The 71,807-nt window shown below is 36.0% G+C and overlaps 5 protein-coding genes, 1 long non-coding RNA gene and 1 pseudogene across 9 annotated transcripts; 4 read left to right on the forward strand and 3 right to left on the reverse strand.

Moving 5' to 3' along the window:
• Nucleotides 1-2,634: 2,634 nt before the first annotated feature.
• LOC148699273 (uncharacterized) lies at nt 2,635-6,930 on the reverse strand. Of its 3 annotated transcripts, none has more exons than XR_015965772.1 (4): nt 6,179-6,379; nt 5,919-6,069; nt 5,361-5,775; nt 2,635-4,547 (listed from the first exon to the last, which is right to left on the reverse strand). It is a non-coding gene; the product is annotated as an uncharacterized LOC148699273 (long non-coding RNA). The 3 variants fall into 3 exon arrangements; XR_015965770.1 differs by having other exon boundaries at nt 5,361-5,462; nt 5,550-6,069; XR_015965767.1 differs by having other exon boundaries at nt 5,361-6,069; nt 6,179-6,930.
• A 215-nt stretch (nt 6,931-7,145) lies between these two features.
• On the forward strand, nt 7,146-8,218 carry LOC148699274 (uncharacterized). Its single transcript, XM_088683881.1, has 2 exons — nt 7,146-7,592; nt 7,805-8,218. Exons 1-2 carry the CDS (start codon nt 7,273-7,275, stop codon nt 8,040-8,042), a joined length of 558 nt encoding a protein of 185 aa, XP_088540007.1. The 5' UTR covers nt 7,146-7,272; the 3' UTR covers nt 8,043-8,218.
• Nucleotides 8,219-14,337: 6,119 nt separating this feature from the next.
• LOC137719895 (uncharacterized) lies at nt 14,338-15,441 on the forward strand. Its single transcript, XM_068458887.2, has one exon. It carries the CDS (start codon nt 14,338-14,340, stop codon nt 15,439-15,441), a length of 1,104 nt encoding a protein of 367 aa, XP_068314988.2.
• Nucleotides 15,442-26,484: 11,043 nt separating this feature from the next.
• On the forward strand, nt 26,485-31,458 carry LOC137720150 (putative ATP synthase 24 kDa subunit, mitochondrial). Its single transcript, XM_068459161.2, has 7 exons — nt 26,485-26,672; nt 26,982-27,075; nt 27,331-27,475; nt 28,547-28,657; nt 30,101-30,247; nt 30,753-30,875; nt 31,185-31,458. The coding sequence occupies exons 1-7, from the start codon at nt 26,634-26,636 to the stop codon at nt 31,246-31,248; spliced, it is 723 nt and encodes a 240-aa protein (XP_068315262.2). The 5' UTR covers nt 26,485-26,633; the 3' UTR covers nt 31,249-31,458.
• A 17,704-nt stretch (nt 31,459-49,162) lies between these two features.
• On the forward strand, nt 49,163-53,670 carry LOC148699275 (uncharacterized). Of its 2 annotated transcripts, none has more exons than XM_088683917.1 (7): nt 49,163-49,500; nt 50,885-50,957; nt 51,662-51,942; nt 52,181-52,419; nt 52,542-52,760; nt 52,905-52,984; nt 53,078-53,670. In XM_088683917.1, the coding sequence occupies exons 4-6, from the start codon at nt 52,210-52,212 to the stop codon at nt 52,923-52,925; spliced, it is 450 nt and encodes a 149-aa protein (XP_088540043.1). In that variant the 5' UTR covers nt 49,163-49,500; nt 50,885-50,957; nt 51,662-51,942; nt 52,181-52,209; the 3' UTR covers nt 52,926-52,984; nt 53,078-53,670. The 2 variants fall into 2 exon arrangements, with proteins under 2 accessions (XP_088540043.1, XP_088540071.1); XM_088683945.1 differs by having other exon boundaries at nt 51,727-51,942.
• Nucleotides 53,671-55,363: 1,693 nt separating this feature from the next.
• On the reverse strand, nt 55,364-56,908 carry LOC137719897 (glucan endo-1,3-beta-glucosidase 8 pseudogene; annotated as a pseudogene).
• A 355-nt stretch (nt 56,909-57,263) lies between these two features.
• Nucleotides 57,264-59,204, reverse strand: LOC137721284 (glucan endo-1,3-beta-glucosidase 8-like). Its single transcript, XM_068460389.2, has 2 exons — nt 58,690-59,204; nt 57,264-58,577 (listed from the first exon to the last, which is right to left on the reverse strand). The coding sequence occupies exons 1-2, from the start codon at nt 59,016-59,018 to the stop codon at nt 57,473-57,475; spliced, it is 1,434 nt and encodes a 477-aa protein (XP_068316490.2). The 5' UTR covers nt 59,019-59,204; the 3' UTR covers nt 57,264-57,472.
• Between the last annotated feature and the right edge of the window lie 12,603 nt (nt 59,205-71,807).

Raw genomic sequence — 71,807 nt, forward strand, 5'->3', positions numbered from 1 at the left:
CTCTGAAGCTGTGTATTGATTATCGACAGTTGAACCGGGTAACGATTAAAAATCGTTATCCATTGCCTCGTATTGATGATCTTTTTTACCAGCTTCGAGGTGCTTGTGTGTTTTCAAAGATTGATCTGAGATCTGGGTATTATCAGTTGAAGATCAAGCATGGGGATGTTCTAAAGACAACGTTTCAGACTCGTTATGGTCATCGATGGTATTTTGGTATATTCCAAATCCAAGACGAAGCATACTGAACATCTCACTTTGGTTCTGAAGAAGTTGAGGGAACATCAATTGTATGCTAAATTTAGTAAATGTCAATTTTGGCTAGATTAAGTGTTGTTCTTGGGACACATGATATTAATCCAGGGTATTCGTGTAGACCCTTAGAAGGTAGCTGTAGTAGAGAACTGGGAATAGCCTCATACTGTCATGGAAGTACGGAGTTTTCTTTGTCTAGCCAGCTATTATTGACGTTTTGTGAAGGGTTTCTTAGCTATAGCCTTGCCATTGACGAGGTTAACCAAGAAAGGAGTTAATTTCGAGGAGAGTGACAATTGTGAGCACAGTTTTCAGCAGCTGAAGTATTGCCTCACTCATGCACCTGTGTTGGCACTTCCGGATGACAGTGGGAATTTCGAGATTTATAGTGATGCTTCTTTGAATGGTTTGGGTTATGTGTTAATGCAACATGGCAGGGTGATTGCGTATGCACTGCAACAATTAAAGCCTCACGAGATGAATTATCCTACTCATGATCTTGAGTCGGCAACCATTATTTTTGCTTTGAAGATTTGGAAGCATTATCTTTATGGGGAAAAGTGCCTCAATCGTTTCTTAACCAAATTCGACCCATAATATATCAAAATGAAGATAGGAAAGTTTAAAATAAGATTATACCATTTGGAAGCCCAATGGTTGCCAAAAATAGCTGGAAAATAGCCTGAAAGGTGACTGGTCCGTGGGAAAATTGGAAAACTCGCTGGAAACTGGGTAAACTTTAAACATTCATAACTTCTTCAATACTCAACCAAATCGAGTGATTCAAAAACAAAAATAATACTTCTTGATGAGACAAAGAGAATGGTACCTTTTTCGAAGGCTAACTCACCGTGGTTTGGTCGGACAACGGCTCGAAAGTGGCTAACCATTTTCGAGTTAGCCACTTTTGAGCAGTTTTCCGGCCAAACCACGGTGAGTTAGCAGTAAATAAAGATACCATTCTCTTAGTCTCATCGAGAAGTATGATTTTCGTTTTTGAATCACTCGATTTCGTTGAGTATTGAAGAAGTTATGAACATTTAAAGTTTACCCAATTTCCGGCGAGTTTTCCAGTTTTCCCGCGGACCAGTCACCTTTCAGGCTATTTTCTGGCCATATCTGACAATAATTGGGCTTCCAAATATTATAATCTTGTTCCACACTTTCTTATCTTCATTTTGATATATTATGGGTCGAATTTGATTAAGATTCGATTGAGTTACGAAGTTTTGAAAATTTCCCAAAGAGTTTTTAACGGAAAGACCAAAATCATGGATGGTGGACAATCTCAGAGAGTATTCTATTGATTTTCAATCTCAGGGACCATTTCTATTGATCATGCAAATCTCAGGAACCATTTTGTATAATAACCCTTAATTATAAATATCGTGGACAATATGCAACGTACCTTGATTCATTGATAGATAAATGCATTTCACTTATATATCACTTATTATAAGTTGAAACAAACACAATAAGAGCTCAAAGGTTTCTAGAGATTAAAGTTGCAAAATTTAGTTTCTAGAGTTTATTGTCTTTGAAAATAAATGTAGGACGTAGAGAATGAATTGTAGGAGGACGTAGAGAATGAATTGTAGTAGTTATTTCTTCTAGAAATAATCTCTATATAAATGATTAGGTGTCCTTTCTAAATCGGTATTGAAGCCATACGAAACTATGTATCATTTGGTTTACACCCTTTCTGAATTGGTACTGAAGCCATTCAAAACTATGTATCACTTGGTTTACAATCTTTGTTAAGAGGCCCCACTTCCCACTTCATATGAAACATCTTTTTTCAATTTGAATTGATATTCAAGCCTTTAGAACATGTTTCTAAAGTCTTTTATGGGTGTGCTGGTTGGGATAGGTTTTAACCAATTAAAATGGACTTGAGTTCATTTCTTTGTTTGTTGTGTCAAAATGTGAAATGCACAGAACTAAACATGTTGAGTTATGAATCTAGAATAGAGTGAGTTATCTAACTTATCCTTATACATAAGTTATAAGTCTTATCTTATATGTCCCTGCCAATCCAATCTTTTCCCTAAAACCCAATCTCATCCCGCCCACCAAATGGCCCTATGAGTTAGCTGTGGAACATTAACGTTTAAAACCAAACGGAGACCTCTATACCTTCAAAAAAGGTACCGCAAAATTAAATTTCGTAACATACTGACGGTTTGTTCGACTCCACTGAGCGATCATTAGCTTTCAACGGTCGGATCGGTCGTTGGTCTATCACTTTTCAAATCTGATTGTTTTGTTTTGAAAATATTTTTTTTAATACCAAAGTCGGTAAATGTTCAAGAATCCAAATTCAAACTCGGGTGAATAGTGGGGAGCATAGACGTTCTAACTAATTTAACAACACACACGTTTGCAGTTCCAAGTTTCATTTGATACTTTAGTACTACTATTATTATTTCAAGCATCACATTTGGACACAATTCAAAGTTTAGGCTCCGAAAGGGAGGAGAAAAAAAAAAACCTCAAATACATTACAATGAGACTTCACAATGGGACTTACATCTGAATAACATGGTAGAGATCCAGAAGATTAGTTATAACTAGAAATCGAACCCGCGCGATGTTGCGGGTTTTAAAACTAAGTTAAATGTGTAATCCACGTCAAAATTTTTACATCCCAATGTTCAATAAAGAACCAAAACAGTCCACAATCATGCTATTTGGCCCCTCAATATGGAGACGCCATCCCCATCTTCATTCTGCAAATGAATTTATTTATTTTTTTTATACCGAAATGAAAGCTTTTTTAAAAAGTATTAATTTCATGAAAACCATTCTTACCTGATGATTATAGAGATATATGCACCATAACACAACATTCAGACCTCCAGTAGTTAAAAGTGCAATGATTTGTTGCAATTGGTAAGTAATACTTAGTCACTCAACAATTACCAAACGACCAAATAATAAAGAAAAAACAATATTGGTTAATTCATTTTACTAAGAAGAGAGGCTATGAAGTTCCGAAATGAAAATGCAGCAATCTTTTGGAATGTCAAGACTTACTAATAATATTTAACCATGATATGCAGATTCTCTGTGTTTTCATCTTCTGGATTACATAGAGTAGTGTTACAAAACATGTTAACATCAAAACTCGTGCTTTGGCCTGAAACCACTAAAATTCTTTGCTTATATTGGAAAGGGTTTAACAAATTAGGCCTGATCGAGGACACTAATTCAAAGGATGGTTAAAACTCTCCGACAACTATAAGTTTCATACAAAAACACTAAAAGAGCTCAAGTGGATTACACAGTATGTCAACACAGATCACACGAATGGAAAACATCATTCAGACTTGCAATGCCTAACACTACACAATCCTACAATACTGTGTGAAAACCCGACCAAATTGTTCAACATTTTCAAGTTGAGCACAGTTCTGACTGATTTTTACATAACTTAATGATCCAGAACACCGCAACCATTGAATAGTTTGCATTCAAATTTCAATAACTAAATAAATAAATACCCTTTCCCCTCCCATATGCAGTATATTCACTTTCTTGAGAAAAAAAGTACCAATGAATTGAAAAATTAAGAAAAACCCAAATTAAAAAGCGGAATTTTCATGAGGAGGTCCGAGCTGTGGGAGTTCCACCCAGAGGCTTAAGCATCTTAATCGGATTCCCTACAATTTGGTGGAGGTTCATTCCAAGTTATTGGCATGGATTTTTCCTCTCATTAACCCTTGGTAAATATAAACAATCATTGGAGACCAAGCAACACACACTCATCAATAAAAGATTAGCAACCTTTGGCTCAGGATAAACATAATGCATACAGAAAAATAAAACCATAACAAAAAACTTGCACACAAACTTTTGCACTGAAGATGATGAGAATTAAAAATATCACACCATTAAATGCTAGGGTTGAAACAGTGAAGGAGACACAGAAACTTCTGTACATCCACAAAATAGAAACAGTGAAGGAGACATAGAAACTTCTGTACATCCACAAAATAGAAACAGTGAAGGAGACACAGAAAGCAAACCAAAAGTACTACTGTTTTGCAATGGAGACTATATAAGTGATAATTTCAGCGACTTGTTGCTGAACCTGCATTTATCGAGATGTAACAAAGTAAAGCAAACAAAAAAGGTATTGTTAAATCTTCCTAACTACAAATTCAAAACCATAAAGTACCAAAACATTTTCTCACTCTAACCAAGGACAGCAAAAAGTAAACGAACTAATATCTCAACTGATTGGTTAATGTCCCGTAAACCTTCCACTTGTTGTTTATATGAGGATATCGCTGCAACAAAATGAAATATAGTTATAATAAATTCAAACAATATGGCATGAAAACCATGGGAATTAATCATCTGAATAGAGTCAATTGACTAAAAAACACAACACAAAACACATCAAACCACTAACAAAACAGATCGATGTCCAAAGTTTGCAGTGAAAACCACAGAGACTCGAAAATTAACAGGAAAAAATAGTGGCAACCATTGTTAAAAATACACTCAAAGAGTTAGTAAGATTAGATACAAAACATTTAAGCATTCATAAAACAACATGAATAAATAGAGGAAAAATTAACAACTCATCCCATAGAAATGAATCAAACATTGTAAGCCTGCAATGAACAAAAAAAAAAGTGAAAATTAATAAAAAATAAATAAATCAAACATGCAAAAATTCAAAACAAATCAAACATGCAAGAATAAAAATTAAATTAAATTAAATTAAACACCACATCAATTTATTTCTTTTTCTTTTCTTCCAAATCAGACCCCCCCCCAAAAAAAAAATCCAAAATGGATCGAGCCCAAGGGAGCTGCAATTTCTCACCGGTTCTAGAAGCCGCATGGCCTGTGGTGCTGTAAAGGAATCGTCATATATTATTCAATGAATATGCATACTATAGACTACAAAATTTCCAGAAAATAAACTTTGTAAATTATGCATAAAAACATTTACAAATGGCAAAGATTCATATTTGCAATGGGAAAAAAAAAAAAAATTCATTCAATCAAAGAAAGCAATAATTGCAAAAGAAAAGAAAAATTGTAGACCAATGATTTATGGTAATAATTATTATGAAGGAAATTGTTCTTACTTTTCTAGTGGCTATCAATGCTGTTACAACCATTAATAAGATTTTTTAAGAGCTTTCATAGTTGTTAAATTAATTGACTTTTGCTGTTGAGAAGGGTGCCTTCTATAGAAAAAAACAAAATATAAAGTTAATTATAAACTTAATGCACAATATAATGAAAGTGTGAAATTACATTAACTGTCAACTTACCATTGATACCATTAAAAAGGCATACGGACTATAGTTTATAAAATTGTAGGCTGCTTTCTTTCTTCCTGTGTTTTAACAATTGACCAGGAAGATTATTTGACTATAAACTTATATTAACAAATTCAGTGATGAATGATGTGAAGGTGAGGCTATAAAAGATGAAATTACCATCAGGAGAAGCTTCATTTTAAAAGTCTTGAATGGAAGTAGAAAGAAATAATTCAAACTGCACATCATGCCAAAACTCATACAAATTCTCATGAACACACATCAATTTCATTTTTAAAAATTACACATGAATTTCAAGAGAATCTAATAATCCACCAATAAACTAATCTCAAGCAAAAAGAGTTCAGCCATAAGTTTTACCTCCATAGTAATAGGCAGTAAGTGGATAAGCGTTCGGGATATAGCATATAGCAGATGTACGAAATCATGTTCGGGATATAGCAGAGTGCTCTGATGGCATCTGTCCATTTGCATTATTGATTTACTGTGTGATTCCAAGGTCTTTCTAGTCCTGCATGGAGAAGATCAAATAAAACTCCTGATTACCTGCTGTTGGAAACAAATAATAAATATACAGGGAATTTTATAGAAAATTAGGATTAGACTTTAACGGTTCTTACCCAAATTTGGCCAAATTCAAGCCTACCCTCAACGATTCAAGTTCGTATAGCCTCAACTCAGCATCAAACAAAAGAATGTTAAACATGCAACACGGAAACGAACCAATTCCCTAAACTTTTGAAATTGGGGATGATCTGAATATGGAATAAAACCTAGAATAACTTACCATGAGTACAAAAGGTTTTAGAAAATGATTGAAGTCCATAGTGGTTGCGGTAGTTCCTCAGCAAGAGAGAGTAATTGAAATATGCAGAACAAAAAACCATAGAAACAACAGAAAGAAAAACTCAAAATTTTTAGTAAAATTAAGAACAAAAATCATTAATCACACAACCAAAATTAATAGAAATAAAAAATCAGTATGCACGAAAGACCAAAATAATCTTTGAGGGGGAGGAAATTGATGAAACATCTAACCTTGAGAACTTGATTTTCTGGGCAGCGAGTGGAAAAGCAGAAACGAGCTTGAAGGGAGTGAGTTCGGTTGGATTCTAGGGCTTGATAGTTGTGCATGCAGTCGAAATCGGTGATGGGGGAGAAAATTGAATTCGTGCAAGAGATTTTTTGTTCGAATCAAATCGAGCAGGAAGGAAGAGAAAACTGAGTTTCTCACTTCAGGTTGCTAATCAAGGTTTTTAGCAAGAAAGGGAGAGAGAGAGAGACACAGAGAGAGAGAGAGAACTAGAGATCGGAGAGCCATCAGAGCACGAAGAGCTTTTGTGAGGCAGATATCGAAATTGAAATTAAAAGAGGAAGGCTCGAGAACTTCTTGAACCATGCAACGCATCGACATCTCATAGAAGCAGAGGACACGTGGATATCAGGGGCATACATGAAATAACAGAAAATCAAGAAGGGCAAAAACGGAAGAACACTGTGCTTATGAACAGTGTTTTAGGCTATTTTCTCTTTTAGTGTATATATAATATACTTTGTAGCTGACATTCTTTCACAAAGTCAATTTAAATTGCAAGCCATAAATTACTGTCGTATTATTACACGTCAACCATGATTGACAAGTTCAAATGTGGAATCCTACATGCAAGAAACTAACCCCACGTTAGCGTAAATGTATCAGCTACAAGCCTAGAAAATGTTCAGATCTCAAACAACCCAATTGATCTCCTATTATTTTGGTGGCATGGACAGATTTAGCAGAAGAACAGCACTCTTTCTTTTCTGGTTCATCATCGTCTCGCTCCAGATTCCAAAAATGATCGGGGAAGCGCTACCGGGGGTTGAAAAGAATGAGGAAGCAGATCAGCAAACTGTTTTTGGAAGAACAATGCAAGATACAATGTCTACGCTCTATGAAACAATATCTGTCCTCCAAAAGTCTCATCAAAATGCATGGGACAAAGTTAAAACCATCATAAACGACATGCAGTTGCAATTTTCCCCTCCAAATTTAGAGTAAGTTTAGTAACTTTTAATATCCAATGCTTTCTATCATTATTATCCAATCTTCTCAAACATAACCCTATTTTCCTTTTCTCCGGCTATTCTCGAAAAGTTTTATACAAAATGATATTTATCTATATAATGTTGAAAGAGGTTCCAAGTCTTGTTATGATCCAAACTAAAGAAAAATAGAAAACAAAGGGGGTTTGTGAAGTTTTTATCAGTTTCAGGGGCAGAGACAAAGAAAATGCAAAGGGAAGCGAAGGCGATGCTCAAGGGATGAGAGAAAAAGTGAAAGAGGCAGCACAGAAGAGTTTCAAAACAAGCAAACAAACGGTGGAGGAATCGGCTAAATCTGCAGGCGAAGCTGTGAGAGAGACCGTGCATAAGACAGAAGAAAAGGTAAAGGAGACGGTGGCCTCTCCGCATGAAGAGACTCCTGCTGCTCATGCAGAGCTTTAATAATCTTTTTTGTTTAATGCTTAAATTAGTCCAGTTAAGGCGTTTTTGGCTTAAACATTTCTATCATTCATTGTAAACTTGTATAAATATGCATTGATTTGGTTTTATACTTCAGTAATCAGTGATCTCATGGGAAGCTATTCAATCCATTGATGAATAATAACCTTCTTTCTTTTGTTTGTTATATCGAAAGGTCGAACCATTGACCATCCTAATCGTGTAAGTCATCAAACACAGCCACCCCAATCGGAGAGATTGGATGGAGAAGTGCTAAGTATGGCTATGTTGTTTAGTACAATTGAACCGATAGGGTTGAGGGGAAGGACTATCGTGTTGGTAGTCAAGCACCAAAAACTCAAGGCGGCCATCATGAGCTCTCAGTCCATGCTTATCTCGATAGTCGAGAGTTTAATGGCATCAAAGATGCCTAGAGTTCTCCACTCATCGCCAAAGCGTTGTTCCATTCAAGTGACCCAAGTTGTCCATGTCGTAGTGGTCGAGGGCCAAACTCCATAGGGTTTGGTCAACTCCCACTTCGACCAATCATACCCTTAGAACAAGGGTTTGGGACAGTGGGCCTTCATCATCTCGATGATGACTTCTAGGACGTCATCCTTGAAAAGTGGGTTGAGAATTTGGTGGGTAGCACTAGAATCACCTTAAAATCGGAGGGTTTTGATGTATTCTGATCAATAAAATCCCGGCACTTGTCGCATTCCTCGGTGAGCTTGGTGATGAAGGTGTTGGTGCCCATTGATGAAGACTTGAAGGTTTTCTAGGTTTTAAGATTTGGTTTCTTTTCTGGGTTGAAAGTAAATGGCAAGAAATTCTAGACATTTGAAAGCGTAAAAGGTCAATTGAATTTGGGCTGGGTATTTATAGGCATTTCGGAAGAAAATCAACAGTTTAATTTTAAAACAATAAGGGGTAAATTCGACCAAAGAGTTTTGTAATCATGACAGATATTTGAAAATCCCTGTGAAGAGGCCAAAAAGTTTGCGAATTGAGGATGCACGATTGCGTGTGACAGCGAGGTTTATGGCGAATGGACATTTTAGTGCTTGCATGCCTCAAATGTAAGGGCATGCATGGTTGAAGATGGACGGTTGTGATGAGGAGCTGCCACGTGTCGAGTGGTGTAGTGTTGTCAGAGAAGTTGATGGGTGAAAGACCATGCTTAATAAATGCATTTGGACGTTTGGAGTATTCGAGGCTTGCAATGTTCATTAGATTTCTAGAAGGAATATGCTAAGGGTTTATTTCGCTTCTTCAAGGTTGAGGCTCGGCCAAGGCTTGTAGGTCGAAGACCTTAGAAGCAAAGGGGCAATCTTGGGCCCAAAATGTTATTTTGGGTCGAGCTTAGAGTCATTCTCAGCCCAATAGTATTCATCTAGAATCTTGTTATGGGATGTCTAGTCAAGGTTGGCCAAATCTTATTAGGAAGAGGTTTGGTTTGGATAAGGGTGAGTTGGTCAAGTTCTAGTGCAATAAGGAGTCTTAAGGCTAAAAAATGCTGAGAATTAGGGGATGAATCTGTTAAAAAGCTTAGTTCAAAGTCCTATAGGAATTAGGATTGGCCGAAACCTGATCGAATTAGGTTGAGGAGTTCGAATTTTAGTCTATTTCTAGTTCGGCCATGAGGGGATTCACTGCTATAAATAGAGAAATGAGTGCATCATTCAAAGCTCCTCCAATTCAACACACAAATTATCATGCGCAAAACTTCTCAACAACCTTTGAGATTTTATCTTCTTCCCCTTTCTTCCCACAACACATCTTCAGTTTGGATAAACATCATTGGAGCCGTATAGTCAGCCGATCGAGAAGCATCTTCAGTTTGGATAGACAACATTGCTTCAAGGCCGACCGATTATTTATCCAAGACTCGATTGACAAGGATTTCTGAATCCTTGTTGGTAGAGATCATCTCATTAGCCTTCTCAGCGAAGTAAGGTGTTAAAGGTTATTGGGCTCGACACATTGAAAGCCAAGTTTTGTTTTATGATTGGATATTCACAAGTATCTTTTAGAGTTCAACATTCCGATGACCGAACCACATTTACCATCAAGACATTTATCTCATTCAGGTATTTGTGTCCATATAGTCTGGTGCCAGTTTGGCGTGCTTATACTCTTACGAATATAATCACCGTGACTGAACCTGGCACCGACGATTTGTGAACTTTGTAGAACTAGCAGCCTTATCTTCAGCCTCTAGAACCGAAGGCCGAGACGTGTTCCTTCCTCGACGCAATCGCAAGATTGAGAAGTCAACAGCACGCCTAATGCGACATCAAAATAATTTATTCCCTGGCCAAGCTTGGCCAATTAGTTGGCACACCCTGCACATAACTGAAAGACGTAGTTAGCTTATTAGTTATTTGGCCTGCACACCATGTAACCTTGGTAGTTTTTAGGGTTAACAAGTATAAATGACTCAAGCACTGTCGTTTTCCACATGGATTATTTAAAACAATTTATGCAAACCTTGTAGTTGATAGGCGTCTGTCTCTCAGAATTCAACAATCTATAATCAAGGTCAAAGCACCACAATTTTCGGACACTGGCAAACCTTATATATTATGTACCCTCAAGACACGACTCGAAAGATATTTAATAAAGTCTTAGGGGAAAAACTCTATCTCTAACAAGTAATGACTATGAACTCATATAGAATTGAAAGCTTTGTTTCATGAAGATATGTGCCTCAACATCAAAAACATATAAAGCTTTTGCAAAAGGCACATCACCACTTAATAAAACTACATATCATTTGAATGAAACCTGTGGATGCAAATTTCTGCCTTTCCTTGATTGACGAATCTACACCTGCAAAATAATGACACCTAAGATTAAGGCCAAAAGCCTCACGTGCCCACGATGAATTAGGAATGGGGGCTTTGGGCGAAAAATCTTCGATGCCAAAGTTAGAATTCTGAAAAGAATGTGTTTGAGTGTTTGAGAGGAAGAAAACTGAGTATTTCGAGACGCTTCATTGAAAATGTACTCTTGGAGAGGAGGAAGAGTTGGGCATTCTTGTAGGTCTGTTTTGCAATGGAGGACAAAGGTCGATGTATATAGGGATTTAAACAAGTAGTGATATTGTTCCTTTACGCTTGTCGACAATAGCGGTGTAATTGGAACTGTAAAATTCACGCCTTTCAACTTTGTCAGAGATCTTTGACAAAGTTGCCCGTGATATTCGAAAAGTTGAGATTGCGTCTAAAAAGTGTCAACATACTTTATTCAAGAAAATCTAGCTTTTGAAATTCGGAGAGCGATGCCTATTTGATTTTTTAACAAGTGGACCTGTTGCCTCTTCTTTTATAGAGGCATCAATAGTGTTCAAAATGCACACTAGAAAAGTTGCTGCCTATAGAAATTTCCCCTTTTTGCATTTATGAGATTTTAATTTATCTGACCTCATTTTCCTTCATCATTTATGAAAATGGCTTGCCTATCTGACCGTCATTTCAATTTGAATGTTGTGGAAGATGCAAACATGTCTTCTAAAGATAATATATGGACCACATCCTTCTTATCCACTAATGGTCCTCTTACGGTTGGGGACTCTGTGATGAACAATGACATAACTGCTACAGTGGTAGCTAGGAATCTTCTCACTCCCAAGGATAACAGTATACTTTCAAAACAGTATGATGAATTGGTTGTTCAAGACTCTCTAGCTTTCAGTGTTCAGTGTGTGAGCTCTACATCCAATATGAAGCAACATCTACTTGCTCGAACTGACCAAGTCGAATCATTAATGGCTGAGGTGGCAAGTCTTAGACAAGAGATCAGAGGGTTCAAGAACAAAAATAGAGAGTTGCACATACTTGCAAATAATTACTTAACGAGCATGAAAAGAAAGTTTGACTAGCTGCAGGAATCCGAAAGTTAGATCCAAAGTGACCATCAGAGGTTTGTGGCTTTATTCCAAAGGCACCATTTGCCTTCATTGTCTGAAGTTTTATCAAGTGTTGAGGCTCCAAATAATCAATCTCTGATGCCTCTTGATTCTGGAGTTTCGCCAAGTACTGAATCGTCACATGATCAATCTCCAGTGCCTCCCCCTTCTAAGGTTCTACCAAGTACTTGAAGCTTCACATGATCTGTCTCCAGTGCCTCCTCCTTCTGGGGCTCTGCCAAGTGATGTATGTATAAAAATTTCCTCCTTTATGCCTAAAAACTTTTATTCTAGCTTGTTAGATATTGAAACCTATGGAAACTTATGGTTTCATAATCAATAAATAAATGAGTGAATGATGAAATATTCTAGTTTCAAGAATATAAATCAATAGATAAGCTTCATTTCATTCCAATATATTGTGCTAAATACAATAAAGCAGATACTTCACTAAGAAGTGGTACTTCTGGACCAAATATCAATTCATTTTTACCCTCACAAAGATAAATGATCTTAGTGTCTAAATATTGGTTAATCATTTGATTATTCAACTCATAATCTTGAATCCATATGGTTCCTTAATATCATAAACATCATTGATAAGATTCGTGTTGGCATATTGTTCGATCTGCAGCTCGAGACAATATTTATCTCAACACTTTATAATATTTCTAGACTCTTCAGGAGTTCCAATCTAATATCATCAACTATTGCAAGAGATTTAGTGTGTCGCAACAATATCATAATGATAGTACTTGTTAGTGCAAAATTGGCAATTCTTGACAAAATGCCTGAGTCTGTAATAGCTTAGACTTGTTACATATTTTCAATTGTATTTGTTTAAGTCTAAAGATGTCTCTCACACTTTCGATGCAAAGATGTTACATAAACAAGATACTTATTCAGGTACGTTTGCACGCATGCATTCAACTACATTCATTTGTTATCTCATGTTATTGTAGTTAGAATATGACTCTTGACCATTGTGTGTTTTATCTCTTTTAAATGACTTATCCTTTCTATATTAATTATTAAAACACACTTTCAAAGAAACAATCTAATTGAATTGAGACTAATCTAATTGCATTGAGACTAATCTGATTGCATTGGAACTTATCGGTTTGCATTGGGACTTATCGGTTTACATTGGGACTTATCTGTTTGGATTTTGGTAGGAGTCATCTGATTACATGGATTGCATTCTTATCAGTTTGAGTCGGTTAGTGCATTAAGCTTTTATAAGAGTTGTCAAACTCTTGGAAAAAGGTAAGCCGCATATGCATGTTTCTTTAGTTCTAGTATTGGCAGCAAACTTGTGTTCTTAACTTATGAAAAAATTAACTTTTTAGTTGCTGCGATCTTGTGGTTTCAATAGCAATTGTGTTTAAAAAGAAAATATTATTTTCATGCTAGTTTCATTTGTTTTATTGAATGTCAATTATGAAAATGTGCCGTGTGATTTTCGTATTTGATTGTTTTCCAAACAATCACTTCATCATATAAACATTCTGCATGATCGAGTTAGTGTCTTGCAAAGTTCGAGGAAAAGGTGATTGACGATCGTGTTAGTATTGTGCCACTTCAACTCGAAGACTGATGAAAGATCGAGTAGCAAAGCGCGAAGACAAAGCTGCCAACTAGTATGGTTGTCTAGTTGATGAGTTCTTGTAAGTCTTTATGTATTCTTTCTTTCTTAGTGCTTCCTGGCTTGGTAGCCCAAGGATTTTCCCAGTGGTGGGTTTTGCCTCGTTAAATCCTACATCATGTGCATACTCTTTATATTTATTTTGACTATTTGTGTAGGGATTAGTTTACATAACTGATTAACTTAAACCTTAAATTGCTTTAGTTTTAAGTTGAAATTTAGTTATATTTCTAGGTTAAATTAGTACCCATCCTAGGACTTTCAATTGGCACCAGAGCAGGTCACTAAAAATACCTAGTGAGATTTGTGGGTAGTCTAGGATGAATAGGGCTATAGGTTCAGTTTCTCATCCACCATATTTTGATGGAGACAACTATGCTGCATGGAAGGCAAAGATGAAATCATTTCTCTAGACGCTTGACGACAGAGTGTGGCTTGCGGTTGAAGAAGGCTGGGAACCTCTAACAGTTAGTGAAACAAAAGGCGAAGGACAATCTTTTGTAACTATTTCTATGCTTAAGCCTAGAAGACAATGAAGTGAAGATGAACGCAGCATTAGCACATTCAATCAAAGAGCATTGAATGCGTTATTCACTGCCGTTTCGCCTGAGCAATTTAACTACATTAGTAAATGCACAACAACGAAAGAAGCTTGGGATATTCTTGAAGTTACTCATGAAGGTAACTCCACTGTCAAAGAATCCAAGCTTCAAAATCTTATCACGCAATTTGAAAATATCAAAATGCTAGATGATGAGAGTTTTTCTAACTTCTATGCTAAACTTAGTGTAATTGTAAATGGTTGTCACAATCTTGGTGACAGCATTCCTGAACATAGAGTTGTTAAGAAAATTCTAAGATCTCTCCCTTCAAGGTTTCATGCGAAAATGACAGCTATAGAAGAATCGAAAGATTTAAGCACTTACAAGTTAGAACAATTGATTGGATCATTACAAACATATGAGTCTGACTTTACCGAAGTCAAGAAGGGAAAAAATGTTGCCTTCAAAGTCAATAATGAAAAAGTGAATGAGGATTCATTTGAAAACCTGACTCAAGATGAATTTGCTCTTCTCACCAAACAAGCTAGGAAATTTTTGAAACTCAGAAGTTCCAGGGGACGTGAAAATCGAAACAACTTTGATTCAAACTCCAAAGTTCCTCGTTCTCGAGATGTCTCTCATGGAAATTCTTCTAAGTTTGTCAAACTTGGTGAAAAGAAAAGTTCAAATGACAGAGACAAGTGTTTTGAATGTCAAGGGTATGGACATCATGCTTATGAATGTGCCAATACTCTTAAAAAGCTGAAGGATGAAAAGAACAAGGCGTTAACCTCCACTTGGAGTGACAGTGATTCAAAGAAGGACACGACATCTGAAGATGATGATGAAGTGGTTGCGTTTGTTGGAATCTTGGATGGATATCAGACTGATGACTCGGTAGTTGAAGAACCTGATTCCGTAGAAGTCCTACAAAAGTATACTGTACTTTATGATATCACCATGAAAGTGAAGAAAGAAAATGATGAACTGAAAAATAAACTTGTGCAGCTTGAAAGCGAGAAGAAGGAAGTAGAGATTGAGCATCAATCTCAAATGGAACATGCAGAGAAGCTACGAGAGTCAATGTTGGAAAAACTACTTATGCTAGCATCAGACAACGAAATCCTTAAAAATGAATTAAGAGGTATGAAAAAGAAGGTTGAAGAGTTTAGTATTGGATCAAGAAAATTTGACAAAATGTTAAGCTATGGAAAAAATTCAGGTGATAGAAGTGGTTTAGGTTTTGATTTTAATGTGACTGGAAGTTCTTCCTCTTCTGTTACTAAATTTGTCAAAGCTTTATAAGAACCAAGCAGGAAAGAAAGTAGTGATGAACCCTTTGGAAATTCGTGTACCACTACAAATAAGCCAAATTCTGTGAGCACTTTTGTTGATCCAAGAAATTTCATTAGGTCAAAAACTTTCATTCCTACTTGCCACTTCTGTGGAAAAATAGGACATATCAGACCTAGATGTAACAAACTTCGAAAGGAAGATCGAACTAAGCACACCACCCATTGGATGTCTAGAAAATCAAATCTCAAAATGAGATTTGTTGCTCATCCGAAGCGAATGAAATGAATTTCAAAAATAATGCTCAATTCCATCACCCCAAACTTAAAACAAGTATGGAGAAGAAAAGAGACTCAAGTTTGCTTATTGGATAAGATGTCACCATCATCTGATGAAGACAATCTTACATGTTTGGTGGCTTTTACTGCCCTCTCAACTTGTTAGTCTGATACTTGGTATCTCGACAGTGGCTACTCGAGGCATATGACTGGAGACAAAAGATGGTTCACAACCTTCATCGAGGATTGTAAAAATGGAGCAGTCACTTTCGGAGATGGAAAAAGAGCAAGGATTGTTGGAAAAGGAGAAATCAAAACTCTAGGAATTCCATGCTTAAAAGATGTCATGTTAGTTGATGGACTTAAAGCTAACCTAATTAGGATCAGTCAAATTTGTGATGATGATGATGCTGAATTATTGTTCAATAGTTGAAATGTTGTGTGAAAGTTGCTAGTGGGATAGACATTTTTGAAGGAAAAAGGTCTAAAGACAATTGTTATTGTGTGAATGCAAATGAATCACATGTGCCAAATATATGCAACAAAGCAACTGATGATGTTTTGGATTTATGGCATAAAAGATTAGGCCATATGAATTGTAAGGATATGATCAAGCTTTCCAAGAAGGAATATGTGAGAGGTTTACCAATGTTGGCTGGAGAACTTGGAATTTGTGGAGAACGTCAAGTGGGAAAGCAAACAAAGAGTTCACACAAGTCAATAAACTACATCTCAACCTCACGACCTTTGGAGCTGATGCACATGGACTTGGTTGGACCGGTACAGACCGAAAGTATTGGGGGAAAGAAATATATTCTTGTCTTGGTGGATGATTTCTCACGTTTTACTTGGGTTGCATTCTTGCGTGATAAATTTGATGCGTTCAAAGCATTTTGTGGCTTGTTGAATAGAATTCAAAATGATAGAGTTGCTTCAAATGATCGTGTGATAAAACTCAGAATCGATCATGGAATTGAATTTGAAAACACATCATTTTCTGAGTTTTGTGATGAAAAATGAATTGCTCATAATTTTTCTGCTCCAATCACTCCTCAACAAAACGGAGTTGTTGAACGGAAAAATCGTGTGTTGCTTGACATGAGTCGTGTCATGCTGACTAGTGCTCGTTTGACAAGTCATTTTTGGGCTGAAGCAGTCATCACCACTTGCTATACTGCAAATAGAGTCTATCTTCGACCTGGTACAAAGTGCACACCATATGAGATTTGGAAAGGAAAGAAACCAAACGTGAAGCATTTGAGAGTGTTTGAAAGTATATGCTACATTTATAGAGATAGGGAAATGTTAGCAAAATTCGATTCACGAAGTGATATTGGAATTTTTCTAGGATACTCTCTCACTAATAGAGCATATAGAGTGCTCAACAAGAGAACTAAAAATGTCATGGAGTCCATTAATGTTGTTGTGAATGACTCCTCCTTAAGTACTGAACAACCTGCTTCAGATGAAGAATTCCTTCAAAGTAAATTAATCGATGAGTCACCCACTACTCAGGTTGAAGTGCACCAAAATGTTGACTCAATAAAAGCTTTGAGAAAAGGACACAAGCAAGTGCAAAAAGATCACTCCAAGTCTAACATTATTGGCAACGTGGAAGATACCATACTAACAAGAAGCAAAACTACTGCTGTAGTAAACTTCACGTGCTACATATCAAAGATTGAGCCAAAAAATGCTAAGGAAGCTCTTTTAGATGATGATTGGATAATGGCCATGCAGGAGGAACTCAATTAATTTGTTAGAAATGATGTACGGTATCTTGTTTCCAGACGCAAAGAAACAAATGTTATAGGAACAAAATGGGTTTTTCGGAACAAAACCAATGAACATGGTATCATAACGAGAAATAAAGCTCGTCTAGTTGCTCAAGGATACACTCAGGTAGAAGGTTTGGATTTTGACGAGACATTTGCTCCTGTTGCGAGATTGGAGTCCATTAGGTTGTTACTTGCTTTTGCATGTCATCTGCGTTTTAAATTATATCAAATGGATGTCAAGAGTGCTTTTTTAAACGGAGTACTTTAAGAAGAAGTATACGTGGAGCAACCAAAGGGGTTTGTTGATCCAAAACATCCTGATCATGTGTATCGGTTGAAGAAAACTTTGTACGGTTTGAAACAAGCTCCTAGAGTATGGTATGAAAAACTTTCAACCCATTTGTTAAAGAAAGGATATACACGAGGAGCTGTTGACAAAACCTTGTTCGTTAAAAGAATAAACAAGGATGTGATGATAGCTCAAGTGTATGTGGATGACATAGTATTTGGCTCAACATCTGACATACTTGTCAAAGAATTCACTGAAGTTATGCAGAGCGAATTCGAAATGAGTATGTGTGGGGAATTGAATTTTTTCTTAGGATTACAGGTCAAACAAGTTGAAAACGGTATTCTTGTATTTCAGACAAAATATGCAAGTGCGCTGGTTAAGAAGTTTGGTTTGGATTCAGCAAAACCAGTCTCCAATCCCATGGCAACAACCACAAAACTTCACAAGGATCCAAATGGAAAAAGTGTTGATCAAACCTTCTATAGGAGTATGATTGGAAGTTTGTTGTATCTTACTGCTAGTAGGCCTGATATCTCTTATAGTGTTGGTGCATGTGCACAATATCAAGCTGATCCAAAAGAATCGCATTTGGAAGCTGTCAAAAGAATCATCACGTATGTATGTGGCATAGTTGATTTTGGTTTACATTATTCTTTTGAAACTTTGAAATTGCTGGATTTTCAGACGCCATTTGGGCTGGAAATGCTGATGATCGGAAAAGTACTTCTGGAGGATGTTTCTATGTTGGAAACAATCTTGTCGCTTGGCATAGTAAGAAACAAAATTGCGTTTCCTTATCCACTGCCAAAGCTGAATACATCGCTGCTGGTAGCTGTTGTACCCAACTGCTTTGGATGAAGCAAATGATTCGTGATTATGGCATTAATCAAGGCACCTTCTCTATTTTCTATGACAACACTAGTGCTATAAACATTTCCAAGAATCCAGTTCAAAATTCTCGTACCAAACATATTGACATTCGTCACCATTTTATTCGTGTTCTGGTTGAAGAGAGGGTTTTAATATTGGAGTTTATTGCCACTAAACATCAACTTGCAGACTTGTTTACTAAGCCTCTCGACACTCATCGTTTCAAAACTCTTCGAAAGGCATTAGGAATAAGTCATGATCTCTAAACTTCATCTTTTCATTTCTTTTTCTTTTTCTTCCTTAGTTATTAATTTTTCTTAAACTTAAACGCAAAAGAAGTCCAATTCTTGTTAGTCTACAAAACTTTTGTCCACTGCATTCTCTGCTTCGTGCTACACATAATATGTTTTTGCCTTGGTGGTTAATACTATATGTATGTTTTCTGATTAAACTTGACTTCTTACCTGCACCTCTGCACCCTGTGAGCTTTTGAGCCTCCAATTAGTGTAGGCATTTTTCATACACTTTTAATCGTTTCTGTGTGCTCTATCTTATGTGATTTTTAATTCTCTAGAACTTGCTTTACGATCTCTCGAGGTTTTGTATCGCTCTTTACTTTTCTTCTGAGATGAAAATAAGAATTACGATTTTTTTTTTCTTATACCCCAGTGCTTTATTATTTTTCCGCATTATTGAACCTCTCCTTCAGTTTATATTCCCTACTTCACTTCTTATACCCTGGTTCTCCCCACAATCCAAGCCAGTTGAATAAATTTTTTAGGCAAGAGTCCAAGACTGTTTCCCATTGCAGAGCAAAACTTGTGCTGACAGAATCTTTCCAAGTCAAGAAAAGCTATCTCAAAAAAAAAAAAAAAAAAAAAAAGGGAAAAAGAAAAATCAAGATTCGTGTGTATAACACACATGGCAATTGTTTATCTTTGAAGCCACTCAAAGGTATACTTGTACTTGAAGACCACAAATATATTAAATGTGCAAAGCACTCTCTATTGCTCTAGTGGTTCTCTCTGTCTCCACCTCTCTTCCGTTTTATTTCGACAGGATTCTATAGCTTCTTGGACTTATCTCCTCCCTATTTATTTTTCTTAATCTCATACCTACACCCTGCTATCACCCTTCGTAAAAACCTATTTCATCTCTTGAGGGTAATTTGTTGATGTGTGGAGATGAGATTGCTCTGCAAGCCTATGGTAGGGTATTCACATAATGATCTTTTTAAGTGAAATTTGAGAATATTCCTTGTGAGTTTAGGGGTTGCTCTTGAGTTGGCTTGTTTAATCATATTGCATCTCTATAGTCCTGACTATTTTGGCTTTCTTTCGTTTGTATTATGTTTCTGTGGACATTAAATAAAATTTAAAAAATAAAAATAAAAATAAAAATAAAAAAATCATTGTTTTCCTTATCTTTGCTCTATCCTTTCCCATTCTAGATAATGTTATGTGTTTTTTTATTTTTTTTCATTGATTATCTTTTTAGTTTTTTTATTGCTTTGAAATTGGACTCAATACTTGTTTTTTCCCTATTTATTGATGTGTTTTCAATTGCTCATTGCACGTTGTCTCCAACATCTGTTCATCATGGTTTCCTCACGCAAGTCTGCCCGTTCTCATACTCTGAACGACAAACCTCCCATTATTACTCCTTCCGACTCTTCTCCTCGTACACGCTCTGTGACTCGTAAATTATTTCCTTCTCCACCTGCTTCCTCCATTGTTTCTGCTGTTGATGTTCCCCACGAGGTTGTCCAACATCTTCTTGATCTGCGCAAGCAATTCTCTTTGTTGGAACATTTCATTAAGAATTCTACCAATAATATCAGCTATCGAATTTCTAAATTAGAGCAATGTATCCACCGCATCCCCGAACACATGCTTGTTCCTCTTATCCCTCTTTCATCCTGAAGTGGATCTCGAAGAAGATCCAGAGGAAGATCTCTACAGGGTTACTGATGAAGACTCATTGCCCAAGCATGATTGATACTATAACTTCTTTGGCTTTCCCTGTGACAAAAAAGGGGAGAGACTATAGTTAGGGGGAGAGACTATAGTTAGGAGGAGAGATTTTAGCTAGGAGAGTATTTTAGTTTTGTGAGAGTTTCTTTTAGTTTTTTTTTTTATTTTGGACAATAAAAGATGTTTGAATGATTATTTTTATTTCTTAATAAAAAAGTCTATTTTTATTGCAACATCTATCTTTTGTACGTCAAGGAGATTTTGTTTGATGTGTGCAGATTACAGACTTCAGTGCATAAGTTTTTAATATTTTTTTCTAAAATGTTGTGATTGAGGGTTTTGTCTAGGAAATGCCAAAGGGGAAGATTGTTAGTGCAAAATTGGCAATTCTTGACAAAATGCCTGAGTCTGTAATAGCTTAGACTTGTTACATATTTTCAATCGTATTTGTTTAAGTCTAAAGATGTCTCTCACAATTTCGATGCAAAGATGTTACGTAAACAAGATACTTATTCAGGTACGTTTGCACACATGCATTCAACTACATTCATTTGTTATCTCATGTTATTGTAGTTAGAATAGGACTCTGGACCATTGTGTGTTTTATCTCTTTTAAATGACTTATCCTTTCTATATTAATTATTAAAACACACTTTCAAAGAAACAATCTGATTGAATTGAGACTAATCTAATTGCATTAAGACTAATCTGATTGCATTGGAACTTATCGGTTTGCATTGGGACTTATCGGTTTACATTGGGACTTATCTGTTTGGATGTTGGTAGGAGTCATCTGATTACATGGATTGCATTCTTATCGGTTTGAGTCGGTTAGTGCATTAAGCTTTTATAAGAGTTGTCAAACTCTTGGAAAAAGGTAAACCGCATATGCATGTTTCTTTGGTTCTAGTATTGGCAGCAAACTTGCGCTCTTAACTTATGAAAAAAATAACTTTTTAGTTGCTGCGATCTTGTGGTTTCAATAGCAATTGTGTTTAAAGCGAAAATATTATTTTCATGCTAGTTTCATTTGTTTTATTGAATGTCAATTATGAAAATGTGCCGTGTGATTTTCGTACTTGATTGTTTTCCAAACAAACACTTCATCATACAAACATTCTGCATGATCGAGTTAGTGTCTTGCAAAGTTCGAGGAAAAGGTGATTGACGATCGCGTTAGTATTGTGCCACTTCAACTCGAAGACTGATGAAAGATCGAGTAGCAAAGCAAGAAGACAAAGCTGCCAACTGTATGGTTGTCTAGTTGATGAGTTCTTGTAAGTCTTTATGTATTCTTTCTTTCTTAGTGCTTCCTGGCTTGGTAGCCCGAGGATTTTCCCAGTGGTGGGTTTTGCCTCGTTAAATCCTACATCATGTGCGTACTCTTTATATTTATTTTGACTATTTGTGTAGGGATTAGTTTACATAACTGATTAACTTAAACCTTAAATTGCTTTAGTTTTAAGTTGAAATTTAGTTATATTTCTAGGTTAAATTAGTACCCATCCTAGGACTTTCAGTACTCACTAAGGCAATTTATACCATCTATTGGTATTGAGTACATAATTTATGCTTTACCCTTCCGAGGCTTACTTTAAGCAAGTTGAATACTTCAGGGATTTTCTACACTTCATGACACATTCTCCTTTTAGAACTTATATAGAGCAATATGCTCCCATGTATACTTGAGGGATTTACTTATGGAGATATGATGCGGGCGACACACAACCCTTCGTATATAATTCCCCATTTATATGAACTCATTTACAGGAGTATAATTTTAGGTTTCAATTAGTAACCTTGTGTGTCATATTATGTGAGTGTATTTCACTATATTACAAATACTCATATGTAACCTCCTTGGTTCAACATCTTTTGGCTATTTGTATTATATACATATATATGGGTCCATTTTTCCCACGTTCTTACAAAATTGTAATGGAATTGCCTTTCTCCATTTTGGCCAATAATTTTTCCTTTTGTCGACGAAAAAAAAAAAAAGGGGACTCAATATCAACACAGCTCATTGATGAATTTAGTAGCTACTTGTAAAAACCAAAATTACCATTGGTTATTGTCAATCTGCTATCCTATATTCTCATGTGCATGCGCATGCATAAAAGCTTTTCATTTCTTTGGATATCTATTACCTCTTTAAGGGCATTACACTATATCTTCCAAGACAGTCATAATTTAGAGAATGCGAATCATAACCTCATCTTGAGCATTATAGAGCTTAGATTTTAATATCCATTTCCGAGAGTTGAGTCATTAGAACCTGTATGCCTATCATGCTTGATGCATGAGACATCAACATTCCCATGTCTGCGAATTGTCCTTTCTGGGATGTGTATCCATGCGGCGACTGTCATGCTTCCAGCATGCAACAATTATGCTTCGGGAATGCAATAGTTTAGTAGTACCATATTCTTCTTCTTTTGAAGGACTGAATCTTTTGAGTCTGAAGGTCTGCCACGCTTCAAGTGTGCAACAAATAAATCATTTGCTGCCACAATATTTGTTCCAACAAGGACATCAACTCTTGTAGGCACACTTGCAGCTAATATATATGATCTTATCACTTTCGGTACATCACTAAATGCATTTGGCATTTGATTAGCATAGTGTTGCATCATTTAATTATCCTCACTTCATTTTCACATTGATTGCTTCATGAATCAAAATAAGACAAAATGGGTACATCCCACGACAATTCTAGTCATTTTTCTATGATGGTTTTTTATTCTCGTCGTTCTTTTAGAACGGTCTTTTCTCCACCCAATGGTGGGAAAATTGTCTTATCAAAATGACAATCCGCAAACCACACATTAAATATATCCCCAGTTAAGGGTTTCAAATATTGAATGATAGATGGTGAATCAAATCAACATAAATTCCCAGTTTGCATTGATGCCTCATTTTCGTATGTTGTGGCAATGCAATAGGCACTTAAATAACACAACCAAACACTCGTAAATGTGTAATGATTGGCTGGTGCCCAAACACGAGTTGTACTGAAAAGTATTGATGGTTGGCAACAGGTCTCAACCGAACTTAATAATGCATCATGTAAAATGGCATGTCCCCATGTAGAAACTAGCAATTTCATTTTCATGAGCAAAGCATCTGTAATCAATTTCATACACTTAGTAAATGCTTCTACTAAACCATTTTGAGTATGAATATGAGGAACATGGTGTTCAACATCAATGCCCAATGACATGCAATAATCATCAAAACTTTGAGATGTAAACTCTCTAGCAAATATACATGGATTATATCATCATTTACATGAATAAAGGTATTTCTAGTCATTCTTTAAAAATCTATGGACTGAGACTCTTATGACCTTAATTACAATTAAGTTGTGGTATTGCGTCACTTCAAACTTATGGTACTCATCAAGGAACTTCATGTCCGATCTTGAGGATCAAGGGACTTCATGACCGATCCCTTTGCATGATGGAACTTTGGGTCTAATCATTTTATATGATGAGGATCAAGAAGCTGCAGGTTTGATCTTATCAAGGAACTTCGGGTCCTGTATATAGTCATCATAATATAAATAAGTACAATAAATAAATCAAATCATTAAGCGGTAATTTCAGCCATAGTAAATAAATTGCTTTTAAGTAAATAAAGCTTGTGACAAGGGCTTTAATTCAACACCATTCACATAAATAAATCAAAATTTAAAGCAAGAGGTTGTAATTCCAGCCACAGTAAATAAAAGCAATAGGTAGTAATTCCAAACATGGTAAATAAAAGCAATAATAGAAAAGGGTGATGATTAAGTCTCCATCATTTTTGTTTTGTTTTCTTTTTCTTTGTATGCCACTTCCTTTGGTTTCATCCTTTTTATTTTATTTTATTTTATTTTATTTTTACAACTCTTAAGTCCTTTTAGTTAACCAAGAAGTGATAGTAATAATAAGTCTCAATTTGTGTTCCTCCTCAGGTAAGTTTTGAAAGAATCGAAACGATTCCCGTAAGTTTTGGAGTCAAGAGTAGTGCCTGTAACTTATGAGAAGATCAAACCGTTAGATTTAGCTCAAATTTTAGTATGATATCGATAAGAGGATACCGAACAACTTTCGTGAAGAAACAATTTTGATCTGAGCTAGCGAAAATGGAGTTTTGGATACTCATAAGATGGTTGTCTAGGTTTTTGCGGAATTGGAAACTTGTTGGTGTTTCAAACATCTACAATGATCGCACTATTAAAATTTTCTAAACATTCGATATGTTGTAGATACAGGGCTAATGAACAAATTTATGAAAAAGTATTTCAATCCGAGGTCGGCAAGTTGGAGTTCAGAGGCTATTTATATGGCTGTCAGATTTTCTACGAATTTTGAGTCTGTACCCTTTTGCTTCTGCAAAGGATGATATACAGTCATATAACAAGATATATAGTTGCTTCAAGAAAATCAGTAGTACAAAGATTTGAAGATGAAATGAAAAGATTTTCTTATCTATGAGATTCCAGCTGATAGAGGTGAGAGGAAGGTGGTGCTTCACCGGATTTGTGGCGTTGTGCTTTCCGCTAACACGAGAGCTTATCGTGTTGATAACGTGTTGTAAAATCGGCAGTATGTGCAGTGGAATAAATGAAACAAGACATAATATTTACGAGGTTCCTCTACAGTCAGTGTGATTAGAGTACAAAGATAACTCTCTCTATTCTCTCATCTCTTCTTCCTCTCTTTTCTCTCTTGTTGATGTGTTATCTTCGTACACTTTGATCTTTCTTATATAGGCAAATGAATAGGTAAGATGACAAATCAAAACCTACCACACTCATGCTTTGGTGTCTTCATCATGTGCTTCTTTGTTTGAGTGTTAGACCAAGTTTAGAGGGGTGAGTTGTTGTGTGATGAGTGGTAGTGGGATGAATTGTAGTAGGATGAGTGGTCATCCACGTTAAATGGCTATGAATTACAACATGCTAAGGGTTGTGCTGCCATCTCGGAAGTTGTCAAGCGCTTTTGGTTGTGAAAGAAATATGATGAATGTTACCAATTTTTCTTTCATAGTACGTACCGCTAAGTGGTTTGATAGTCAATGGTTGAATCTTGTTTATAGAAATCTAATGAATGTTTTCACCAGTTCAATCCTGTATAAACGGGTTATATGTACCATTATAGCCCAACTTGAATGTTAGATTGTTGTTTAAAAAGTCCTCAAGAACTTGCCTATCACGAACAAGAAAATTTTCAGAAAAACCAAAATAATAGAAGTCTCACACTTTTGTGCAAAGTACGTTACAAATGACCTTAGATAGTGCATCATATTGCAGAAAAACAAAGAGGAAAATGAAACATCGTATGTACACTTGTACAATTTTTTTAATAGTAAATCTATAAACAAATATAAGGTAACAGAAAATTGTCATTAGTACTTTGGTCCAGTAATAATTATAAGTTTGAGATAACAAATTATACTAGGTAGTATTATTCACACATGTTTTTTTTACCTTTTACACACCTATGTTGATTTTTGTTCATTGATATTCTGCAATCCATTCAATGTGTGAGAAATAAAAATAAGTATATAAATAGCGTCATCTGTTATGCTATTTTGAATAACAAGTTTGATTCTTGATTAAAGTCAATTTGATTTATAGTCTTATTCTTATTATATATATTAAAAAAAAGAGGGAATTGTTATTAGCGCTCCTAAAATTTCATTTGGCACTCAAAACTTTCTATATTTAGGAAGAAAAATACACTTATGAGGAGTGTAGAATGAAATTTTTGGACTGCTAATAACAGTTTCCAAAAAAAAAATAAAAAAAAAAAAAAAAAAAAACTGGTAAAGCATAGTGGCATTGTGGTAAAATACCAGCAAGTACGTCTTCAGGTGAGCATCCAACGGTCCAGATATAAGGGAAAGGAACTCGTTGTCTCTCCCATTCTCTTTAGTGCTCACTCTGATAAAGGCCTCAGAGCAATCAAATACAAACCCTAAATTGAAATCCGAACAGGAAGAAGACGAAGACTGAGCTCCGATCATGGCCTTCTCTTCCCGCCTCTTATCCAAATCCAGACAGGTTAGTCACTCGATCCTCATTTCTCAAATTTCTTTCTTTAGTTGTTTGGCTTTTGAGAAAATGTTTGAGAAAATTAGGGCATTTCAGGTTAGGAATTTCATTTTTTAATTTTCTTAAATTTATTGTTTATCAGATCAGATGGCGTACTTTGTGATATGCTATAACACGATTGAGCATTTTTATTAATATTAATTTTTCAAGATCCGATAGATGATGAATATGTGGAAAGTTTCGGGGGCTTTTAACTCTGGATGAATGAAAGCCAGGGACTCATGGATTTTTTTATTAATTTTCTTTGTAATGTTTCAGCTGTGTGGCAATGGATTCATTCTTCAACAGGAGCGCGTTATTCCTGTCCGTTGCTTCGCTAAGGAAGCAAGTCGCCCCGTGCTAAAGGGTGATGGTGAGTCGAAATGCTTGGCCCTAAAATAACAACATTGAGAACAATGGGTTGTGCTACGTTTTTCACAAATTTTATGGGTTTTAATATCAGTGCTATACAATGCTAAGTTCCAAACTTTATCTCTGGCATTTTAGTGCCTTTTAGATGGGATGTGTTTATGGGTGACTGGTTATCCATTGTTGATTTTATTTATGTCTTTCCTTCGTCATTATTGATGACACCTTACTAAAAATTTCTTGCGTTTGAGGGGTAAAGAGATGCTGAAGAACATCTTCTTAGATGTTAAAAAGAAATTTGAGACAGCCCTTGGAATACTCCGCAAAGAGAAGATTACCATTGACCCAGAGGATCCAGCTGCTGTTTCTCAGTACGCCAAGGTCATGAAAACCATAAGAGAGAAGTCAGTTTCGTTAACCCCTCACTAGTATATTTCATGGAGTAATATGATTGCTTTGTTGTTTTATGCAGATGTGCCAATTTGTTATCACATGTAGTATAAATTCGCATTTCGTGACAAACATATAAACACAAGGGATGGCAGTGTTATGTTTCAAGAATGTACATTATATTAGTAATATTTTTGTGTAGTTTGTACATAATATACTGCTACAGTTTACCGAGGAAAGGAGTAGTAGGTAATGCAAATAAGGAAATTGACAGGGAGGGATGGGAAGGGAGTAAAGGGTATTGACAATCAATATTTGTGATCAACAGTGAGGGAACCTGAACCATAGCATATATAATAGATATGAACCCCTTCATAAGAGTAATCTCTTTCATTGAGAGGGATTCATTGTTCAAGGCACTCTTCAATAAGGTTTAGTAATCCAAACTATCTAGTTTACAGATCTCCATCTTAGAATCATCTGTACAAAAAGTTATTGAAATCCAAATTCATTTGACCAATTGATTATCATCATGAACATTTAGTTATATTTGGAGAAATATTGTGTTCGTATATTATTTGTGCTATGGTTTGTTGAATTTCGGATTTCGGTGATTTTTTTGTAAGCATGATATTGAATGAAGTCCTAAAAACTGAACAGTTTGGATCATCCGATTGCATTGAAGGTTTCCTTTGCCTTTACATGGATGAACTTGCACTAATTTGTTTCTGATGAAGCTTTTGTCATTGGTGGGAGTAAATCATCAACCATTATGTGAGATTGACACTTGACTAGTTCCAGGCTAGCTACCATTATTAAATAACATAACTCTGTAATTCGTAAGTGCATAATTTAATTTTAACTTTGAAAATTTTATAACGTTACTGTAGATCTCCTTTTATATTGTTAGCCCTTGTATTTCCATTAACTTCTACTGGTATTAAAGGACTAAGAAATGTGGATGCAATTACTATCACATTACAGGAGGGAGCTTATGTGTTGTTTTGTGTTTTCTTCTTTTAGATGCCACCTTTCATTGTTTTAACTTTTTTGAAGTGGTCAGTAATGCATTGTGTGTCTTGCAGGGCAGATTTGTTTTCAGAATCCCAGCGCATCAAACACACCATTCAAAGCCGAACACAAGATATCCCAGATGCTAGAACATATCTGTTGACATTGAAAGAAATTAGGATCAAGTACGTGCTACTCTGTCCATCAAATTGTTGGATGTCCATTGTTATAATGGGATTAATATGGTTTTTAATCTATGTGCTTATACTCCATGTTGTTTCTGTTATTACTCATAAGGTCTTATTTAAAAAAATAATTTCTACCAAGATTAGTGTGATTATCAATTTAGTGATCTCAGAGCAGAAATAATTATCTTAGTCTTTTGACCATTAGAAGGGAGGTAGTGTCTTTAACAATGAAGAAGGGTGGTTTATGTGTAGTGAAGTTTTTGTTAAGATACAAATCATTAAATGGTTGTGCAGCCTTGTGGTGTAAGAAGCATGAATGGGATTCAAGAGAAGGATAATACTTAGGCACTCACTTTCTGATTTGGCGTCACTTTCTGATTTGGCGCAATCAAAAGATGCCATGGGTTCCTTGTTTTTTCCAAGTCCAAGAAACATTAATTAACATGTCTATTATTTACTAAAACAATAAAATATGTGTTCAAAATTTCATGCGAAAAAGTGAGTACCCAAGTATTATCCTCAAGAAATCAAGTATTCGTGAGGAAGGTCAGTTAGATCTAATTTTTCTTGGAGCTGGGACTATGATTCTTATGAACAACTTAAATGGTTAGGAGGAACGGTTGATGGCTGATTTCTTGCCTTATTTTGAGAATTTTAAAATTTTTGTGGCAATAGAGCTGTTTCTAGAAGGTTGCTACTGGATCAAATGTGGAATTATTCTGTTGTACCTTTTGAAGCTTGTGTGACAATGCTGGTGATAATGCCTTCTATTGTTAGTCCTCCATTTGGAAAGCAAAGGTACCTGTGAAGGTACAGATTTTGGCCTGGTTGACGAAAAACATCGGTTATCATCTTCTTGGTGTGTTATGTGTGGAGGTGAAAGTTGTCTTTTCACAATGTAGCTGGTTGATCCTAGCAAGATGTTAGGCATGGTTAAGGGAGTGGCAGAAGTTGTTTGGGGTAGGGAAGACAGCTGAAGTGTTGAAGGTATGCGGCATACTGGCAGTTCTTTTAAATAGTTTGGTAGGAAAGAAGCAAGAGGATTTTGAAGATTGTGGAGGGGCTTATATGAGGAAATTGAGGAGTATTATATTTTGGACTTAGCTTTGGGCTTCAATATCTTCAGCATCATCTGATTGCCTGCACTGTAATGCTAAAATCTGGTTCTATGTGGTGGTATTGTTTTGGTAGGATTATGTGTAATAAGATAGTTTCATTATTTAGGTAGGATCAGCTTTCCTTGTTTGAGAGTACCCATTAAGTTTTGTAATATTAAAAAAAAAAAAAAACAAAAATCATATATGGATATTTCTAATGTTAAATTGTCATTTAGGGTTTTTCTGTTTACATGTACGTCTGCCTTGCGAACATCCATACTTCAAACGCTTTTTTAAATATTCAATTATATTTACCAATTAATTTAATTCCTTCCTTTTACAGGAGAGGTCTTACTGATGAACTTGGTGCAGAGGCTCTGATGATGGATGCATTGGAGAAAGTCGAAAAGGAACTGAAGAAACCTCTTTTGAGGAACGATAAAAAAGGGATGGCTGTTCTCATGGCAGAATTTGAGAAAATAAACCAAAAGTATGTGACAGTTTGATTTTTATTTTTATGTTGAATACAGAGCAAGTTGTTATCTCGATTAACTTTTATTTATACCTTTACTGTGCTTACATGGTCCAAGTTTTTGGGTTATACCTTTTTATGTAGTTAATTGTGAACTCTCATACGATAAGTAGTTTCTGGTAAAACACTGATTTTTTTTTTCCTTTTAAATTAAAATTGTATTGCCTCGTCTGATCCCATTGTTGACATGCTGGATTTTCAAACGCTGTACAATATCAATCTGATTTTGGTTGTACTATTTCCTTCTTTTCACTCCACGACCAACCACTGAAACTAATTTTCATTCTTTTTTTTTTCAAAAAAAAAAAAAAATTGTATTTAGGAGGGTGAAGTTAATCTTAATTGTAATGGTCACAATTGTAACCTGGGGGATAGTAAACCCTTCGTGTCTCAGGCTTTTAGTATGCTTCCATAGCTGATGTGAGATAGAAAATTCCGATCTAGTCTAACCTTGTCTTTTTAGGCTTGGAATTCGTAAGGAGGACCTACCAAAGTACGAAGAACAGCTAGAACTCAAGAAAGCAAAAGCACAGCTGGAGGAACTTAAGAAGGATGCTCTTGAGGCAATGGAAACTCAGAAGAAACGGTAATTTATCCATGTCTTTGCCTACTACCTCCTCTTTTGTCATGTATGTTTCTTTGTAGCTCTGAACCATTGAGGGTCGTCATTATGGATTCAAATATGCACCATGCTATTTAATCTGCTTCCTTTATTGAGCATAGTTGGTGATTGGTAAAATTTTGTTCAGAGTCGGTGATTTGTAGCATTTGCTTGCGGTGTCTTAACAGTATATGCGAGTCCTTGTTATCGTTCGATTGGCATTTGTGCAAATTACGCATTGTAACTTCCCTTTACAGGACTGATATGTACTTTTTGTTTTTAATATGTTGTCAGGGAGGAATTCAAGGATGAGGCAATGGCTGATGTGAAGTCGTTAGACATCCGAAACTTCATCTAAGGATCTGGGATTGCATTGAAAGTAAGCGTTTTGAGATGAACCAAATATTTTGGTCGAATCTGGAAACTGATGAATTTTCCCTCCTGTTTTAATAAGGCCCCGATTGGTTTGGACTTCGGAGTGCAATTATTCCCAAATCTATCAGATGATTCAAGATTTATGCGCTTTTTTGTAATTTTTCTGATTTATTACATGCGTTGCTGCCTTTCATTACTGTTTACATCTTCCGAACTGCTTTCAATATGACCAATTTATAACTATATATAAAGCTTTTATCACAAATGGTCTCCAATTGACCTACATCATTAAAATGGTCTTTAAAATTGGAACTTGATTAAAATAGTTGCTTAAAATAGGTGTTGTCAAAATTAAGTTCTATGTTGATGTGGTACATACTTAGGCTCCATAAGCTTTTTCTTAATCACAAATGGCCCTAAGATTGATCTATACTATCAAGATGGTTTGAAAATCGATCAATGTAGTTTTGGAAAATAGATCTTGCAAATTAATGTGATCATTTCATTACAATTCTATCGAAGATTCTATTATGTGTTGATGTAACACATAAATGAGTCCAACAAGTCTAATTGAATTAAAAATAAATTAGAAATAGGTTTACTAATTAATTTAAAAAATTGTCAAAACCCAGAAATTCAGTCCCGCAGTCACCTCTGATCCCAACCCACACTCTTCTACCTCCATCTATGGTAAGTCCTAGCCAACTCTTCTTGGAAAAAAAATTGGGTAAAGTACAAAAATCTACCTCAACTATTGGTGTCACGACACTTACATACCTTATCTTTTAAAATTGACAATGTCATACCTCATCTTTAGAATTTGGTCCAATGTTATACCTTCCATTACTTGGTCGTTTAGTTTTCAGTTAAATGCTGACGTGGCTTGATTCGGGACCCACTTTCTATTAAAAAAATCATTAAAATATTATTAAAAACTAAAAAAAAATATTTAATATTATTTAAATATTAAAATACTAATAAAAAGTATAAAAATAAAAAATAAATAAAAAAAAAACCTCAGTTCGTCCCTCCTCTTCCCCCCTCCTCTCTCTTCTCCCCATCTTCATCTTCTTCCCCCACCTGCAAACCCCCCCCCCCCCCAACCCCAAACAAAAAAAAAAAAAAAAAAAAAAAAATTCCAATTCTTCTTCCTCCTTTTATCTTCTTCTTCTTCCTCCTTTTATCTTCTTCTTCTTCTTCTTCCTCCGCAGGGGGGTTGTTGATGGGTTTTCAATTCTTTTTTTTCTCCTTTTCTTCCTCTTCTTCTTCTTCCTCCTTCTCCTTCTCCTTCTTCCATAGGGGGGGTTGATGGGTTTTCAAATATATATATTTTTTTTCTTCCCCCTCCTTTTTTTCCTCTTCTTCCTCCTTCTCCTTCTCCTTCTTCTTCCGCAGGAGGGGTTGATGGGTTTTCAAATTTTTTATTTTTTATTTTTGGTTGAAGATTAAGAAGGGAAGAAGATGAAGATGGGGGGAGAGAGAGAGAGAGAGAGAGAGAGAGAGAGAGAAGGGGGGGGGGGGGTGGGGAATGGACGAACAAAGGGGTTTTTTTAATTTTTCTTTATTATTTAAAAAAAAATATTAAATAATTATTTTTAGTTTTTAATAATATTTTATTAATTTTTAATAGAAAAATGGGTCCCGAATAAAGCCACATTAACATTTAACTGAAAAGTAAACGGCCAAGTAACGAAAGGTATAACATTGGACCAAGTTCTAAAGATGAGGTATGACATTGTCAATTTTAAAAGATAAGGTATGAAAGTGTCGTGACACCAATAGTTGAGGTAGTTTTTTGTACTTTAAAAAAAATTTCTCAAGACACCCATCTTTTACACCTTCAACAACCTTCACTGAATTTGACCAAGATCAAGACCCCCTTAGTGACAACTTGGATTGGCGACGACTTCTATGACATCATCGTTAACTTTTGGACGATCAACATCCTCACCACAATCTTGGAGAGCTTGTTGGGCGCTTTTCCAGTGTTCTTGATGACGCAGAAAACGGCGAGCTCTGCCTTAAGATAATCCTATTATGCAAAAAGTTATTTTGACAACTTTTTGTAATTAATTATTAAATTATTAAACCCACATCAGCATATTTTTTTACAAAATTATGACGGAATGACCATATTGCTTTGCGATATATATTTTCAATTTCAGAGACTACATTGATCGATTCTCAATTTAGGAACCATTTGTAATAAAAATCATTATGCATACTTGTATCTACACTACCTATTAACAAAACGTTCTTTGTCAAACAAAAAATATATTATTATACCCTTTAATGCATACTTAAAAGTTTGCTTTCTTTTTTCTTTTCCTCATTGACATCTAATCATAATTTTACTCCTTCACTTTATCTCTCTCACCTCCTAGTTTTTCCTTTTTTTTTTTAATTTATTATTTATTTTAATTTCTATTCAATTAAAACTCTATTTTTAATTCAAACAAGAGAGAAAAACTTGTTTTTATTTTCAATTTTTTTTTTAATTTTTAATTTTTATATTTCTATATATTTAAGCACATACAGACATAGTATATGACTTTTATTTGTTGTAAAATGGAGAATAAGTGTGCAGTAGAATATAAAGTAAATAAGACACAATATCTACTAGGTTTGGCAAGTGTGCCTACGTCCTCGGGATAGTAGTGTCTTCTTTCATTATTTGAAATAATAGGAGTACAAAGATATCTCTCACTATTTTTCTTTCTTCTCTCTAGCCTCATAGCTTACTGATATATTTCTCTTCTATGTTCTCTGCTACTTCTTCTCCTCTTGGTTTTATAGGTAGATGGCCAACCATGTTTTCTTCATTTTACCTCACATTTTCATTAGTCAATAATATTAAATACAAAAGTTAGGTGATAAACCTACCAAAGGTTTCAAGTGGGTACTGCTTTTATAGAGGTCATTCACATTGCTTTTACAACACTCCCCCTTGGATGCCCATACGTCAATATCAGTTGCCACATTAAAACCTTGCTAAGAAAAACTTAGTGGGAAAAATCGTAGTTGGAAGAAAAAGAGTACAACACACATGCGTCTTGGATGCTACCGCTGGTGAGTATCTTTTACTGATTCCGCAATCATCAATCTAAATGATTACTAAATTGATGTAATCTTATATTATGCATAAACTTCTGGAATGTACACTTTGGTAGAGATTTGGTGAAGATGTCTGCCAAATTATTGTTGGAATGAATTTGTCTAACTTCAATAACTTTAGCCTTCTGAAGCTCATGTGTACTGGAAACTTTGAAGATATGTATTTCTGTGAGATATGAAGATATAACAACAAATATTTGCTTTGTTGAGCGTGGGAGGATTAATCTATTTTAATATGAAAATACAAATCCTTTCTCTAAGCGATCTGTATGTAAGCTAGAGAGATTCAGATTTTGCTTGCCCAATAAGACCATGGCTATTAATGGGTTCTTTGGATCTTTGGAATAAAATAAGCACATGTTTATAGTTTCTTGGAGATATCCAAAGATAAGGTTCACTTCATTCTAATACCCATCTGTTGGTATTGTGCTTCACAGGAAATGTAACATATGATTTAGTGTATTGTGTTAAATACAATAAGGTACATACTTCACTAAGATATGATACTTATGGACCAAAATATCATTTCCCTCACAAGAATGAATGACCTTTCTTAGTGTCTAAATGTTGGTTAATTATTTGAGTGTTCAACTCATAGTCTTCAATTCATATGGTTCTTTAATACCATAAACATTTTGATGGATAAGAATCGTGTTGGTATATTGTTCGATGGCAACTTGAGACAATATTCAACACTTTATAATTTTTCTATACTCTTCAAGAGTCCCATTCTAATATCAACTCTTGCAAGAGATTTAGTATATTGCAACAATATCACAATGAAAGTACTCACTAAGGCAATTGATATCATCCATTGGTATCAAGTACATAATTTGTGCTTTACCCTTTGGAATTTATATAGAGCAATTTGCTTTAATATATAATTGAGGGATTAACCTATGGAGATACATGCTTTGTATAATACATAAAGTTCTCCATTCAAATGAACACGTTTCACAATGGGAAATCATGTTTACAAGTGTATATTTCAATTTCAAGTTTCAACTAGGAACCTTGTGTCATATCATTTGAGAGTATTTGATGCGGGAATTATACGCACACAAATTAAACCCTCTTTTTATCAATTGTAGTAAGTATGTAAGTAGAGATCGTTCTGGACCGGAGATTAGGAGGGATTGTTAATCACTTGGATTTGACTCAAAAACGTAAAAACACGATATAAAACACTATACTAAACTCAAAGAATGCAAAACTAAACTTTAAAACACTAAGACAAACCAAAAGACTCAAAACAAATTCAAAAGACTCAAAACTGCCTAAAAACACTAACTAGGCAGTTTCTGACCTTAAACCCAATTTTGGACGAATTTAAGATTATGGCTTGATTCAAAACACTTTAAAACATAAACTAAATAGATTCTAAGCACTAAAGAACAAGAAAGTAAAGGGGGGTTTTGATTTGACGAAAATTGAAATAACGAAACAAGTTAATAAACTAGACAGAATGTAAATATGAATTTGTGATAGAATTGAATGGATGGATGCTAGCCAAGGGGTTCATCTCCACACATGTTATACTTGCATATAAAACGATTTCCAATTGCTTTTCAATAAACCATGAATTCTCAACGCCCCAAATTAACCGTGAATTGCACTAATTAACCCTCAGATTTTCCTAACGTTATTGAATTGGATGATTGTATACGACAACCCAAAACATTCCCCACAAGTTCCCTATATGAACTGCATAATAGAGATACAAGCAAGAATCATTAAGTTCTTTGAAAACCATAAGCATTGACGAAGCACTCGTTACTATGAACTGCATGAAACTTATGCCAAGAATTTATTTAACGCAATTGAGATCATCAACTTTTACTACTTGTGAATATAAGTTCATAACTATTAGGTGAAACTCACTTATATTCTAGCGTCATATTCATGCATGAAAATTAAGCGAGCACTCTCAATAAACATACATAAATAAGTTATATTTCACATAGATAAGTAAATTGAATTCACAACTTATGAAACGCAATTAGAAGTAATCAAATCATATTGCAAGCATAAACATGTATTTCGAATCCCCCCCTAGCCAAGGGGGGTTTAGTTCCTCATGATTACAAAACAAAGAGAATTGAAATTAAACATTGAATTCAAAGGAAAAGAAACACCAAAACATTCCAACAACTCAAACTTGAATTGTATGAACGTTTAGGCCCTCTTCTCTTCCTCTTTGTTGCTGCACAAGGTCTAAGGTGAGTTTTGGGGATTAGGTGTATGGAGGAATGAATGTGTGATGGTAGGGTATGTGTATGAATGGATGGGGAGTGGTTGAAATGGATGAATGGATTTCTGGAATGGTGGATGCACGACACAAAAGTTTGTGTTGGTGTGAATGGCTTATGGATGTGTATGAATGGATTGTGGGCACGGCACCAAGGGACTCATTTCTGTGGTGAATGGGAATGAATTTCTGAATGTGTGGAATGGTTTAAATAGGGAGAGAATGGTTGAAAGAGCATGTGAATGAAAGCTATGAGGGAATGATTAAAGTGCATGTGGGTGGAAATGCATGTGGAATGGCTGGAATGAATGTGTTTGCACGTGAATTAAAGCTAGGGTGAATGATGATAAATGCATGTGGATTAAAGAGTGAATGCATGTGCAATGAGTGGTGTTGTTGGTGTGTGAATGGGAATGCAATCTGAAATGGGAGAGCATGTGGGTGAAATAATGAAGGAAATGCATGTGAGTGAATATGTGGCTGCCATCATGAAGGAAAGCTGGAATTGTGGAATGCATGTGCACGGCAAGGATGGGAGAATATGGATGAATGATTAAGTGGCTGAATTAAAGAATGGGAGTGCATGTGGATGCAATGGATTAAAGAATGGGAGTGCATGTGGCTTGGCTGGAATAAAAGGTGTTTTGCACGACAAGGGAGAATGGTGTGTACGGTTTTTGGGAGAGAATGTGTGTTGGATGCATGGCAAGGTGTTAGCCCAAAAGTGCTCCAAAAGGCTCCAAAATGCATCTTTTTGCTTCCTTAGCCATATGAACCTAAAAACACACGAAAATGGCTTAAACTACTAAAACAACTAGGAATTAACAATATAAATGCACGAAAACAAGCTAAGTAAGTCGCCTAAATATGCTCCTATCAGTATTTACTGTATTGCAAATGCTCATATGTAACCTTCTGGGTTCAACATTATTTGGCGATTTATACTACAAGGTCATTTTTCCACGTTCTTACAAATTGTAATGGAATTGCCTCTTTCCATTTTTGGCCTATAATTTTTCGTTTTGTCAATGAACAAAAGAACATTGCTCAATATTAATACAGCTCATTGATAAATATAGTAGCTATTGTAAAACCAAAATTAGCATTGGTTATCATCAATTCGTGATCCCATAATTCTCATGAGCATGCACATGCATATTTTATAAGCATTTCATTACTTTGGATATCCTTGCCTCTTTAGGGGCTTTACATTGTCTCTTTTAAGACAGTCATCTCTTATTAGATGACTTGTTTGAAGAAGTTGGATCATAACCTTCTCTAGAGCATTATAGAGCTTGGATTTTTAATCTCCACTTCTAGGGAGTTGAATCAATGTAACCTAGGCATCTTCAAGGATGAGACACAGTACACAGTAGAATTGCCATATCCATAGATTGTCCTTTTGGGACTTGAATCCATACGGCGACTGCCACACTTCGGGTGTGCAACTGTTTTGTAGTGCCAAATCCATGAATGGTCTTATGGAGACTTCAATCCATGAGGCATCTTTGTAACTTATTAAAGCATTTGACAATTTAATAATAATCGTGAAGGTTGAATTACCTTTTGTACATCATTGGAATTATATAAAATGTTGAAACAAAATAATAGTTGGAATCGTTCTTGCCCTTTGGTCGTCATAAACTTAGGTTGAGTTTGCTATGGCTTTGAGCTCCCATCATTGAACTTTGGTCTTCCATTTACTTAGCCATTCATTTTCTTTCTTTGAACTTTTATGGGTTCATCATTAATCCTTAAGCTTCAGTCACTTGCACAACAGAAGTGGTGCTCAACCTTTAGCCTTTGGATGATCCTTCAAACATGTGACTCATCCATGCTTAGCAGCTTCAATGCAAAGAGCCAACATTGTTCCAACTATTTTGCGGTGTTGGTGATTTGAAACTCGGGTCTAACAACAGTTGAAGATTACTACTCGACAGCAATGCAAGGTAAGTAATCAACCAACATTCCAGGAAATCGGTTCTTGGCCAAAAGTTTGATATCAGGTTCCGACTGATTGCTTTCTTTCTCCTTCTCTTGCAGGCAAGAACAAGGGCAAAAGAAAAGACAAGAGAAAAGCATGATATGTGATGCTTTTGTTCTCAGCCCTGATGATAAGAGATACTTTTTCTCTTGAAGAAAAATAGTAGAAGAGTTTGATGTTGATATAAAATTTCTTGATCAAAAATATTTTCTTGCTAAAGGAATGAGTTGGGTATTTTGAGGGACTTGGTTGAAGAGATATTCTCAGAAAGGAGGATGACTGAGTATTTTGAGAGGCTTGGTTGAAGATGCATTCTTAGCAATGAAGAAGAGTTAGACATTTTTGGAGGTCTGCCTTACCATGGAGGACGGAGGTCGACATATATAGGAATTTTCCAATAGTAGGTAGTGGTGTTGTTAGGACAATCTCATTCACCGCTTGTCAACAATAGTGGTGTAGGTGGAACAGTAAAATTTACACATTTCAACTTTGTTAGAGATATTTTGACAGAGTTGTCCTTGATATCCAGAAAGTTGAGATTGCGTCTGAGAAGTGCCTATGAACTTTATTCAGGAAAATTTGGCTTTTGAAATTCGAAGAGTCATGTCTCTTCGATTTTTGAACAAGTAGCCATGTTGCCTCTCCTTTTATAGAGGCATCCATTGTATCCAACAATAGCACACTCAGAAAGTTACCCACGCTATGGAAAGTTCCTTTTCAAGATAATATATATCTTGTACCCATCCTTCTTGTCGGTCCTCCTATGATTGGAAATTTGTGATAAAGAATGATCTAACTGCTACACTGGTAACTAGGAACCTTCTCACTCCCAAGTGTAAAAGAAAAATTTTCAAATGGTCAGATGAATTGGTTGTTCAAGACTCTTTAGCTTTCAGTGTTCAGTGTGCAAGTTCTGTATCCAACATGGGCCAACGTCTACTTGCTCGAACTCGCTAAGTTGAATTATTAGTGGTTGGGGTGACAAATCTTAGACAAGAGATTAGAGAGCTCAAACATGAGATAGAGAGTTAGACATACTTGCAAATAATTACTCGATGAACATGAAAAAAAAACTCAACCAACTACAGGAAACTAAGTGAAAGCAAACTAAACTCACTCAAAAACATAACAAGAATCTAAACTAAAGAGTCTAAAAAAGTAGCAATTATGGTTGATATAACATGCAGTTCACGTGGATAAAAGTTCAAACTATATGGTTCACTGGGTTTGGTTAGATTTGAGATGGTTGGTCTTAGAGACTCCATTGACTTTCCCTTCTACTGATACCTCATCGCTTGGGTTGCAGCTATCCTCCTCCTAATCCCATGTAGCACCAAAACTGGGAGAAGACTAAGTTTACGCCAAATTAATCCAAGCCAATCCTACAATTAGTTGAAGGCTACCCAAGCCAATCTTACATATCAAACGTCCCTTTATGGACCAATTATAGTTGGCCTAAAATTCTTTGAAATTGCACTTGTAATGCTTTTGGAAATTCGACAAGCTTTAATTGTTTCTATTATCAGAAAATTGGGTTTCTTCCTATACATCTTGTAGTTACACATGGAATTAACGGATGCATTTAACGTGTGATACTTGATGTACAATTTTGTTGAATCTCACTTTTAAACTTTACTTTTAGATGTAATATTCTTTCTTTCCAATTCCTTAATAACATTTTGATGATAAATTGAATTCACACTAGTACAAAAATATGTTTGCGCGACGCAGCCAATTCGTCGCGTAAAGTATGTTTATGTGATGCTAAACACAAAACGTCGCGCAAACGGTCTTTGTACAAAGCCAGTCTTCGTGGCGCAAAGTGCCATCGCACAAAGGCCGTTTGTGCGACGTTTTGTACATCCTGCAAGATTTTGGTGCCAAACCAAGAATGCTTTACCTCTTTTTTCGTTGACTTTATGCGACGCAGGTGGCGTCGCTCAAAGTCAACGACTTTTTTTTCATTACTTAATCAGTTTGGAAGGTAGAAACTGAAAACTAGTTGCAGCAGCTACCTCCCTCCCCATCTCTCTTCAAAACCTTCTCCAATTCTCTCCATTCCTCAATCTATTTCTATCCGGTAAGCGATTTGATTTTGTATATGTAACTTTGAATTGAGAATTCAAACTAAAACTACTAAATTGTTTTGTACATGATTTTTGTATACGATTATCATTGAAGAACAAATTTGAAGGTATTTTCTTCATATTGCATATGGGATTTTTGTATATGTACCTTTGCCACTTGTTATGCCCTTTTTTGGTAATGGTTGAGTTTTGTGAGATTGAATTTTGAAGTAATTTTTATTAATTTTACCTATTAAAAGGAATGAGACTATAGATATGTTGTCGAAGACTTGTTTGGGCTTCATTTGGAATTAGCATTTGAATACTTTATCGAGGTTAACTTATATATTTACACAAAAGAAATTGTAAGAAATGTTGGTTTCCCCTTGAAATTTCCTTAATTTGTGATATATGGTTGAATTGAGGGTAAATCCAACGTACCACGGGTAATTAAGAATTACATAGAAAACCTACAAAAGCCATGATCTTCAAAGCTAATCTTATCATCACTATTAAATCATCAATGCTAAGACAATAGGTTTTAGTTCAATGAGTGGGTTGATTTTTGTGAGCATATGCCATACTTATGTAGATAAACAATGGCTATGATTCTCCTATTAAATCCTTGTAGAAAATCAATATCATCTTCCAATTTTAATACAAGTAATTCAGGATTCATTTTTAGTCTCAATCCTTTGTATACTTGAAGACTACGCCTAGCAATTCTTGACACGACCCGATAACCCAACACGACACGACACGAAATTAGCAGGTGTTCGGGTTGACACGATAACGAATCGGGTCATTATCGGGTAACCCGATAAGCACCTGTTAAGATAACGGTTGGGTTCGGATATACACGTGGGTAACACGATACACGATAAGCAAAATATTACTTTTATATTTTTATAACCCTAAAAAAATATTATAATAATTATATATATTAATTTAAGAATTTTATACCCCTAAAAACCAATAGAAAGGTACTTAATTAAGCGTCTATATATAACATATTCATGGTCAACAAACGCTTTGAATAATTTGTATCATACCTTTTATTTGTGCATATATCTTGGTGAGTTGAAAAAGTGTCTGAAATAATTTGTATCATACCTTTTATTTGTACAAATCACTTGTGGAGGCATGGGTCGGATATGAGTCACTTACTTTTTGTGCAATGTATCTTCAAGATGTTGAGACAGCTTTCAATCGTCCTTAACGCAATAATGACGGTGGTGTTAGAAAAGAGAAACTATCTGTTTTTGCCCAAATTGCGCAACCATTCGACGATCCTGTAAAAGGTGAATTTTTTACCAAAAAAGACATGGAGGTAGTGCATTGGTTCATATTCAACAATTGTGATGAGGCTTTGCCATACCTTGAAAAACATGAACAGTTGATGAAGCAGGAATATCCTTCACATTTATATGCCAAGAAGCACCGTGAATTGTTTCCTTTATGGTTTCACAAACATGTAAGTTGTATGTGTTTTGAATTGAGCATATTTTCCAACTTGTTGATGCCCGTCTTTAAATTTGGTTACACTAACAGGTTAACTTTTTGTATATGTTATTAGATGAACAAATCAAAGGAACTGAATTTACCCTTTTACAATGAAGAATTATATAACTTGGTGAGAGGACTGCTTCACATTGAATTGTTCTTAGGTTGTCATGTCAACGGGATCAAGTTCTAGGGGCAACACGTGATGACAAGTCGTCTACTCAAAATAGTGGTGTCCACGTCCTGGGTGCAAGCGACATTGAAGACATTGATTCTTATGGCAAACTAACTAGTGTAGTACAATTGCTTTACAAAGACAAGTGTCAAGTGATACTATTTAAGTGTCTTTGGTTTGATACAAACCCACATAACCGAACGAGTGTTAAGCGAGACCATGGTTTACTATCAGTAAACACTACCAGACGTTGGTATGATGAAGACCCATACATTTTGGCAACTATGGTGAAACAAATATTCTTTATAGACGACCCTAAAGCTAGCAATGGTTGGAAAGTTGTTCAGAAGATTGATCGAAGAGGGCTATATGATATTTCGGAACTAGATCATGATGACAACAACGACAACATTGCTGACCAACAGTTATCATCTTTGATGGAAATTGATGAAGAAACACTCCGAGATACTAATGTTGTCCAAGAACATTTAAAGTAGCTGGAGTTCCCAAATTCGAAATACCAATAGAGTCAATTTCAATTGACCTTGGTGATCTGCCATGATACAATGCATCGGAAGAGGCAAACGAAGATGATGATGAATGGAAATCCAAAAATGATAGTAGTGAGGATAGCGAGAGTTATTCTTGTAGTTCAGATGAAGATTAAGATAAACTTGTAAAGGAAAAACCAGGAGGCTGAGAAGAGGCAAAGTCAAACTAAAAAAGGCACGGGAAGAATTTGATCGTGATCGTTTGAAGGTATTCTCCATTTTTACTTCGATTTGTTTCATGCAGTTTTGCTAGGCAACTTATCTAAAACTTAAGCTATATAAATAAAATACAATGTTGATAGTTTGTAATTATTTTTTACTAGTCTGAACAACAAAGTACAAGTTATTTATACTTGTTATAGGTTATATTTATGCAGATATGCTAGTATTTATGCTCATTCGGTTTTTAAGCTGCATTTTGTTTTAACATGTAATCATTTTCTTTTATTATGAATTGACCTGTTCATTTTGGATTCACTTCATTTGGATCAAGTGTAGATGTCCACATAGACTAAATTATTCAGAGTTCCATGTATTTACTTATGTTTGTTTACAAATGGTTACTTTTAAAAATATTTGTCTTGGAAATTGATTGGCATTCGGTTACTTACAGGTTAAAAAGGCCTTAAAGGGGTCAAGGTAGCACTTTCTCATCCTGAGGATAGGTCTTATAGAATCACAGGGGTCTCGGTGGAACCCCTGGGCAAGCTGACGCGAGTCTTATAATCTTTACATTACGTTTATGCTTATATCTTGTTTATATGTATATAAGTTGTTACGGCACTTGATTCACTTGAAATGTAGAACTGAAATTTTCACGCTCATTATCTACTTTCGTTTAAACTATTTTGATTAAATTTGCAATATCATACATCATAAAGAGTAAATATGAAGAGAAAATCAAATTGGGTTATGACGGTGTTCCATGGCAATAGAATGTTCATAACTTATCATCCATGTTTGCATTTTAGGTTCACTCTAGAAAATCAAAGTAGAACTTCAGTAATACAGTATTAGCGCAAGAGGTACAATATTGTGATGAGGGATGTGGCAATGCATGGGCTTCAATCTGGGAGCGATTCAAAATCTATTTATTTGCCTATAGAGGTTACTTTCTTGACTTCTTCACCATTTTATTTCATAGCATGTTTCCTTTCTAAGTATGGTAGTAATCGTGTGGAGATAATTTACCTATTTACCTTAGTTTACTTATTTACCTTTTTGCAGCTTTGTTCCATTGTTGCTGGGCAGAGGTACACTGGGAAGCTGAATGTGAGACAAGTAATGGCTTTTATGAGAGCAACTTGTCATCGCCCTGGAGAGAGGCAACGTAGTATAGTTGAGGTCTGGACGTGATTTCATCTTTTTAATCAATGGAACTATTTTCCTAATCTAGATGGTTTTCATCTTGTTTCTACATCTATGCAGATGGTTAAACAAAATGGTTACAATAAGGATGAGCTTATCCAGCGGGAATTTGGAATGAATACAAGAGAAGATATGGCTTTAGTTAATGCTTGTGTTCTGCCACCACCTTCGGTAAATATTTGTTTCCAAACTTGTTTGAATAGTGCAAGTACTTTTTATTCATCTTGTTTTCTTTGCTGGTGTTTGAATTGATGACAACATCTGGAATACTAGGGGTGGTTCGGTATGGGATACCATACCGAAACTAGTATCCCGAATCCCAAACCAAAATTTTTCGGGACAGGAATTTGAAGATCAATCCCAAACCAAATTTTCGGGAATCCCAAATTTCGGGAATCCCGAAATATTTTCGGGATTTTGGGACAAATCGGGAATCCCAAATTGAAATATGAAATTATGAATTGTTCTTCAAATATATAATTCAAGAACACATTCATGAACTAGGAATTTCATTTCATTCACATTACTATTTAATTGAACACTGGCATGTCTGACTGTTTTTATCATAGTCAAAATTCAAATTAATTAAACCCTTTTTGCAATATGTTGAGAGACAAACTAATCAAGCCTTCTAAAATCATCAGTCATGGCAGCAGTAATAATAAAATCCACATGAATATCAAACAAAACATGAAAAATATGCAAGGTGTAGGACATTCTAGGTTGCAGAGCATGAATTAGAAACTACTAGCATCAATTATAAAAGAATAATATATATATAATAATTAATATTATATATTTTCGGTTTGGTATGGGATTCCCGAAATATCGAGAAGCCAATCCCGAATCCCATACCGAAATTTTGGGATCGGTTCGGGATAGCATCCCAAAAATTTCGGGAATTTCGGTTTGGGAAATTTTTGGTTTGGGATCGGGATTTTTTGGGTTCGGTTCGAGATTTTTGGGAATTTTTTCCACCCCTATGGAATACCATGACACTGGTTGTGAGAAGTCTGAAAATCCACGAATGGGGCAATGGAATATGATTAACAAGGTATTGGTTTTTAATTTGTTTAGATGGATCTGTATTATGTCTGTATGTTGAACTCCATTGCATACATGTGTAGGTTGGTGGAAGGAGCACTATTGAACTCCATTGTCTCTATTAGACGATATGGGGTGACTTATGCTGCATATGGATATTAGATGATATGGGGTGATTGATGTTGCCATATTTTATGTTCCCTCTTTCCATTGGATTCTCTATTAAGTCTAATTCCTGAATTTGAGGAAGATTGACATCTAGATGACTTGTTGATAGTTGTGTGCTAGCTACTTGCTGAACTCACTTAATTTAAGGAGTGATAGCTTTAGGGTTTACTGAGTTAGTAGGATTTGCCAAGGTAGGGTTGCTTGTAACCTTCTACCTCATTATATATCCCCCCTTGTACATTCAATCAATCTATGAAAAATACATTCAAACAAACTTAAAATTTCCAGTCTCTCACATTACTTTATTGTCTTCTATTAGCATTGAAATATAGAGACGACATTTAAAACTGTCGTAGGTTGGTGGAAGGAACATTGTTCTAACAGACGCCGTTCAAAGAAGGATTCCTCTGGTTAGTGACATTCCCACAATCATCTTTGGTGTGGGTGTTACCCATCCACAACCTGGGGAGGACAGAATTCCATCAATTGCAGTTGTAAGTTTCAGTCTTCTATTATGATTTCATATTAATTAAAACTGCATAATGCGTTAAGCTGTTAATTTATTCCATCAAGTGGTGGCGTCCATGGATTGGCTAGAGTCACTAAGTACCCACTAAGTACCGAGGAATTGTTTTTGCACAGGCTCACCGTGAAGAACTAATCCAAGATCTTTATAGTGTTGAGCAGGACGCTAACAGAGGTTCGATTACTGGAGGAATGATCAGGTAATTGGGTCAACATGCACCTTCTTTTGTTATTGTTTCTGTTTTTTTTTTAATTTTTTTTTTATATATTTTAAATAATAGTTGTTGAGTGTATTTTCTTACCATGATTATTTTCATTATGTTAGGGAGCATTTCAGAGCATTTCTACAAGCAACTGGCCTTAAACCAGAGAGAATTATCTTCTTCAGGTAATAATTGTTTTTGCTGTGGTAGGAAAATGACACAATAGTGCTAATATTTGTTTTGATGTTTGCTTAACAGATACAGACTTAGTGAAAGGCAATTTAGTCAAGTTCTGCTGTATGAAATGGATGCTATAAGAAAGGTATGCTGACTACTACAATTCTAGAATTATTTTGTTATTGTTTAGATAACTTGACATTAATCACTATTCTCTACTTAATTATTTAATTTCATCGAGTAGTTAGTGAACTATTTTTTTTGAAGTTAAGCAAATACTTTATCTAATATGTGTGTCATTACTTTTTCAGGCTTGTCAATCACTTCAGGAGGGATATCTACCACTAGCTACTTTTGTTGTGGTGCAGAAAAGGCACAACTCTTTACCATGATGTCAAATACACCATAGTTGACGAGTACCTCAACCAGTTTATGGGGACAACTACTTCCCCTTTGTCTCATCTTTGTTCAACTCTCTGTACTATCTTTTGTTAAAATGATGGAATATTCAAAGGTTATCAAGATCTTGTCCTGGAATATTCGAGCTTGGATATTCCATGACATTTGGAATATTGAATTGGTTTGCAAACTGGTTTACTAGTTCCATGACACTTTGAAAATCTTCTGTGAATTCAGACATTGGTCTTTCTTTTCTTTTTTTGGATTTGAAGAATCCGCTGCTTGAAGGCTTCAATTGGGTTTTGGATAATGTTGGTGAGGAGCTACTATTTATACGTGGCACATCTGTGTGTCCCCTATATGCCCTATTTTAGGAGATATTACAATCATGTTTAAGTTTGAAGTGTATGATCATGTTTATTAATATATGATATGAAGTAGTTGAACTTTGAACAAAGTGTGAATCAGTTAGATATTATATTCTTGAATTTTTTTCGTTATTTTTTTGTGGATTTTGGAGATTTTATGGATTTGAGGATTCAATTACTTTCTATTTTTCTTATTTAGTTACCAAGTAATTGAAGTAGGAGTGATTTGTTGTTGACCAATTCAACTTGGCTATCTTTTTCTTTTGAGTTTTGCCTTTTGAGTTTTAGAATATAACTTTGCGCGACGCCAGAGTGGGCCAATGCGTCACGCAATGGCCGTTTGAGTTTTTTCTTTTTTTGTTCAGACATCTTGTATGTACATTTTCATATAGTTTGTAATTAAATACTTTTTCTTGGTTTATTATTTATTGTTTAGAAAAGAGTTTGCACGACGAAATAGTTCCATAGGTTACACAAAGTGTCCTTGCGTGACGTAGGTAAGTGCGTCGTGCAAAGACACTTTGTGTGATGTAGGTACATGCGTCACGCAAAGCGGGTTTGCGTGACGTAGGGATGTGTGTCGCGCAATCCCAGTTTGCATGACGTAGGTACGTGCGTCACGCAAAGTGTTTTTATTACTTTAATCAAGTATAACATAAGATTTTGTGGCATCCACTAGTGTAAATATTTTAAATTGAAGATCGAATTCATTCATTGTATTCATATAGGGTCAAGGAGTATCTATAAAAAATCATCAAAATCAGAGCTACAATAACCTTTAAATCGTGCTTTTTTGTTTATAACCGTCGAAAAGTTTTGCCCCGTTACTTGATCTGTGAATGTTCGTTTTTTGCGATTTTTGGCGTATGCAATCTTGAAGCATATACAAACAAGTTTGACAGTTGGATCGTTGAAATTAGTTTTGCACAATGTGTTTCCCATCAAAACGATAGATTCACTAACACTTTGAGTTTATTTATACTTTCATTAAGTATAACATAAGATTTTGTCGTATCCACTAGTGTAAATATTTTAAATTGAAGATCAAATTCATTCATTGTATTCATATATGGTCAATGGGTGTATCTGTCAAAAATCATCAAAATCAGAGTTAAAATAACTGTTAAATCATGATTTTTTGTTTACAACCGTTGGAAAGTTTTGTCCTGTTACTTGATCTTTGCATGTTTTTTTTTTGCGATTTTTGGTGTATGCGATCTCTAGGCATACAAAAACAAGTTTGATGGTTGGATCGTTGGATCGTTGAAACTAGTTTCATACAATGCGTTTCCTATCAAAACGATAGATTTACTAACACTTAGAATTTATTTATACTTTCATTAAGTATAACATAAGATTTTGTGGTATTCACTTGTGTAAATACTTTAAATTGACAATCGAATTAGTTCATTGTATTCATATAGGATCCAGGAGTGTAGCTGTAAAAAATCATCAAAATCGAAGTAAAAAATACCGTTAAATCATGATTTTTTGTTTATAACCGTCGAAATTTTTTGTCCCGTTACTTGATCTCTACATGTTTGTTTTTTGGGATTTTTAACATATACGATCTTGAAGCATATACAAACAAGTTTGACTGTTGGATCATTGAAACTAGTTTCGTACAATGCGTTTCCCATCAAGTTCAAAGGTATATATATTTACTAAGTAGATTTCAATTTATTTATTTTGTACTTATAACATTTAAGAAAATGAATGATATATATGTAAAAAAAAATTATTATGGGTTTTTGTTAGAAAAATATATTATTGTGGGGTTTATGTAAAAAAAAAAAAAAAAAAAATTGAACTTGAAAGGGTAAAGTCACATTTTTAGTAATTTTTTTAATAATTTTTTTTTAAAAAAAAAAACCTCGCGCGACGCTTTGATGTACTCATCGCGCAAAACCACTTTGTGCGACATCAAATTGTATACCTACGTCGCGCCAGTTGATAATTTTGGCAGTGCAATAGTGAAAAGTAGGCCTTTTTTTCAATTTTCCAAGTTTCGCAACCTTGAACCCCGTAGACCTCTCTTTTCCCTCTCGCTCTTTTTTTCCCATAGACCTTCATCTCCTCTTTCTTTCCTGTACACCTTTCTCTTTCCATAGTCTTGCATCTCCTCTATCTTTCCCATAGACCTCTATCTGCCCTCTCGCTTATCTCTCCCTTTCTCTTTCCCGTATACCTCTCTCTCCTCTTTGCAACCTTAATCCCCAAATCTTGAACCCAGACCTGTCTTCCCTCTCTCTTTTCCATAGACCTCTCTTTTTCCTCTTGTTCTAAACGACGGACAGTCACGCGAATCTTAAAGCTGATGCCAATCAAGTCCCAAAATCAAGGTAAGGGTTTTTGATTTTCGATGGGTTTTGTTACTTAGGGTTTAGGGTCAAATTGCATGTTGATTTCTGAGTACTTTGAAAACCAGAGAGCCCAAAGTTGTTTCATTTTGTGATTGAAAAAAAAATTTAATTAAAGGAGGAACGACTTGTCCCCATTTACCACCACCTGCACACCCTTGTTTAGTCCCCTTCCCTTTTGATTCGAATTTGTGCCTGGGATTTTTTTCATTATTATTTTGAATCGAATTTTGTGCTCAAATGTTTATTGTTATTTGTGTGACCAATCATTATGTTAAGGATGACTTGATTTATATTAGACGATATGGGGTGACTGATGCTGCATAAGTCACCCTACTGATGCTGCATAAGTCACCCCACTAATGCTGCATAAGTCATATGTAGCATCAGTCACCCTATATCGTCTAATAATTTAATTAATTTATTGAATTTAGTTCACCTGACACAAATGTTGGTTTGGTTACTGATTAATTTATCAATATCTTTGATTTTATGAGATGGGTTTTGTTTAGTTTGGGGTATCAGATTGGATTAGGTTTTAGTGCTTGAGCTTCATTGGGTTTGGGACCAATTAATGTGGGCTCTTGCCAAATTTTGGGGATTACCTGAATGTTTAGTTTTCAGTACTCACTGATTAGATTATGTGGTTCTCAGTTTATGAAATATCATTTTATTTAAGCTTCTAGGATGTTTCTTATAACCAGCATTTGCTTTCTCAATTTGTGTAGGGGAAGTACTCAATACATACATTATGAGTAAATAAAGGGAGCTGTGTTTTGTTCTAATTTATCTCGTGTCATGTTATATTTCCTGTTTCCAAATGTCCGTTTATGATAACTGCATTGTGCAATTTGGTAGTTTCAATAAATAAAGCCACAACCAAAGGCAGATACATATGATTTTGGGGAATTTAAATCGTTGTATTTGTGTTACTATTGTTGTTATCGTGTTTGGGTTTTATGTTAACTGATTCATACATAACACATTGCATTTTTGAAATTCCAATAACCTTCTAAAGAGGATTTTTATGTTCATTTTAACTGCAATTCATATAATTTAGGAAGATAGTTTGATATAGCAGTGGTCATGAGAGTCTTGGTTTCGTTTATTAGATTAGCCAATCTCCCTGAAGAAGTGAAGAAGGAACTTGAATGTTTTGATTTCTCTTAAGCCACCAGAAAACATCAATTTATCTTCTTCTTAGCCGCCATGTATTAGGTATAATTTTGGATGGAGTCGTGGAAAAGAGAAGCTCAAATCTGGAAAGCCTAGTACCACCTTATATTCTTTTGTTTTATAGTTTGTTTTGTCAAAATCTCTAAGAACAAGTTACGATTTGCTTTTTGTTTGTGTTTTGTTTTTGCAGATACGTTGAAAGGCTAATTTTATGCAAATTCAATATTAAACAAGCGTACAACAGACAAATCTCTAATTCAAAGGTAAAATTGTATAAGAGCATCCATGTCTGAGGTCACATGGTATATGGCTCAGATGAGCATTCCCTATATGGTATATTATATCATATATATTAACAGATAAGCAATGCTCTAGCGGGAGCCGACAGAAAAGGTCAAGTTTATGATAGTTTCTAGATATGTAGATTGGGAAATTATCATTAAACGAAGATTTTATATGCACTTCCGAGGCCATTGCGTATGGGTTCTACTTTATCTATAGTGTGCTATATGTTTTTTCTAAGTGGCAACTTTGATTGTTCAATCCCGTATTCCTACCCAAAGGAGAATACGTATGTTAGTTTCATTTAGAAATTTTAACCTATCAAAACATATCTGGCTTTTTTTGTGTATATTGTATTTTTAAATTGCAGGAAGCAACACCACCATCTCTCTCCTCTGTCTCTCAAACACACACATAAACAAAATGTACATATAGACTAACAAATAGAAAGTTGGGTTGGAGGTTTGACAGATTAGGATAGGTCTCTTGGTTTAGGTTTGACTCTTTTTAATCAATCCTGCTGTCTTGGATTCATTACACTTTTTAATCTTCTGTTAATGTTTGTTTAGTTTTCTTTGTTTTTTTCACACATGGTTTATTTGTTTAGTTTTCTTTTCTTTTTTCTTCTAGTTTCAAATGCAAGAAAGGATTAGTTTCTAATGTTATATTTTTATGGTTCAAAAAGTGTATAGATGTCGCAGTTAATCACTCGTCGTAGAAGTGTGACTAATGCGCCTCCTGCATTATCAGCATCTACTGCTCCAACCGTGAGTGCTCCATTGATTTGGGAGCCTACACCCCTTACTGAGACTACTGCTACGGTGTCCCAGGTGCCCGTATCATTGACGCCATCAGTGTCGGTTCAGTCGCTCAGTGCATAGCGGCCTCACCGGCACCGCCGTGATTCGGAGCCTTCTGTTCACACTTCCTCATTATCCAGAGTCGAGGGTGGGGGCTCCCAGCCAGGTAGTTTTTTCTAATTCTCACCACGTTGCATTTTTTTTTTTTCATTTTAAAACTATTATTTTTATGATCGTGAAAATTTGCTAGATTGTGAAAATGTGTTGTAGGTTGTGAATTACTGTTATTTTACTTTTTTTTTTTTTAAGGTTTTGGGAAATGATGAACTATTAGGGGAGGTTTTGTAGAATTTTTTGTAGAAATTTAAGATTAGGGTTTTCACCATTTAAGTTTTTTTGGGCAGCTAAAAAAACCACTAGGGGGCCTAATTGAATGCTGAAGACGGCACAAAATGTATGTCTGTCCGCCTCCTTGATCAAGAATGCGTATGACTCGCGACATCGTGGGGCGGCTACCTCACAGCAACATAGCATCATCGTTACTAGTTGTGGTTGTGTTATTCGGGATTGTTGTCCTATGCAGTGGGAGACTTGGGCAAAAATTCCCCAGGAGACGAAGATATTGGTGCGAGACAAGTTGTCGGTTAGTATATTAATTTTTATCCTTTTATCATTTTTTAATTATTTTTACAAATATTATAAACTAAAGTATATTATCTTAATATTATTAAATTTCTTACGATTGTTTTGCTGTTTTATTTGTAGGTCAATTTTGATTTTAAGGACATATCCCCTGAGGTCATCACCTACTTAGACGAGACCTTCACAAACCGGTACAAAAATTGGAAGAGCGATCTTCATGCGTATTTTAAGAAATTTGGTGATCCACAGACTGCTTGCCTAGAAGGTTGCCCATCCGAGTTGGAGGACAGACTGGAGGATTGGGAATGGCTCTGCAACCATTTCATGGACCCAAAATTTATGGTATGTACATAATATTTTAATAATAATTCATTACTGTTTTACTTATTTTTTTAAGCTTTTTAAAATAATTTCTTTCAAATATTCGCACTAACATGTATAGTGTGTGTTTAGTAAAATTTTCTTAATGTTTTTTTTTTTCTTCAGGAGGGTTCTAAGTTCCCATAGATCGACCTGTTCAAGGACGTTTACGTTTGACCCGGCAATGAACCACTAAGCAGCTTCATGTAAGTATATGTAAATTCTTATATTTATGAATCGTTCAAATATTATTTATCTTTTGTTATTAAACATTATATGTTTTTTCTTTATTATTACAGGGTGATGTTGTTCTCCAAGAGGCAACATCGCAGCTTCTCTGGAGATCCCGATCGAGGACGTCACTGTACCCGAGGAGGTAGGTTTTCAGATCATGATTGAGGTCCTGGATCAGAAGTACAGTTGTCGTCATGGCAAGTTTGTTCGGGGTATGGAAAAGGTGCGGGTTCGTGAGACGGGTGCCTCCTCTTCCAAATCAACCATAGGAGAGGTCAATGCCTTAAAAGAGGAAGTGACAAACCTAAAAGGTCAGCTTGCAACCCAGGACGAGTAGATAAAGGCCCAGAGTGAGCAAATAAGGGCCCAGAGCGAGCAGATAAAGGCTGAGAACTAGTAGATGAGGGTCGAGATGAGGGCCAGGGCGACCACATGAGTATGATTGTACAGGCCTTAGCAATGTTCGATCTCCAAATCCAGCTGCTAGCCCCTGATCTTGCTCCACCTTTGACGTCCCAGCCACTTTGCCCAGCTGATATCCAATAGTCTGATGTATCAAACCTAGAAGACTACTTATTGTAGTTTTTTCTTTTTTTGTTCGGACATCTTGTATGTACATTTTCATATAGTTTATAATTAAATACTTTTTCTTGGTTTATTATTTATTGTTTAGAATTGAATTACAATATTTATAAAAATTAAATAAAAAATATTTTTGTCAAAAAAAAAAAAAAAAAGAGTTTGCACGACGAAGAAGTTCCATAGGTCATGCAAGGTGTCTTTGCGTGATGTAGGGAAATGCGTCGCACCAAGCCTGTGATAGTAGGGTTTGCGCGACGAAGAAATAACCTACGTCACGCAAAGTGGGTTTGCATGACGTAGGGTTGTGCGTCGCACAAAGACACTTTGCGTGACGTAGGGGCGTGCGTCACGCAAAGTGGGTTTGCATGACATAGGGACGTGAGTCACTCAAAGTGTCTTTGCGTGACTCATAACCCTACGTCACGCAAGCCCACTTTGCGTGACGTAGGTTATTTCTTCATCGCGCAAACCCTTCTTTCACAGGCTTGGTGCAACGCTTGGCGCACGACGAAGGTTCGTCCAGCAAATTTTTACGCAACGTTTTTTGACTTTGCGCGACGAAGGACCTACGTCACGCAAAGTGTTTTTTGTAGGGGAAACTTGATATAAGTCCAATTTTTTGAGCCAATAGTAGGAATAGTCCAGTTTATTAAAATAAGTCCAATTTGTTATATTTAATTATTTAATTATCAATAGTTATATGTTCAATGATAAGATTTATTATAAAAATCAAATTTCTTCCCAATTATCTCTTTGCTTATTTCTTTTTATTTATCTTTTGGTTATTTCTCGTTTTTCCTCCTACTTTAAACCCCATTTATAGATTTTATTTTTAATTTTTATAATCAACCTATATCATAGGTTAATTATATTTATCTACCTATATGACAGATTCTTTTTTTATAATCAACCTGTCACAGATTAATGTGTCTTACTTGCAGGTATGTTATGTTTTTTATACATTTTAATTACGTTTCATATCTCACGTATAGGTATTATATACATTCATATATTTGTTACTTGAGTTAGGGTAGAATGTTTTGTAGATAAATTTATGCTAGTATATTAGTATTTTTGTTGTAAGATATTAAATATATTCTTTTGGAGTTGGAAAATGCATAATATTAGAAGATTTTAATTGATTTTTAATATTTTTAGAAAATATAAAATGAGTATAAAAGAAATAAAAACATATAATTAGATAACTGGACTCACTCCTAAAAACACTCTACATTTTTGGACCTGATCTAAAAGCCCCTTTTTTGTACTAGTGTCGATGAATTGAAATTGCGAGCGTGCATGTTACTGTTGCACTGTTGAAGGTTGTCAACATACGGAGATGGTTTTATTGCTTCCTATTTATTAGTTGTCACTTGTCAGTGAAGTTACACCTAACATTTTTAAGCTCAAGAGATGTCTTTGACAGTTCATTGCTATTTTTTGTAGTTTGAATATAATGTGATGGTAACTAGTTGGAGAAGATTTTGATCATGGATGAAACTGTAATGAAAACAATACAAAAACATTGATAAAAACCAGAAAAAGCACAATTTGCTGTAAAAAGTATTTGGAAAATTGTAACCCTCTGAAAATCGCACTCTCAACGCCTCTCTAACAACTTGATTCGAAGCCTATAAATGGCTGTCGCATTCGGTGCTGCTGGCCGGCCCTCTGATTGAGGATTGTGCAAAAGGATTAAATTTCAAAAGGAAAACAAAAATTCCTTTCTTCCTCATTGTTGCTTGTATAAACGAATAAATAAAAGAAAGTTAGAATAATGTGAAGAAGGCAATGATGAAAAACAGTGATGTAGATGCATAACCTAAGGCGTGCCTCCGTCCGGCAACACATAATAAATCAATCTGTATACGGAATAGACAATCTCCTTGAGAGGGATCGCGTGTTACCTTCTTTCCCGTGCCGCTGAAATCACATTTCCGTACATCTTGGTCTCCGTCTTGGTAGAACTCATCGAAAGCATAAGAGATTCTATCATGCATTTCCAAGTCACACGACCTCTTCCCTCCCAAGCTTGTGCAATCTGCCCGAGAGCATGCGTAATTGAATTCCGCTAGTGCACAGCTCAAGTTCCTAACATCGCTATTCAACACACACCACTGCTTCTGCAAGTATTTCAATCCCTCTACGCCTTTTAGCATCTGATGTCCAGACTCTTGGCCGGAGAGGTCCATGGGAAATTTAGGCTTGCCATCGTAGCTAAATACTCCCCAATGGCGTTCAAAGTCCCCCGGAGCAACACTTTTCTGATCCTCGTTAAAGAGCCCAAATAGGTACACTTCCAAGTAGCCTTTCCTAAGAGGGGTTCCCACTTGACTTGCCAATTTTTTTGGAGGCCATCGTAAAACTTCTTGGCCAATTTCTTACTCCCGTAGTTGTGGCCATCAGTAGGCCATCCTACTTCCCCAATTACAATATCCAAGTTCGGGACGCCTGCCTTCTTAAGCGCCCAAAGAAGTGTATCATAATTTGCATCAAACACATTGTTGTACGGGGCACCGTTGTCTCTAACCGTCTTGCCACCACCATCAAAGAAAGCAAATTCTTTTGGGAAGCCAGAGCTTCCGGAGAGACTAAGGAAGGGATAAATGTTGACAACAAATGGCACGCTATGCGTACGAAGAAACTCTAGTATTTTCGACATTTGTTTTGGAATGTCCTTTCGGAAACGCCCGTCTGATGGTTTGTTGAGTGGAGATTCGTATACATCAGCATTGAAGGGCACCACGCATTTGATGTTTCCTCCGACGCCAGCTTCAGCTAGGGCCTTTTGGACGTTTTTCACTTACGGGTATACATTTTTAACATAAGTACCGTTGTAACTTGTTAAGAATGGCTTGTTCCCGACAGCCACATAGCTGTGAAATTTTGTTTTAAACAAAAGATGGATTGAGTCAGTCAGCTTCACTAATATTGAATCGGAAGACAAACATTTTGGACATAAACACACACATGCATACCGGATGGTGACTCGCCCATTATGAAGATATGCAGTGACATTCTGTTTGACCCATTTTCGGGCAGTTGCGTAATCATGAGCAAGTTTGTTCAATTTTTCATTGGGAATTCCGACCATGACATCAATACCAGTGCTGGACAAGGTTTTCATGGTCTTAGGATCCACATCGAAAAGCTTCAGTTTCTTGATCCCGTTGTCCTTAAGCATCTTTAACAATGTTGTTGGGAGGCAAAGGGTGCGACGACATATGCCCTCAGTTCACACCTAAACCTTGTACAAGGTCCAGGTCTACCCAGATTACCAGCATTACGGAACACAACAACCACACAAGAAACATTTAGCTCTTATCTAGCTAGCCACCAATCGAGATGGCCACGCTTCTTTTGAATTGTGAGCACTCTTTAATTCTGGAATTAATGGAGTTTAAGAAGAAAAGTTTAATTAAACCAGTGGAAGCGCTCAAAAGGTTTGTTACCAGGCTAATTAACCAACTGATTTCTAAATTTAGCTGGCTCTTTTCTATTAGTGTCTACTTTCCTCATATCATTTTTTTCGTTGTCTAAATCATTCTACATCCTACGGACATATTTCCAGTGTTCAAGGCTGTAGAGAAACGAGCCTTGAAACTAGCTACTAGCTAGGGTAAGTTCAAAATTTAGCTAGAATACCATAATTATCTAATACAAGTATCATACAAGGATAGTTAAACTTGATTAATCACAATGCATATACAGTTAATTATTAATTTTATGTAATTAGTAAAACATTAATGTTGTATTGCAGAAATATTTTTCATATCTTAATTGTATTATATTGGCTGGCTAATTAATTCCTTTATATGTATGTATTAGTCATTGCATGTATGTCTAACTAGCTTACATCAATATTAATGTGAAGAAGCTCATATCATCATCCACAACAGTCCTACAAAGATGCTGAATGCATAAGCCACACCAACTGCACCATGCCTCGGCGCTCCGGTGTTGACAATCTGAACTGGAAAGAGGCAATCTCCTACTGAGGGATTGTTTTTCGTGATGGTTGCCATCCCATTAAAGTTACATGTTCGAACATCTTGGTCTCTGTTTTGGAAGTAGGAGTTGAAAGCATAAGAGACTTTGCCATGTTGATCCAAATCGCATGACCTTCCAGTCCCCAAGCTTGTGCAATCAGACCCAGCGCATGCGTAGTTGAGTTCCGCATCGGTTTGGCTCATGTTCTTAACGTCGCTGTTCAACACGCACCACTGCTTCTCCAAGTATTCAACTCCTTTTACGGCTTTCAGCATTTGATTTCCGTTTCCTTTTCCGCTGAGGTCCATGGGGAACTTTGGCTGCCCATCATATCGGAAAATACCCCAGTGACGTTCAAAGTCTCCAGGAGCAATACTTTTTTGGTCTTCGTCGAAAAGGCCAAACAAGTAGACTTCTAGTTTTTCCTTCCTAAGAGGGGTGCCCTCCTCCTTGCCAAGTTTCTTGAGAAGGCCATCATAAAATTTCTTGGCATTTTTTATATTGGCATTCTTGTCACCATCGGTAGGCCATCCGGCTTCCCCAATTATGATTTCCATGTTACCAAAACCTTCTTTCTTCAGTGCATTAATCAGCGTATCACAATTTGCATCAAACACGTTTTTGTACTCAATGTTGTTGTCGCTCACTGGCTTGCTACCACCTTCAAAGAAAGCAAATTCTTTGGGGAAATCGGAGCTCTGGTAGAGACTGAGGAAGGGGTAGATGTTTACGACAAAAGGGGACTTATTGTCGCGAAGGTGGCGAAGTATCTCGACCATATTGTTCTTAATATCCTTTCGAAAACGCCCGTCTGATGGTTTGCTTGATGACGATTCGTAAACATCAGCATTGAAGGGCACTGTGGCTTTGACTTTGTCCCCAGCTCCTGATTCACGTATGGCCTTTTGAATGTTTTTCAATGCAGGGTAAGTAGTCTTAACGTAGGTACCGTTGTAACTCGTCAAGTATGGCTCATTACCAACAGCCACATAACTGCAAATTAAAGTTAAACACAACAAAAATATGTAAATTAAACTTCCGACCATATCAATGTATTACAACCTAATTATATATACAAATTAAGGAAAAGAAAATTAATCCAAACCTGATACTAACGCTGCCAAGCCATTTGGTAACGTTCTCTTTCACCCATTGTTGTGCCTCTGAGTAACTATCAGCAAGCTTTTCCAATTTCTCATTGGGGATTCCAACCATGACCTGAATACCTGACCCGGCCAATGCGTTCAAGGTCGAAGGTTCCGCATCGAAAAGCTTCACTTTCTTGATCCCATTGTCTTTGAGCATCTGAACAACATTTTTAGGAGGCAACTGGTGCGACGCCATTGCACCCCAGTTGACACCTAAACCTTGTGCAAGGTTGGTTGTGGCCAAAATTACCGACAAGACCCATACGAGAAACACGGCTCGTGCCATGGCTTGCACAGGCTCCAATATGTTGGACTATTGTGAAGATAGCCAGCCAATGAGGGGGTTATTGTGTTATCTAGGCTACAGGGCCTAGGTTTATTAATTGGGGGACGGGGAAGTTTCTTGGGGCTGAAGGAAGAGTTTAAATATACGGATGGCCGCAATAGAGTTAGGTACATACGTGCATGACATGGGTTTTGGCAAAGGCTGTGCCTCTCTTTTGTAAAACAACCAATGGAAGCGAATAGAAAAGTCCAATTTTAGTTGGATGGTATACAAGAGCCATACAAGGTGTCAACTCTTCTCAACTATTTTCTTTTTCTAATTTAGGGTTTTTACATTTTCTACAATTCACAGCTCTACATGTAATAAGATCTGCCTTAAAACTAGCTCTTAAATTTAGCTGTTTTTCTTAGAAAGTTGCAAACACAGGAAGAATTTGTTTTATTTCTTTTATACTTCACTATTATTGTATCATACATATTACAACAAAATTTCTTTAATCATTGGGCGACTAGTACAAAAATATAAGCAATCGACAGTAAAAAACAGTCGTGGTTAACTAGGTATTAGTTTAAGATCCGTTTGGTATTTGTCTTTTTACACCAAAAGCAACTTCACTTTAAAATTAAAAAAATAAAAGTACTTGATTAAAATAAAATATCCTGCAACTTTTAAAAGCGGCCTATAGGTTGCTTTTAAAAGTTTCTTTCATAAAAATCAGAGTTGAGCTTTTAATAAATATTTTCAATTCCTATAATATTGTCATTACTTTTCAAAGTGACATTATTTATCCGACACACATTTTATCCCTTGAAAACATTGTGACCACCAGCAGCTACCACTGTTAGAAGTAGGGGTGGGCATAAAAAATTGCCGAATCGGAAAACTGAATTGAACCGCATGAATTTGTAGTCAAGAGTCTAAAATTGAGAATTTGAGAGTTTTGTCTATTTGAGAAGGGAACCGATTACAGTAAACAAGTGTGTTAAGGATTTGATGTTTGTTTGGGGAATGCGACAAAGGCCGAAGGGGTTTAGCTGTTTAGCGTTTAGTGGCTACCAATTTGGGGAGTGCCACAAAAAATTTAAATAGGTTGGTTTTTCAAGTAAATAAGAACATGCTTGAGTTGCTTGACGTTTCAACTTTCACATACAAAACAAGTTTGCTGTTTTTATTCAATTAATTATAATAAAAAAAATAAATATTACAAGTATTGGGTTTAGCTGCTCAGCCTAATTGGCCATTGTACTTAAACGCTATTGTACTTAAACAAAGATTCATAGTTTGTAAATTATATATATTTTTTTTTAATAAACGATATTATCTACACAAATGAGAGGGGGTGGGCTAGCAATAATGTGGTTCAAATTCGCCTTTGGCGAGAATTGAAACTAAGACCTCTCGCTTATAAGTGAAGAGGAATACAACTAGTGTAACGACCCATCCCCAATTATTATAATTTTTATAATTTTAAAAAGTGAATTTACAAAGATGTCATTCGAGACAAAGCGTTGACTTTTGTTGACTGCCATGTCATGTCACGTAAGGTTCATTTTCTAGGCGTATCCTCGTAGTACTCGTCAATACGGATGTGTGGGCTCAAACATAACGCAATTTGGAGTTATAACGAAGGAGATATTAATCTTTAAAGCCAAGGGCATTTTAGTAAATTGCTTATTTTCTAGAATGCTCCAGATTTTTGGAGCCAAATCAAGAAGGCCACAGGTGTGGCCCAAATTAAAAGGAAGAAAGTTGGGCGGTGGAGATGGAGATGGAGGATAAAGGAGAAAAAGGAAGGAGAGGTGAGACAAATTAGAAGAGGAGAGATGTGAGGGTGACCAATTAGGGAAGAGGGAAACGAGAGAAAGGAAAGAAGAGGAGGAGGAGAACCGCTGGGTTCACCATGACTCGTACCCAACTCGGCGGAAGTGTATGAAATCCGGTGCTTTCTCTCGTCAAATTCCAGCGAATTGCACCGACCCACTACTTGGGAACTTCTCATTAATCATTCCTCTTCGATTTTCTGCACAAATTGGACAAGATTTGGTCTTGGCCTTGTGGCAAGAGCACCGGCGGCACCGTGGTGTTCTTAGTGGCAATCCGCCATTTCTGCAATGATTTCTCTCAATTGCCACCACCAATATACTCCCTTGAGCCTAGAAACAATGCCCTATCATTGGTTGGAGCGTCGGAGTCGATTTGAGGACGAATCAAGAGTCACCCTTTATAGGGTTTCCGACAAATCGAGAGGAATTTGAGGTGGTTCTCGGCCAAATTGGCCTTAGTCACATGTATGAAAATTGCTCCACTCACTGAGATCTTCATTTCTATAAAGTTTGAGAAGTTTTAGAAATAGTTGAATTTTCCGGCGAGACAGGGCGACTGACCGCCATCGACGGTGGTGCGTGGCCAATGGGCAGCTGATGCTATTTTACACTAAATTGATATCCTGATCTCAGATTTGATATCTATATGATGTGGTTTGAGTACTGTGAATCTAGTTTGATTAAGGTGCATGAATCGACGATCCGACCGTTGGATCGTCACCAAACGTTGATACGTTATAACACGTAATATTTGAGGATATTAGAAACTTATGGATCAAGAATCCAATGTACGGATCTTCCCAATTAGGACATGTAAGTTATACATTCTATTGATATGAATTCTAAGACATGATTTGATAATTGTTCTAGGCGGCAATCGTTCGTGACGCCTTGATATTTGTGCTAGGGAGTTGTAGCACGGACTCCAGGTGAGTGGGCTTTTTGGTTTTCTATATATACGTATATATGTTTTTCCATTTTTCCCAGAAATGGTTTTAAGTGGAATTTCGTTTAAAATGCCATGTCATGGTTGCTTTACATTTTAGCCTATGCATTAGTATAGCTTTGCATAATGTTGCATGATGCTGCGGAGCCTAGGTAAGCTACAGGTGAGTACATTATGATGTTAGTGGTTGTAATGTATATGGTTATGCCTAGATGCATTTGGTACTCATTATCTTGCATCCCGGTGTTAGAGCTCCGCCCAAGGTTAAGGCCTAGCTTTCATGTGATCGATCACCTCCAGCACCACATGCTCACCTTGGATCCAAGGTAGGTGCTAGCTTGTCGTACAGACCACATTAGGTGGTTCCGACTCGTCGGTGACTTGCGATACTTCGCACAGCCTTCACGTGATCGTAGCACTTGAGTGTACTTATTTACACACAGCCTATCGTACATACCACATTAGGTGGTTCCGACTCGTGTGCAGGAATTGGTTAATGAGCTATAGGTTCAGCCGTATGGGTCATGTTAGGTGACTCCAGCTGACATATCATTTTACATTGATTTATTTCACCTGGCTTACTTATTTTATTGCTGAGAGACTTGACATGGCATGCACTTGGTTTTCACTACTCTCGAGCAAGATTTCTATATATGTATGTATTATTATTTTCTGGGAAATTATACGGGTTTCACGGTGAGGGGTTATAACATTTTCAAAAGGTTTTTATTAAAAACTTTATTTTCAGGCCCACTCACCCTTGTTTTTTGTGCCCCTCTAGATTTTAGTTGCTGAAAGTCCGTATCGACGAGGATTTGTGGCAAGTCTCAGTATAGGTGGCTACCTCTAAGGGTATGATCCTTACCCACACTACTGTACTTTACTTATGCTCTGACGTCGCGTGTGAAATGAGTTCATTCTCGCTCACAGCGCACTCTTGTCTTTAGGTACTTTTAGGTTTAAATTTATTTACATTTTCCACATCACTATACTTTACGGCTTCGTCACCTTCTAAGTGTCGGCTAGCACAACTCGATTCAGAGTCCTAGTGGACATTCCAAGTCAGGGTGTGTCAACTAGACCATAGTACTAAGTGGCTATAAACTTCTTATTTGAATAGACACAAAGTTTGTAATATATATATATATATATATATATATATATATATATATATATATATATATATATATTACACAAAAAAAAAAGAAATTGGCCTCTTGGAGTAGGGGCCCTAGGCGGCCGCCTACTATGGCTACTCTTAGAGCCGGATATGATGACAAATATACTTTAATCGTAAGGATAATGGTAAAGAGACAAAAAATTTAAAACGAATTTGCAAACCAAATAACGTGTCACCAATAAGAAAAAAAACACGTTAATCAACACTTTTTAAAACAAGCACGTTAATGAACACTTAAATGGTAATCAATCATCAAGTTCTACATCATTTGGTTTAGAAATTCAATCTCCTTAGCATTGCCCTAATTGTAAATATCTGTACACAGCGTTGATGGCACGATAGAACTTTTTGCAAGACTCTAAAGTTGTTGTCTCTGATACCTTAATATATTCGTCAACAGAATTGGCCATTGCTCTATATGTAAGCATCCAGAATACTGCTATTATCTTGACATATGGTAAGAATCAAAGCTTTCTTGCTTCTTCACGCATTTGAGTGAAATAATTGTTGGAATTGACGACTCCTTCCATGATCTTGTCAAACAACTCATGCCTCATGAGGAACCTGACTCAAAAGAAACATGGTGGAAACAATGGAGGGATAGAGAAGTAATCATGATAAGTCAAACATGGCTCTCTTCCCAATCTCAATTAAGTCTTTGTCGATGTGACGAGGTACTGCTGTGTTTCTGCTCATTTTTCACTTGCACAACCTTTAAACGTCTTTGGAAGTGCTGATACATAGCCCCTGCCATTACAAAAGTAGCATTATCCTCATCAGATGAAGAGTTATCATTTCATGGTTGATCCATTACAATTTGGTGGCTGGGAGGTTTTTGAGAGTAAATGGATCGGAAGCTCATGTATTATGAAATTAGTGCAATACCATTTATAAATTGGGGTAGTTTCTTTTTTAGAACCTTTCATTGAGAGAGATTCTTTTTTAGAGCCCTAAAGATTCCTCAGAGCTCTAAATTAGGCTATATCCACTGGCGGAGCCACACCAAAGACTACAGTGTTTGTAGCCTATGGAAGGTTTGTGGTAATATGTATGTAATTCAGTGTACAACTTAATATAATTGATAGAAAAAAAGTGCAAGAAAAATTATTTTTTTTTAATGAAACTAGCCCAGTGACTATTTAGCACAATTAAAAATATAAAAATTACCATGAAAATTGTTATATCATTTGTTCAAGATTATTCTGCTTTGATTTAGTAAGCTTTGTATTATTTTCAATCAATTTTTTTTTAAGATTGCCTTTACTTCTACTTTCCTTGTTTTGTTTTGTGCTAGTTGTGTGGATGTAATTGAGATAGTCCATGTATCAAGTTTTCTATCTTCTATCTACAGTTCTCTCCTTCTTCTCATCAGTTCACAAGATCTTTGTAGTGACTTTTTTTGGTAAATAACAAAACCACCAATGCCGGCTAGCCTGCTAAGGCGGCCATCTAGACACTGATTAATAGCTTGCCGATTTTTTGAACAATTTTAGGATAATCACATCGGCAGACTGCCCTCAAGCGCCTAGGAGGCCGTTTTGGCCGCTTTTTAGAACATTAGTGACATGTGCTTCATACATGATTTGTGTTTAGGTTTATTTGATCATTCTAACATTTTACTTCCCTTTTATTTTAGTTTATGTGACAAATTGAAAATTGTATATAAGTTTATATGACATTTTAAATGTTTTTCCATATATATATATATATATATATATATATAACCTTATATGTAGCCTGAAAGAAATAGTTTCTCATTGGGAGATATTCTCTTAGAAAGTTCGAAGATTCTTGAGAGCTCTGAATGAACTATATCCAACTACTTTTCTAACCCTATATAAACACTCACTGGGATGTTCTTACATTGTTGAAGTAACTAACTGTCAGTGGTGAAGCTACATGAGTGCGAGGAGTGGCAGCTGCCCCTCCTTTCACCGGAAAACATACCTAGGAGCGCTAGTTTAGCCCCTCTGCTCTCGTCAAAATGAAAGGTTAGGTGCTAGTTCGGTAAGGATTTGCAAACGAATAGAGGTGGATCCATTCAAGGACCGGGGTGGTCCCAGGACCCTCTGGAAGTTCGGAAAGTAGCTACGAGGACCTTCTAGGACCACCCAAAGGCCTGGAGTTGTGGCAGAGAGGAGATATGTAGCAGCGACTCTATGTGCAGACTGTAGATGGAAAAGGAAGAAGAAGGTTGTTTTCTTGTTAAAGTGAATAAGCCAAAACGGTCCGTTTGAGCCTAATACAATTAAAATGAACGCATGACCATCTATAAAAAAAGCCACGTGATTCTCTTTCAAGAATAAAATCCAATTCCCTCATTCAAAAAAAACAAAAAAACAAAAAAAAAAAACCCATTTCCCATTTTAATATTTTATATAAGAGACCCTAATCGGTAATCCCAATGCCCAATCCCTTTGTCCTATCGAAAAGGGATCCTCTTTGAATCCCTTCCACCAAGTCCACCAAGTCCAATCATCCGGGCCCTTGAAATTTGATCCAACGGCTACAAACAGGTAGCCCTTTTAAAAGTTATAATAACTTTAGCCGTTGGATCGAATTTCAAGGGCCCGAATGATTGGACTTGGTGGAAGAGATCCAGAGAGGATCCCTTTCCTTTCCTTTCTCTCTAGTGTAGCCATATAAATTTCTTTGCATGCAAATGATGTATCACAAAGCTACACATGACATATGACTCATCACATATGGACAAGTCATCAATGACATGTGGCACAAATCAAGCAAAGGAAGTACACAATCTTCCCAAAATTCGGCACAAGGGAGAAAGTGTCCTTTAAAATCTGCAAGCATGCCCAAATTGCTCCCAAAACCGGAAAGAAAGCTAAAGCATCTTCATAAAACAAGCAAGTATTGAAGATAGCTCACAAAATAGGCAACAAGGCATATAAATTTCGGCCAATATGAGGAAAAGTAGCTGAAATTAAGACACAAAACATGCCTAAATTCTCCCATGGACATCAAGGCCAAATCCATCCAAAGGCATGGCTTTGGAAGTCTATAAATACAAGGTCCCAAGACACACATAAGGGTCGAAAATCCTACATTCAGAAGAACCTTTGCACAAATCTTCGAAGACTAATACGTTGCCAAAGCTCTCTTCGAAGAACTCATAGCCAAAGCCGAAGTTTTCTTTCAACCAAAGCCAAAGCACTCCCTTGAAGAATCAACAAGCACCTGTGCTGATTCTTTCAAGACTTTGTTGCAAGCTCAAAACTTGCAACGACGTTTGATTCAAGATCAAGTCGTCAAGGCCCTTAAATCAACTAGATCTCACATCTACACCACCTTTGTTGCAACTTTGAGGTGAAGACAATCCAAGCATTGTTTCAAGCTCAAAACTTGAAGTAGTCGTTCAATCATTCATTCGAGATCAAGTCATCGCGACTCTTGGATCAATAACCTACGCTTCTACATCAAATTTGAAGACTGAATCAGAGGAAAATTGTAAACAGAGATTGTAACCCTACAAATTCATCAATACAAATCTACTTTGTACACTTATTCTCGTTTCATTCGTTACAGAATTTTTGTGTTTACAAATTTGGCACGCCCAGTGGGACCTCTTTGCCTCTCATCTCTGTCTTCAAATCCACAAGAAACACATATGGCATCAAGAAATGATCAAGCTGTTCCCGCAACCAACGCGAAGAACTAGAACATCCTTGCTGCAAGTGGTTGCACTTTGGGCGTCATAATCCAAAGCAAGGTAAAAGCTTTCTCTTTCGTGCTTTCCACCCCTACATCAACTCTGCCAAATGAGCAAGAGCACCCGAGGCACGAGCTTGTGATCACCATAGCCTTGTTAAGGGCGCCAAAGGAAGAAAGCCCGAATAGGTACTCCCAGCTGTTGACTTCTGATGTCAACTTAAGCAGCAGCTTGTATCCCGTAGCCATGCAAGTCATGACTACTAGTGCGACTTCAATTAAAGAGTAGCTGGCACAAATGAGCGAAGCAATTGCAAGTCTGACAAGAACCGTGGAGGAAAACGACTTGCAGATTGGTACACTCGTCAATCGTCTAGAGGCGCAGCACGACGAGAAAGCTGACCCGAAGGTTGATCCACCAAAGGAAGAAATTGATGAAAAAGAGGAGCCTCTGATAGACAAAGCTGAGGAAATGTTGTTAAGCTTCGAGCCTTCTCTCATCCAATGCTTCAAATTCTTGAAGACGCAACTTTGCGTTTTCCTCTTTAGTCAAGCCTTCTTGTATAGCCATCCTTAGTGAGGGGATTTGATGTTCCAACGGCAGAACAGTTTCCACGCCATACACTTTAACACCCTTAGCGTCGCCTAGCTATGTGGTTGTTGAAGAAAAGGTTCAAAAGTTTGAATCTGACCCTAAGTGTTGTGTGAATCTTCCCTTTGTGTTTAAAGTTGATTTCTACATTCAAAAGTGAATTCTAAGTGTTTATTTCATTATTTTTCTTACTATCGCTTTAGGAACTTTTGTTTATCTTTACCTTTCTTTGCTAGCCAATACCTTAGCCCCGTTACAACCCTTAGACTTCTATCTTGATTGTTATGTGTTTCAATATGTGGAGTTTAGAATTGGTACGAGCATATGGTATCCCTGGTTCTCGCGTCTAAGTAGTGGCATTCCGTTCATGATATCATATACATGTTGATAATTCCAGAAAGTACCTTCTTTGTTATAACATATGTGAGTGCTAGTCTACATGTTTACATCAATCTTCTCACATATACCTAGTGCAAGGAGTGTAGTTAGAAAATCTGTGTGAAAATAGAGAGTATATCCGGTGAGGAAGTGAGGGATTCTCTAAGGCATGTTACTACATTCAAAATGTTGTTTTAATTAATTAAATGCGAGCTAGTGAGTGGTGACTACTGTTAAGTATATGCTCGAGGGTAGGGATAGCTAAAATCTGTGGAAGTAGTGATTTTTAACATGTCATGTTGCATTGGAAATCCCTAAGGCAATTGTTGGAAGGTTTAGGTTGTGTTTTGTTTTCTTTGTTTTGCTCAGGGACTAGCAAAAGCTAAGTGTGGGGGAATTTGATAGGAGCATATTTATGCGACTTAGTTAGCTTATTTTCTTGCATTTACATCGCTACTTTCTATTTACTAGAGTTATTTAAGCTATTTTCGTGTCTTTGTAGGTTTAAATGGCAAAAGAGGCAAGAAAGTGTAATTTAGAGCATTTTAGAGTAGTTTTGGGCTTGGAATGGATAGCTTGCATATGGAGCAAGGTGGATGGATGCATTTGAAGTTCAAGAGAGGCTAGGAATGTGCTTAACATCTGGAAGAATTAAATCAAAGACTTGGAAGATAAGGAATCAGCTATAAAGAAGGAACATTATCCAAATTACCTCATCTTATCCAACCTTATCTTATCTTATCCTATCCTAATCTTATCCTACCTTAATTCCAACTACAAAGGGGAGTTCTTTCTAGACTTGGACACATAAAAACCTGTTTCTAGAAGCCTTATTTGCTCTCCTAAAAATCTGGTGCTTGGACCCTTTCTAGAATGTTTAGAAGCCTGCCGCACCTTTCTCTCCTTTTCATCTTTCGTTTCTACCATATAGCTGACCTTTTCCTTATTGATTTAAGGTGCTAAAATCCTTTTCCTAAGCTAATTTTGTGCCACACATAAGCCTATATATATATATATATATATATATGTATGTATGTATGTATATTTTCTGCCCGCAAAAAACAACCACCATCTACCATCAGATCACCACACCATCCACCACACCTCAAGAGCCTAAATTCAGAAAATCCCCATCGTGCCGCAACAAGAAAGGAAGGAGGAGCCACCTAGAGCCGTGCTTGCCATTCAAGACGTTGGATTGTTGGAGCGTTTCTAGGTGTATTCTATTCTTTGTTTTCAATGTTTAAATTTAATTATCTTTGTTTTGCAAACATGAGGAACTAAATTCGTTTTAGTTAGAGGTGAATTCAAAGCCATGAACATATATGCAACACAAATCGATTTCCAGTTATTCTTTCTTTAAACCATGAATGACAATGCCCCAAATTAATTGTGAACTGTACAAATTAATTTTCAGATTTTCCTAAGTTCATTAAATTGGATGGATAATGCATCGGCAACCAAATTATTCTTCAATAGTTCCCTACATGAACTGCATAATAGAGATACATATCAAAGATCATTAAGTTCTATGAAAATCATAAGCATTGACAAGGCATTTGTAACTATGAACTGCAGGATACTCCTGCCATGGATTTACTTAATGCGATTGTGACTATTAACCTCCACTACTTATAAATATCAGTTCATAACGATTAGGTGAAATTCCCTTATATTTTAGCATCAAATTCATGTATGCAAACTAAGTAGGCCTCCTTAATCAACATACAAGAATAAGTTATCAATCAAACAAATAAGTAAATCGCATTCATGTTTTACGAAACAATAACTATAAGAAATCAATTCATATCACATATATGTTCATGGCTTTGAATTCACCTCTAACTAAAACGAATTTAGTTCCTCAAGTTCGCAAAACAAAGATAATTAAATTTAAACATTGAAAACAAAGAATAGAATACACCTAGAAACGCTCCAACAATCCAACGTCTTGAATGGCAAGCATGGCTCCAGGTGGCTCCTCTTTCCTTCCTTGCTGCGGCACAATGAGGATTTTATGAATTTAGGTTCTTGAGGTGTGGTGGATGGTGTGGTGATCTGATGGTAGAGGGTGGTTGTTTTTTGCGGCAGAAAATATACATACATACATACATACATATATATATATAGGCTTATGTGCGGCACAAAAGTAGCTTAGGAAAAGGATTTTAGCACCTCAAATCCATAAGGAAAAGGTCAGCTATATGGCAAAAACCAAAGAGGAAAAGGAGAGAGAGGTGCAGCAGGCTTTTAGACATTCTAGAAAGGGTCCAGGCGCCAGATTTTTAGGAGAGGAAATAAGGTTTCTAGAAATAGATTTTTATGTGTCCAAGTTTGAAAAGAACTCATCCTTGCAGCTAGAATTAAGGTAGGATAAGATTAGGATAGGATAAGATAAAATAAGGTTCGATAAGGTTTGGATAAGATGAGGTAATTTGGATAATGCTCCTTCTTTATAGTTGATTCCTTATCTTCCAAGTCGTTGATTTAATTCTTCCAGATGTTAAGCATATTCTTAGCCTCTCTTGAACTTCAAATTCGTCCATCCACCTTGCTCCATATGCAAGCTATCCATTCCAAGCCCAAAACTACTCTAAAATGCTCCAAATTGCACTTTCTTGCCTCTTTTGCCATTTAAACCTACAAACACATGAAAATAGCTTAAATCACTCTAATAAATAGAAACTAGCTATGTAAATGCTAGAAAATAAGCTAACTAAGTTGCATAAATATGCTCCTATCAATTTCTCCCACAGTTAGCTTTTGCTAGTCCCTGAGCAAAACAAAGAAAACAAAACACAACCTAAACCTTCCAACAATTGCCTCAGGGATTTCCAATGCAACATAACATGTTAAAAATCACTACTTCCATAGATTTTAGTTATCCCTACCCTCGAGTATATACTTAACAATAGTCACCACTCACTAGATGGCATTTAATCAATTAAAACAACATTTTGAATGTAGTAACATGCCTTAGAAAATCCCTCACTTCCTTACTGGATATACTCTCTATTTTCATACAGATTTTCTAACTACACTCCCTGCACTAGGTATATGTAAGAAGATTGATGTAAACATGTAGACTAGCACTCACATATGTTATAACAAAGAAGGCACTTTCTTGAATTATCAACATGTATATGATCTCATGAACGGAATGCCACTACTTAGACGCGAGAACCAAGGATACCATATGCTCATACCAATTCTAAACTCCACATATTGAAACACATAACAATCAAGACAGAAGTCTAAGGGTTGTAACAAGGCTAAGGTATTGGCTAGCAAAGAAAGGTAAAGATAAACAAAGGTTCTTAAAGCGATAGTAAGCAAAATAATGAAATAAACACTTAGAATTCACTTTTGAATGCAAAAATCAACTTTAAACACAAAGGGAAGATTCACACAACACTTAGGACCAGATTCAAACTTTTGGACCCTTTCTTCAACAACCAATACTTGTGAGTTCAATCAAACTTATTTCTCAACTCTTTCTTCTTTTTTTTTCTTCAACTTGTTCTTCTTTTTTCTTCTTTTTCACGTTTTTTTTTTCTTGCCCTTTTCTTTCTTTTTTCATTCTATGCCCTTTTCTTTCTTTGACACACAAATGTACATCCTCATAGATTTCCAACGAAAAACCTTTCCCTACACTTGTTTTTCTACAAATTGCGGATCAAAAGGAATTCGCTCTAATTCATGCTCTACTATTCTTTAAGAACAAGGGTATGGATAGTCCTATTCTAGGCTAGGTAAGGATAATGTGGCTAACAAAGAAAATAGGCTAACTAAGGTTCAAAGGGTTTAAACCTACAATACATATGCAATGGGTAAGGCTTTTTGGCTCTGGTTTAACTAAACAACTTCATCTTATTGTATGTAATGCAATCAATATCATGCTTTGAATGAAATGGGCATGAGTTCTTGTATTTGGAACTATAGTGATGAAACGCATTCTAAGTAGTAACCAAGCAAAGAATAATGAGATCATGCAACGACTTTAGAAAACAGGAATTCGCAGATTAATAACTCTCCAAACAAAGTTTAGGCTCAAGTCTCTCAGGGTTGTAGCGTTAGTTTGAGTTCCTTCCTTCAAGCATGTTACAAAACTGATTTTTTCCTTTTGTGATTACATGTGAATTCGTAAATGACAACTACAACTAAGCATAAACCAAAGAGCATATCAAACTTCCACCCATGTTTG

The sequence above is a fragment of the Pyrus communis genome, chromosome 1 (genome assembly GCF_041283825.1).
Source record: "Pyrus communis isolate YQ-2024b chromosome 1, ASM4128382v1, whole genome shotgun sequence".
Classification (NCBI taxonomy): Eukaryota; Viridiplantae; Streptophyta; class Magnoliopsida; order Rosales; family Rosaceae; genus Pyrus; species Pyrus communis.

Bases quoted from the DNA above. Each gene is read 5' to 3' on its own strand.
- LOC148699274 (XM_088683881.1), top strand. From the start codon at position 7,273: ATGTTCAGATCTCAAACAACCCAATTGATCTCCTATTATTTTGGTGGC. The intron at 7,593-7,804 runs GTAAGTTTAGTA...AGTTTTTATCAG, and splicing joins TTTTCCCCTCCAAATTTAGA to TTTCAGGGGCAGAGACAAAG.
- LOC148699275 (XM_088683917.1), top strand. From the start codon at position 52,210: ATGCTGAAGACGGCACAAAATGTATGTCTGTCCGCCTCCTTGATCAAG. The intron at 52,420-52,541 runs GTTAGTATATTA...TTTTATTTGTAG, and splicing joins TGGTGCGAGACAAGTTGTCG to GTCAATTTTGATTTTAAGGA. The intron at 52,761-52,904 runs GTATGTACATAA...TTTTTTCTTCAG, and splicing joins TCATGGACCCAAAATTTATG to GAGGGTTCTAAGTTCCCATA.
- LOC137719895 (XM_068458887.2), top strand. From the start codon at position 14,338: ATGCTAGATGATGAGAGTTTTTCTAACTTCTATGCTAAACTTAGTGTA.
- LOC137721284 (XM_068460389.2), bottom strand. From the start codon at position 59,018: ATGGCACGAGCCGTGTTTCTCGTATGGGTCTTGTCGGTAATTTTGGCC. The intron at 58,578-58,689 runs GTTTGGATTAAT...TTTAATTTGCAG, and splicing joins CTTGGCAGCGTTAGTATCAG to TTATGTGGCTGTTGGTAATG.
- LOC137720150 (XM_068459161.2), top strand. From the start codon at position 26,634: ATGGCCTTCTCTTCCCGCCTCTTATCCAAATCCAGACAG. The intron at 28,658-30,100 runs GTACGTGCTACT...TTCCTTTTACAG, and splicing joins TTGAAAGAAATTAGGATCAA to GAGAGGTCTTACTGATGAAC. The intron at 30,876-31,184 runs GTAATTTATCCA...ATATGTTGTCAG, and splicing joins ATGGAAACTCAGAAGAAACG to GGAGGAATTCAAGGATGAGG.